Source organism: Clytia hemisphaerica, unplaced genomic scaffold (assembly GCF_902728285.1).
Source record: "Clytia hemisphaerica strain Z4C2 unplaced genomic scaffold, Clytia hemisphaerica genome assembly, whole genome shotgun sequence".
Classification (NCBI taxonomy): Eukaryota; Metazoa; Cnidaria; class Hydrozoa; order Leptothecata; family Clytiidae; genus Clytia; species Clytia hemisphaerica.
This window is the reverse complement of record NW_027103651.1, coordinates 189,093-261,181: the sequence shown is the minus strand read 5'-3', so window position 1 is coordinate 261,181 and position 72,089 is coordinate 189,093. Positions and strand designations below refer to the sequence as shown.

The 72,089-nt window shown below is 36.7% G+C and overlaps 4 protein-coding genes across 4 annotated transcripts in view; 3 read left to right on the top strand and 1 right to left on the bottom strand.

Annotated features, from left to right (window-relative positions):
- Window positions 1-22,794: 22,794 nt before the first annotated feature.
- LOC136803150 (uncharacterized) lies at window positions 22,795-23,463 on the bottom strand. The gene is made up of 2 exons (XM_067059898.1): window positions 23,345-23,463; window positions 22,795-23,185 (listed from the first exon to the last, which is right to left on the bottom strand). The coding sequence occupies exons 1-2, from the start codon at window positions 23,441-23,443 to the stop codon at window positions 22,883-22,885; spliced, it is 402 nt and encodes a 133-aa protein (XP_066915999.1). The 5' UTR covers window positions 23,444-23,463; the 3' UTR covers window positions 22,795-22,882.
- Window positions 23,464-29,974: 6,511 nt separating this feature from the next.
- LOC136803130 (uncharacterized) lies at window positions 29,975-35,857 on the top strand. Its single transcript, XM_067059880.1, has one exon. The coding sequence runs from the start codon at window positions 29,975-29,977 to the stop codon at window positions 35,855-35,857; it is 5,883 nt and encodes a 1,960-aa protein (XP_066915981.1).
- Window positions 35,858-37,820: 1,963 nt separating this feature from the next.
- LOC136803128 (uncharacterized) lies at window positions 37,821-38,783 on the top strand. The gene has a single exon (XM_067059879.1). It carries the CDS (start codon window positions 37,821-37,823, stop codon window positions 38,781-38,783), a length of 963 nt encoding a protein of 320 aa, XP_066915980.1.
- A 26,807-nt stretch (window positions 38,784-65,590) lies between these two features.
- The window catches only part of LOC136803149 (uncharacterized), a 10,887-nt gene continuing 4,388 nt past the window's right edge, over window positions 65,591-72,089 (top strand). Inside the window, exon 1 of the mRNA XM_067059897.1 lies at window positions 65,591-65,769. The gene's annotated coding sequence lies outside the window, so the exon portion shown is untranslated. The remainder of the gene's footprint in view (window positions 65,770-72,089) is intronic.

The following is a 72,089-nucleotide window of genomic DNA, read 5'->3' as shown; positions in this document are numbered from 1 at the left end:
TCCTGATAGGCCAGACATGGAGTATAACCTTGTTCAAAAAGCTTGGATATATCAGATTGCGTTGAGACCTGTATGTCCGTGAATGAAGAGCTTGTAGTGACTGGGTTCCATTTGATATTTAAATCACAGTTGTATGGTTCATTGCCATTGTTATTACTCTCACGTTTGAATTTGATGCACAGCGAGAAAGGGCAGTCATTTTTAATATTTTTTTTCGATGGTTGTTGTTTCCGTAGCTCCCCTGGATTCATTGTCTCAGGATATCGGGTTTTGTGGTGACATCGTAAATAAACATTCTTATCTGGGTTTTTTTTACTCAATGTTTTTGTTAAAGTAGGCACTTTAGGCCGATTTTCAAACTTTCAAACCCCCCTGTCAAACTTGGTTTTTTGGAAAGCTCTATCTTTTTTCGTTTCAACGAGGGGTCCTTGACTTCCCTAGCAATTATAGAAAAAAAGTTATGGGATTTTTTGTGAAGCTAATTGGAGCAAAAATTAGCCAACTTTTACTGCAGAGGGCCTTCCAAAAAGTGGCCCAAAAAGGGGCATTTTTTAATAGAAAAAAACTCTATTTTCGGCATGTTTTGGCTATAATTCTAATTTGGGTTTAAAATTTTCTGATCTTTTTTCTTCTAGATGATCTTTGATCATTACACTATGGGTTAAAAAAAAAATTTGAAAAAAATCAGTTTTGTCCAAGAATTAGTTTTATTCTACTAATTTTGTAGGGGCACCTAACAAAAAATGAAGAAATCCGGGGGTAAAAAGTACTAAAAATAAGGATTTCGTTGTTTCATTTTGATTAATTTCTGTGCAAAAAATGGTAACTCGTAGTATGAAAAAAGAATTTTTCAAAAATTTCAAATTTTCAGCCCAAAATTAAGAAATTTTGATTTCGGGCTAACTGATGACGTCATAAAACCGTTTTTTGCAATAACTTTTGATATACTTTGATTATAAAGCTGAAATTGAAAAACTGAAAGATATTAAGGCAAAGAAAATTTTGATGACGTCAGCATTTTATTGCAATAATTCGAATTTTGCATATTTTTGCTGACGTCAGCAAAAAAATAATAAAAATTTTGATTTCACTGGTTTACAAATGCTCCACTAAATTCATGGGCAAAATTTTATCACCAAAAGTGGCTCCAGTTGGAAGATATTTAAGTTTTTTGATTAAATGACGTCACATACTAAAATGATTTAAAAAAAATTAAAGTCGTTTTTTGAAGTAACATTAGATCTAATTTAATTAAAAAGCTAAAATTTATCAAAGTAAAGAAAATTTGCTCAGTGCAAAAATAAAAGTTTTTTATTGTGTTATTTTGTTGTGCGAAATGGGTAATACTAAAATACGCAACCAGCCACAACCAGCACAACCACCCACAAAAACCAGCCACAAACCAGCCACAATCAGCCACAACCACCCACAACCAGCCACAATCAGCCACAACCACCCACAATCAGCAACAACCAGCCATAACCAGCCACAAACCACCCAGGAAAAAGGTACAACCAGCCAGAAAAAAAAGGTTGCAACCACCCACAACAGCAGCCAAAAAAAGGTAAACCAGCCACAACCACCCAGAAAAGGTTACAACCAGCCAAACAACCAACCAGAAAAAGGTACAACCAGCCAGAAAAAAAGGTACAACCACCCACAACAAGCCACAACCACCCAGAAAAAGGTACAACCACCAGAAAAAAGGTACAACCACCCAGAAAAAGGTACAACCACCCAGAAAAAGGTACAACCAGCCACAACCACCCAGAAAAAGGTACAACCATCCAGGAAAAGGTACAACCAGCCAGAAAAAAAGGTACAACCACCCACAACCAGCCAGAAAAAGGTACAACCACCCACAACCACCCAGAAAAAGGTACAACCAGCCAGAAAAAAAGGTACAACCAGCCACAACCACCCAGAAAAAGGTACAACCACCCAGAAAAAGGTACAACCAGCCAGACAAAGGTACAACCAGCCAGAAAAAAAGGTACAACCAGCCAGAAAAAAAGGTACAACCAGCCACAACCACCCAGAAAAAGGTACAACCAGCCAGAAAAAGGTACAACCAGCCAGAAAAAGGTACAACCAGCCAGAAAAAAAGGTATAATCAGCCAGAAAAAAAGATACAACCAGCCACAACCAGCCAGAAAAAGGTACAACCAGCCAGAAAAAAAAGGTACAACCAGCCACAACACTCAGAAAAAGTTAACAACCAGCCAGAAAAAGGTAAACCAGCCAGAAAAAAAGGTACAATCAGCCAGAAAAAAAGGTACAATCAGCCAGAAAAAAAGGTACAACCAGCCACAACCAGCCAGAAAAAAGGTACAACCAGCCACAACCACCCAGAAAAAGGTACAACCAGCCAGAAAAAGGTACAGCCAGCCAGAAAAAGGTACAACCAGCCAGAAAAAAAGGTACAATCAGCCAGAAAAAAAGGTACAACCAGCCACAACCACCCAGAAAAAGGTACAACCAGCCAGAAAAAGGTACAACCAGCCAGAAAAAAAGGTACAACCAGCCACAACCACCCAGAAAAGGTACAACCAGCCAGAAAAAGGTACAACCAGCCAGAAAAAGGTACAACCAGCCAGAAAAAAAGGTACAATCAGCCACAATCACCCAGAAAAAGGTAAAACCTCCCACAACCCAAATTTAAAGACTTATACCGTAACATTTTTCAAATCAACCCTTTTCCTAAATATTTGATTTCAAAGGTTGAGGAAGTTCCATATTCAGCCCTCACAGACCTCATATTATTATTATATCAAAAGGTTCTGTAATAAATACAATCTTTTTAACAAAAAAGGTAAATTTTTCTTTTCTGTATGAAAATGTAAAGATGCAATTGTTAGAATATCACACAAGAATTTACTCAAATAGAAATAAAAGTGACATAAAACACTAGTACTAAATTAAAATATTTACTCTAAATGATAATCGATACTATTTTCTAAAGTCATTAAAAATTGTAGATTTCATATCCTTGCAACACAAAAATGATTTCCACAAAAAATACTTTCCTTAATATTTGAACTAAAGTCTATTTCGAAAAATTGACAATTTACAAACTTCAATACATTTTTCTTGAAGTGAAAAAATACAACTACAAGTAATGCTTCGTTGAGAAGAACTGGGCTCGTTCAAAAGTGTTTTCTTTTGAGTTTTTTTCATATCCTATTCCTCAAAAAATGGCTTCTGATCCCAGAAAGGTATAAACAATCTGAAAACATATTTGAAATCAGCGAAGCTCAAAGTTTCAGAAGGTAAAGTTAAGGCTTAACAAAAAACAACATGTTAACAGAAGAAAGCAAAAGGATGCATTTCATAGCATCACATATTTTTCTTTTTGAAAATGAATAAAATGATAACATGATAAAATGTGAAAATCAGGGGGATTGGGGGTCGTAACAAAACATGCAAGACAACAAAACCTAAAGAGAGAGAGACTTACATTCACTATAGAAAGACAGAAGGTCAACTCCAGCAGGAGGAAAGTCTCCTGGACGAGCTTTTTGATCTGGAGTTGACCAGAAACAAAGTCAAACAAAACCAACAACTTCTCACAATCAACACCCAAGTCTACTAACATGCACCAACCTTTAGGGCAAAAGGGTATGTACAAATTATCTAAAATAAGCCAGTCATATGTCTGGTGTCTTAACAAAGCAATAAAAAAATTCAAGGTGAAATCTGTCTCTTTCAATATAACTGTCAGTTTATAAAAGATGGGACGTAAAAGAGTTACGTACACCGAAATACCGGAGGAATTTTTAAGATATACCAAGAAAGGAAGTACGAAAGCATCCAACGAGGACCTTTTTTTAAATATCTGTTTCCCAGACATAGCCTTCCTGGAAAATTTGATCTGTTGGCCGAATATTTCAAAACTCTGATTCCTAGAAATGAAGATCTGTTTCTCCGCAAAACCTAAATTTTTAATCTCAAAGTATCTTTCCTAGAAAATTTGATCTGTTTCCACAATTTTCAGAATTAAAATTTTGATCTGTTTTCCCAAATAGGATATCTGTTCCCCTCTCCTGGAAATTTTCATCTGTTTCCCTTTCTTTTTGTTATTGATATCTGTTTCCCCCATAAAGTCCAATCTGTTTCCAATGCAATATCATCTTTTTTGGAAGCAGATATCTGTTTCCCAATTTATTATGTCATCTCCTAGAAATATTGATCTGTTTCTCACTGATGACGTCATCAGCTGGAGCGGGGAAACAGATAGTTTTAAGGAAAAGGTCTCTCCTAGAAAATCGGATCTGTTTCCCCATTTTTCAAAAAAAGCTCTCTCCTGGAAAAGGGAAACAGATATTTCGGGGAAATGGGCTCGTTGGCTGCTTCTGGAAGTACTCTCATTTTTCTAATTTAACGCGCTGTCTAATTCATACTGATAAATTATAATTTTAAACCATAGTAAAAGCCCAAGCTAAAGCATCTAAATTCGTATAAGTATAAAAGGCACTGTAGTATCTTTTGTTCAACATTTTGTGTATGCAAATATTTAAGGAGATATATATCAAATTTTGTCCTTCAAGGCTTTTGCAGAATTTACAACATACAATTTTTTAAGAAATTACATACACCAAAACAGTCAGAAAATGGTTAAAAGAAGAACTTATACACGTTTCAATTTTTAGTCTTAAATATATGAGAAATTAGGAGATTCAAAGGCTTAAAAAACTTTCGACATTCTTATAAAAATTGTCAAAATTGTGCAGGCTTCACACATCCCGTAAATAGTTTTTTATAAGGATTGCAAAATAGCCCATTTACTAATTTTGCTGTTAAAGCGAATTCAGAGAGTGATTATAATTTGATTTGACATGTTTCTGTTTTTAGTTTGCTTTTTCAAATAAACAAAAGATTCTGTAATGAAATAAGAAATAGAATAATCAAACGTTCTTTCGTTCATATAAAACAATTGCAGTGACTTACTGCAGTTACTGCAAAGGGCCGGCGATTTACACAAAAACTTCGGCGCTGCGCATAGGCTTCGCAAGGCAACATTTAAATCTTATTCAAGTTCTTACTTTCGCAGCTTCGGCGCAGCGGCGAAAATCGTCGCGCGGCGCAACCTTTCGCAAGAAAATATTTAAATCTTATTCAAGTTTTTTACCTTCGCAGCTTCGGCGCAGCGGCGAAAATCGTCGCGCAGCGCAACCTTTCGCAAGAAAATATTTAATCTTATTTAAGTTTTTTACCTTCGCAGCTTCGGCGCAGCGGCGAAAATCGTCGCGCAGCGCAACCTTTCGCAAGAAAATATTAATCTTATTAAGTTTTTACCTTCGCGGCTTCGACGCAGCGGCGAAAATCGTCGCGCAGCGCAACCTTTCGCAAGAAAATATTTAATCTTATTTAAGTTTTTACCTTCGGGCTTCGACGCAGCGGCGAAAATCGTTCGCGCAGGCAACCTTTCGCAAGAAAATATTTAATCTTATTTAGTTTTTACCTTCGCGGCTTCGACGCAGCAGCGAAAATCGTCGCGCAGCGCAACCTTTCGCAAGAAAATATAATCTTATTTAAGTTTTTACCTTCGCGGCTTCGACGCAGCAGCGAAAATCGTCGCGCAGTGCAACCTTTTGTGAAATATTGACATATCTAATTTTTATTCACAGATTAGAAACAATTTTTTCAAATTTATTGAGACCTTTAATATTTACCACGATTAATGAGTAAAACATTTTCTTAAATTTTATATACATCCCTATTCATAAATTTAAAAATATAGTTATAAATATCCCAATATTGTAATTTTTAACTCTTACAACATCTTCATTAATTCTTTATACCAAAAAAATTAAACAATTTATAATTAAAACACACCTGCAACTAAAAGTGAACGAAACACTCGTGAAAAATTTGAATTATACAGCTTTAATTTAACATCTTTTTTAACCATCTCAATAACTTAACTTTTTAGAAAGCCTGGTGTTATAATTGTCATCCAGTAATTTCAATAAAACATAACCTCTTTGCATATGTCATATTCCTTGTGATGTTTTTGTAACAATTCAGTACATGAAATGTTTGCTCACAGACTTCCGTATTCATCTTACGCACATCCTTAAATTTAGGAAGATCGGGATGGTATTTACAGTCGTCACTACTGAGCACGCATTTCGACTGCGTGTGTTTCTCAGCATGAAAAACGTCCACAATAAACATTAATTCTTCATTTCCTTGGCAAAAACATTCCCTTCCCTTGCTAATCTACAGACGTACGGGTGTAGATCACAGGATCTATCATAAACTATACCTTTCAAGTTTCCATTAAGATTTCCTTGAAATATATCAATTAACCCTGTAAACACCATTGATAGACTTTCAGCAGTATACATTTCAAATGGGACAATCGAATGCCGCATGATCTAAAAACATACAACATACCAGCAGTCCGTGTCTCGTACTTGTTGCAATTCTCTTCTTTCTTGCAACCTTCTCCACTTGTAATAACATTCTCCAATAGCTTTACTCTTTGTCTAGTCATAGGATAAAGGTCTAATCTTTCATTTTTGATTTCATTTTTCATCTCTCCTGACTCGTTAGAGTGGATGTGGCATAATTTGGATCCTTTTAAAGATTGATTTCCTCTAACCGGATTATTTATACAACGAACAACTTTGTTAACTTCTCCTATCTCATGAGGCAACTTAGTTATCGGTTTAGCGCAACAATATCGATACAATTTTTCGTTTCCGTCGATTACAACCATCTTATTCTTGCAACCTATATTTAGAAAAGTCATTATTTTGATTAATTTTGAAAAACCCCACTGGGAAACATTTAACCGGGATGCTGAGACAGGGGTGTAATAGTCATTTTTTCAATTTAAGCCTACACATATAATGTTAAAATGAATCAAGTTCAAAATGTATCCGAATTACCTGTCTCGTTACATTCGTGTGAAAACCATTTTTGATCGATTACTTTTTTCAAGGTTGGATACACATCTTCACATATCTTTTCAATATCGAAATGTTTATTGTGGTCCTTTCTGTGCCATAACATTGCGGGGCAAATGCTTATTAGTCGTTTTATGAGCCAATGATTTTCGATGACTTCGGCAATCAGTTTCTTTGTAGAGTCATCAATTCCAAATTCAACATTGTACATTTCGGAAATCTTATCAAAACTTGTAGCACCAATACAAATCTGTAGAGAAATCCTCTCTAGATATCGTGTCGTAAAAGCTATGGATGACGTGATCATAAAGTAGTCATCTCCATCTGTTAGATACGTTCGATATCCATCTTTATTTTCTGTCCAGTGTCTGTAAAACTTCGTCTTACACAAACCATGGTAATTCAATCCATCAATAATGCCATTTTCAGTGTAAATCCTTACTTGGGATGCTCTAGGGTTAATCCTGATCTTCTTCGAGCAACAAGTAGTGGTAATTGGGATAAATGCTGGCTGCTCCATGTATTCGCTGTTCCCTGTTTTATACCTAACCATACAGGTGCTGCAGTGTAGGTAGGATATGACTTTCGATTGGACGAAAATAAACTTCACCATTTGGTAGGTCAAGGTCTTCTAATACCTGTAGATTACTGTCACTTAATGTGGTTACATACGATTGCAAAGTCTTCGTTATGTATTCGATTCGGTGTGGAGTGCGTAATGAAACATTACTAAGTAAATTCTGTAACACTTTCAATACATCAATCCGAATAATCATCTTCGCGCCTCTTAACTTTTCTCCGTATCTGCTTCCAGAAGGTTTGTACTCAAACAAATTTTTCTTTTGTACATAATTTGTTTCATAAAAAACTGACGTTACAATCATTTTTCAAGAAGACAATGCAATGGCTTTTTTAGTTGTTGTGACGTCGGATTTTGATTTTGGGGAGAACATTGCATTGCCATCTTAAAAATTAGAAACTTAACGGTCATAAATTCATTTCACCTCAATCAACACTCGAGGAACAATCATGTCGAAACCTTTGAAAGAAATCTCAGACGATGTTTACCGGCGCGCACTGGAAAAATGTTGGGCGTAAAGTTGGACACACAGAAAACCTTCCCTACACTAATCGATGAATGGATAACAGTGGAGAAGAAAAAACTTGGAGTTCCGTATTCTTACCTTGCAGACCCACTTCTAACGAGTATATCATACTGTCTCGGTGTGAGCAGAGTAAAACTGGCTGAATCGTACCAAGAACCCGTCATCCTTTACTCGTTGGTATCAGGCAGAAGTGGTACAAATAAATCAAGCTGTGTATCACTTTTCGAAATATCATCAACAAGATTGAAACAAATGAGCGAGATGATAAACAGCACATCTTTGACAGTGGCACTATCGAGGGTCTCATGACCACACTTCATGAGAACAACGGCTCCGTTTTATGCGCTGTAGACGAGTTTTCCACATTCTTAGATGCAATGGATAAAAACTCAAATGGAAATGTCGAACGCTCAAGGTAACTTTTTACTTAGTTTTGTAATTTTAAGATCCCATATACCTCACCGTCAAATATAGGTAATACGCACTCCAATGGAGAACCTAAAATCTTAATTGTGTTCGCACGGGTTTTCGCATAACTCAGTTAGTATAGACCTGACATCCGTATGTTCAATTTTAACGTTTATCTTTTGAAAATAGCTCTTCATGTAATGGTATATGAACATAAGATACTTTTATCTCTTAGATATCTATCTCTTTGGTCCGGTTCATCATGGTCAAAAAAGACAAAGCACGGGCGGAAAGGTGGAAATTGAAGACCCACGATTCAGTTTTATGGGTTTAACCAAAAACTACTTCTTATTAACATGATCGTTAACAGCAATCATTTTGATGGATTCCTGCCAAGATGTTTGGTCGCTACTTCTGAAGAGGAGAGTATGTTCCAATAACGGAAAAAAATTGCAGCTTCGAAAACAAAAGTTCCACTCTGTATCCAGAATTTGTTTGACAAAATTTTCAAACACTTTTACTATAAAGGTCATGTTTTTGAGCTAGACACTGAAGCATTACTTTGTTTGCATCATATGATCAAAAAGTTTGGACTTCAGAAAGGCAGATGTGTTCGAAGACATGAAATCAATGATTATGTCCAAAAGTATCGGTAATGTGCTGAGAGTAGCTGCTCTCCAGTGCGCACTACGCGTTGTTACCTCAAACCTCGATGCCGATGACTTATCAAATCTGGATTTCACAATTGGGATGGTCGACATGGAACGAGCCATCACGTTGGTAACGTATTCGGTTAACTGTTTAATTGCATTGATAGACAGCACAAAAAATACTTCACGATGGAATGGAAGGAAACGACATAGCGAATGCCTTTACCTGAAGTAATAATGGATGAGGAGTTTCTATTGGTCCACAAGGCGAAAATCAAAAAGATCTTCACGCAAAATTCAAAGATCGTACCGGTTTCATCCATCACAAGAAATCACATGTGTGTCCCAGGTGGGGGGAAAAAATGGTTCAGAAGAAGCTAAACGTTTCTAAAGGGGTTAGAGTTGAATGGTCTTGGTAAGCTGTCAGTGGAGAATGATAAATCAGTATTTATGTAACCGATAAAGAAAACATTGAAAATCAGATAGTCTCAGATTTGATGACTAAACTCGATCTTTGAGTCTTATACATTATCACACTTAATATTTATGGTTTGAATAATTAAATTTTTACGTGTTTGGATGATTTTTAAATTGGCAGTTAATGATGTTTTAAACATTATCTTGTACTCTGCCTTAATTTCAAATTTTGGGTTTTAAGGTTAGGTGACCAGATATTTATGGAAAAATTCAGGTTTTTCTCCACACATCCATATTTGTATTTAGTCAAAATCAATCATATAATTGTATTATTCTTCAGATGTTGAATTCTAATTATTATTTGTATATTTTCAATAACTTATTAATCACATCCTTACTTTTTTAATGAATTACTCTATCCACCATTTAAAAAAACTCATTAAAACCGTTTTGGGTCACATCTATACATCATTTGATTTTAAGTTTTGATTGACTTTAAAATTACAAGAACAAGTAGGTTTTATTGACTTAACCTTTACCTAACACATGTATTATTGACACCACCAGGCCATTTCAGACTTTATAGTATAATAGCTCCTATCACACGCGAAAGGCTTTTGCCAGTGCAAACACTGACCTTTATATACCCTGGACCAAGCTTCTCAATCCCAGCCAAGCAAAGTCTTTGATCGGAGTTTTTTGAAAATTGATACCCTAATGGCGGCACTACTCGATAGCGGTGTGTAAATGCATCGAGAGCGCTAGGTCTACTTTTCCTCGAATTTATTTTATGATGTAGCGGCGTTAGATGTTAATTTTTAACATTGCAATGGCTTTTCCTCGGGTACCAATTCCAAAAAAACTCCAATCAAAGATGGCAGATATTTTTTTTTTCGGTCAAAAAAATCAAAGATGGCAGATATTGCTTGGTCCAGGGTTATATAAAGGTCAGTGAGTGCAACATTCTTTCCGCTACGCCGAAGTCGCGAAGGCCATTTCAGACTTATAATAGCTCTTATCACACGCGAAAGGCTTGCGCAGCGCAACGTTCTTCGCCGCTACGCCGAAGCCGGGAAGGCCATTTCAGACTTATAAAACCTCCCATCACACGCGAAAGGCTTGCGCAGCACAGCATCCTTCGCCGCTACGCCGAAGTCGCGAAGGCCATTTCAGACTTTAAAAAGCTCCCATCACACGCGAAAGGCTTGCGCAGCGCAACGTTCTTCGCCGCTACGCCGAAGTTGCGAAGGCCATTTCAGACTTATAAAAGCTCCCATCACACGCGAAAGGCTTGCGCAGCGCAACGTTCTTCGCCGCTACGCCGAAGTCGCGAAGGCCATTCAGACTTATAATAGCTCCTATACACGCGAAAGGCTTGCGCAGCGCAACGTTCTTCGCCGCTACGCCGACCGAGTCGCGAAGGCCATTTCAGACTTATAATAGCCCTATCACACGCGAAGGCTTGCGCAGCGCAACGTTCTTCGCCGCTACGCCGAAGTCGCGAAGGCCATTTCAGACTTATAATAGCTCCCATCACACGCGAAAGGCTAGCCTATCTCTATCCCAACACGCGATTTTTTGATCACTCTGTTGGTCTATCACTTGTTACCACTTTCGCGTCTACGATGGAGAACTTGCCCGAATTTGTCGATGCCGTGTTTTTTTTATAAAATTCGACGTCACTAGCGACGAAAAAAGATGGCGGCCGAAAACATAAACAAAGAAGGGCGGGTGGAAAGGAAAAGAAAAAATTGAATGTTGAGACTTATTGCAGAACTTTTTTTAAGTATTGTGAGGTGTGTCGCTGTGTTGATTGTACAAAATGTTACAAAAATTAAACACAACAAAAAATGTATTGAGTGTTGTTTATAAAATTTCACTGCCTAAAAAGTAAAAAGCAGATAAAGTAACAACCCTACTCTATCAATAAAAGCATTGAAAATAAATTGCTCAAATTTTTTGAAATAGAAAATATAAAGCTTACCACCATACATAAAAACGGAGGAATACAAGAATTAAAAAAAAAATTATGCACCTAAAACGACAAAAGATTCCTACCACTTTGTAAAAAAATATGCAAAATTCCCTTGAAAAGAGTAAAAAAAGTATAAAATATATAAATAAGATTTACTTTGATTTCTGGATTTGTACTTCGCATTTATCAAGCTGAAACATGTTTTGATTATTTCGAAACTTTCAAATAATTATTTCTATACTCATAGTGGTCTCCGGTAGAATCCACAAAAGGAAAGAAAAGGTATCTTTTAAAGGTCTCCTATCTCGAGGATTATTCTGTTAAAAATTATAAATAAAATAATCCAGCTGTAGACCATCAGCCACATTTCCTCATGATTTCATCAAAATTATTTGGTGGACCTCTCGAATTGTGCTTGCCACCACACCACCCACGTAACATATATTCTCTTTGTTAACATTTCTCATTATGAAATACACTACCATGCATTCTGTATGTCCACTGTCTGAATAGAAATAGAAATGTCCACGATAGAAACGATCTGACAAGTGATTAAAAACAATGTTACTCAAATCTTTCGAAATGAAAAAATAGTGCTTTATTTTGGTAACAAAAACAAGGAGCCTAAGTATATACTCCTGTACTTCCAAGTTTGTTCGAAGCAGGGATGATCCATGGAGCAATCTTTAACAAAAATCCAACCACTATCATTCCAGCATACAGATATGTTTGATTAATTTGTGTGTCTCACCACACCACTGTCCATTCTTCGACAAATTCATAAAACCATTTGTCAATCTTTGCCCATTTTACCAAAATTAAAGTCTTTATGTAACAAAAATAATCAAACATAAGCAGTGCTCCAGAGAAAGTTTCTTGTAGTCATCTTTCTGCTCTTTCCCTTTTTAAATTCGTATCTATTAATTTCTGGATAATTCTAGACAACTAGTGACTAACCATTCCAAAAACTTTTTGAAGGAGTGACTCTTCAAAGTTCAAAGCACAAAATAAATAAAAACACAAAATTTTGCAACATTTCGAACTCTCTTGGTACGTTTTAGAATGTTTCTAAAGTCACATATTTTCGAATGTTTTCGTTCGAAATGTAGCAAAACATCAGTTCCTACTCTTCCCGCCTCTGTTTTTGAGCTTTGTTTACAAAAACACTCCTTCGCGGTGACAAATTTTATTGGTAGAGTTTTTGCTGCAGTCAAAAGCTACGGTCCTTTGGCTTGAAGCCGAGGATTTTTATTCCCCCACGAATCTCTGGGGGAATAAATGTAAAAAGTTACAGACGATACGGTGTCGAGGAAAAAGCCGTGGTCGTCTGGAAAGGCTTGCGCAGCGCAACGTTCTTCGCCGCTACGCCGAAGTCGCGAAGGCCATTTCAGACTTATAAAAGCTCCCATCACACGCGAAAGGCTTGCGCAGCGCAACGTTCTTCGCCGCTACGCCGAAGTCGCGAAGGCCATTTCAGACTTATAAAAGCTCCTATCGCACGCGAAAGGCTTGCGCACGTCAAATACGTGCGCTAACTGCGTACACCACGCGCAGCGCCGAAGTAAGTGTGCAAATCGTCGCCCCACTCAGTTACTGGTGCTTGAAGTTTCTCGCCAGATTTCTGCAAGATACAAGGGTATTCTGTAAAGTACTCAGAAATCAATAATATTAGTCCGATAAAAAGCAACAATTGTAACCTGGAGATGTGCTGTACGTTTTTTATAAGAACAAACTATGTAAGAACACAAGACTTCGATGACCAAAGTATTAAGAACAAGGTAAATTTGAACCTTTTTCTGGGTGGTTGTACCTTTTTCTGGGTGGTTGTACCTTTTTCTGGGTGGTTGTACCTTTTTCTGGCTAGTTGTACCTTTTTCTGGCTGGTTGTACCTTTTTCTGGCTGGTTGTACCTTTTTCTGGCTGGTTGTACCTTTTTCTGGCTGGTTGTACCTTTTTCTGGCTGGTTGTACCTTTTTCTGGCTGGTTGTACCTTTTTCTGGCTGGTTGTACCTTTTTCTGGCTGGTTGTTGCTGGTTGTACCTTTTTCTGGGTGGTTGTGGCTGGTTGTACCTTTTTTCTGGCTGATTGTACCTTTTCCTGGGTGGTTGTACCTTTTTCTGGGTGGTTGTGGCTGGTTGTACCTTTTTTCTGGCTGGTTGTACCTTTTTCTGGCTGGTTGTGGGTGGTTGTACCTTTTTTTCTGGCTGGTTGTACCTTTTCCTGGGTGGTTGTGGCTGGTTGTGGCTGATTGTGGCTGGTTGTGGGTGGTTGTGGCTGATTGTGGGTGGTTGCGTATTTTAGTATTACCCGTGCGAAATTCTATATTGAATACGTCGATTGAAAACCTAGAATCAGTACTTCAAAAGCAAAGAAAGACGGGAATTTTTAATATTTAATAACACACTTTTGCCGAAATTCCTCTTGTTTGAGCATACCAACTCGTTTATTTTTGGCAGAACGAAAAGAATTCGACTCATAGCTAAGCTATGATCTGGTCGTCCAAATCAGTTTGTGCCTAAATTTGGTCAAACGAATTCTACTAAAAGAAATCAAATCAAATGCATATTGTTTTATCGAAATGGTGCAATTATTATTTACTATTAATATAACTTGGAACTATTTTGAGCAAAAAATAAATTAAATTTTTTTAAGATATAATTTCTCTGTACATTTTGTCGTTTTTAGGTACGTTTTGTATATTTTATCTAAAATATTTACTTCAATAAAGTGAATAAGCTAAAAGGCTAAAATCATAACCCTAAAGATAGGTCATTTCGACTTTTGAACAAGCCTCAGAAATGAAAAAACTTGAGTTGCAGAGCTTTGGACACAGCCAGAAATGGATTTAGGGTTAGCCAAGATGAAAGCAGTAATTACCAACTAGAATGTTTAATAGACGCATAAAGTAAATTTGTTGAAACAAAAGCATTAAATTTGAATCAAAATGGGAGTAGAAAATGCTTTCAAAATGTAAAAATATACATCTAATAATAAGCTAGTTAAATCAATGGAAAAATCCTTAGAAAAAATGTCAATCTTTCTGTAAGTGACAAAACGAAACAAATGAAAACGGGCTTATTTTGAAGGACATCATTTTATGTCATGAGGATGACAGAGGGGAGTTTTAAAAATGACCAAATCGTGTTTATAGTGTCTACAAAGAAACCTGGCACTCAACTCAAAATCGTTTAGAAAAGTCCAGAGGAGAAAATTGACATGCATTGACATGAAAAAATCGAATAGCGATCTGGAAAAAATGAAAACATCGAAGAAGAAAAATGAAGAAATGAAAGAACTAAATAGATTTACAAGACTTAGAAATAAAATCTTAAAAAAAATCCCGAAAATAAGTTCAACGAAAAGACCATAAAAGTTCGATGTTTTGAAATTTAAAATTATAATAAAAAGAGCGAAGTAGCCTTTCCGTTGAACTATTTATTTAGAATCCATCCAAGCAAAATTTCGCTCTGGCGAGAAAATAACAATCAAAAGACGGCCCTACTACCAATCCTATGATGCCCATTTTAATTACCGTAGTAACCGCGATGGTCACCATAGGAATGGTGGTAGGAGCTATCACCCCATCCATCATGATCCTTAACTATGAGAAGTGGAGGGTTTGTCATTGCTGGGTGGAACAAAGAATGATCCTCCCCCAGACTTCTTCCACTTTCCATAGCATGCTTCACTGTAAGTGATGGAGTCTTGACAGTTATTATCCCGACTAAATTGTCGAAACTTGTGCTTGGATAGATTCTGGGGTTTCGGGATGTTCTTCTTTAGCTCATTCACCTCTTCGTTCAACTTCTTCAATGTTTTCACCTTCTTCTCCAAAGTCGCTATCCGATCTTTCATGTCATCGATGATATCTTCCAACGTTATCTCCTCTGGTTCTTTTTTCTCTTTCAAGATGACGCCAGGCTTATAAATATGCAACAATTTTGGCCATCCGTTACTGTCTATCTCGTCCTCCGTCATCCTCATTAGCACTGGTATACCATCTACAAAGTAGGCCAGCCCTGTCGCCTCCGGATCGATAGACCAAACCTCCCATATCTTAATAAATGACCTCACCAGATTGCCGTCATCATCCCGTTTTTCCCGTGTCAGAAGACTCATGAGTGATAAATTGAACAGGACAATACTGATGACAGCCAATGTATTTTTGTTTTAGTTACAGATCTAAAGAAACAAACAAATCAGCATTTAGATGAATATAAACAATAATGATATTTTCAAAGAATTCTCTCAAAACCGCTAAAACCGAGCAAAATAATCTTGTTTTATAACTTTCGGTCTACAGTTACATGTTTTTTTTTTATAAGCATAACGCTTATAAGCATATGAAGGCTCAGATTTGCAGAATTCCTAAGCATAACATGAGCATATATGTCAGCCTAACATATTTTTCAAGTGGTCATTTTTTTCTTTTTTTGTTTCATTTTTATCTGGTTTGGTAGAGGTCAAGTAAAAAATAAGACATTCCACGGCTAGCTACATTCCACTGCTCCCAAAATCTGAACAAATTTTTTACAAAATTTCTGAAATTTCATTAAAAAACTTGGCTCGGGGTGAATCATAAGCATAATTCTTAAGCATGTAATAAGCATAAACTATGCCTGGATGCTTTGAGAACTTAAGCATACACGAGCCTGACCAAGGGGCATACACTTGCTTATAAAAAAAAAAACATGTATTTTTCTGTTCTTTAAATTACCCAACTTGGCATGCAAAATTACAGTTCAAAGAAAGTTGTACGACAAGACTTTTTTTTATTCTTAAACTATATGAAAGACAACAAACAACACTTCATACATATTCATTTCAGTAAAAATAAGCTATACAAAATTAACTGCAGCAGCTAGGTATAAAATACCATTAGGAGATCAGAATTCTCTAGGCCAATTGATGCCATCTGGAGAAAATTGAATTAAGTCTTGAAATCTGGAGGATCTCTAGGTATAAAATACCATTAGGAGATCAGAATTCTCTAGGCCAAGTAATGCCATCAGGAGAAAATTGAATAAAGTCTGGAAATCTGGAGGATCTCTAGGTATAAAATACCATCAGGAGATCAGAATTCTCTAGGCCAAGTAATGCCATCTGGAGAAAATTGAATGTCTTAAAATCTGAATAAATCTTTAAAACTAAAAACATTTTTTGATTTTTGTAGTGGTCCTCCTTTCCTCCCTACAAACCACTTGAATTAATCACCTTCTCCTTTAAAGCTTTAAATTATCAATTTTGATCGTTCCGTCGATTTTATTTCAGTTAAATATTTAGTTTATTAATATTTGAGTTGCTTTTTTGTGTCTTTTTGCATTATTTGATTTTTTTTGTTTTCATCTTTTTCTATATAAATTCCAACTATTTCAACTTTTCAATCTTCTTTGAAAAAATAATCAAATAAACAGAACATATTTTTTAGAAAAGTCTGAGAGAACAGGTAAATCATTAATTTCATCATCATCACTAAATTCAATTTGAAAGAGAATTTTCCTGGGAATCTTATGGGGTTTAGCGAGTTTTTTTATTTCAGCTAGACTCCAATGTACTCGATCATCTTCTTCTTTGACACGGTACCTAACTTTTCTTTCCACAATGCATTCAGGATTTACTAGAAATGTTGGCATAAGGGTCTTTATTTGGTTGTTAGAAAATTCCTTCATTCTTGAATCATTTAAGTTTTCGAACAGGTCTTTTTTGTGGCTGTTTAAAATCTCCCCTCTCTCTTGAGAGAAACTTAAGTTTCTTAGGCTTAACAACTTGATCAGGTTTTATTCTACTAAATTTCATGATAGCTTTCAAATTATCCAGGAGCTCCGACCAGGGCAAGTTGATTCTTTTCCCATCTTCATTCATCCTTGTTTTGTTGAAGTAAGACTTGGAACAATCTACATCCATTACATCTTTATAAAATGCAATTTGTAGCAAAAGAATCTTGCATTTGTGTTTATCTTCTTCAATAGAATTAAGGTTTTCTTCGGCTTCCTGTTCTATTAGCCATACTTTGTGCCCTGCTTGGACTAAATTGTTGACTGCTAAGGTTTTTTTCGCTGCTGCTTTCTCTTTAATTTCAATCTTCTCTTTTTGTTTTTTTTTTCCAATCTTTCTTTCTTCGCAGAGACTAAAGTAATTTTCCGTTCATCATATTTTGCTTTCATTTTAGGAGCTAACTTTCGGGCCTTATCTAATATTTCATCACGTTCATCAATAGTTTTACTTTCAAGCCAATCACTTGTGTCATTCTTGATTACATTGTAAACGCTTGTATGGTTTGTATACTAGCATTAGGTTTTGTACGAACAAGCAGGTCAAGAATAGCAAAATCATTCTTTGAGGCCTTATTTGTTGTTGGTACATTGGATGAGATATTTTGTATATTTGAATCTACGCTCCAGTATTTGCCTCCTGGTAATTGATCACGGCACTGTCTTTCCAAAATAATTAATTATTGCATAGATAATTATTTCAAGAGATTGCTGGGTCAATGTGTCAAACTCCTCATCAGTTTCTTTGAAAAGGCATTTGAAAACTTCATCCTTATCATGAATTTCAATATCATTGAGTGTAAAAATTCTTTTGTCCCGAAAAACTCTGGAAGCATCTTTAGCAAGTTCTGATAACTTTATTTTCAGATTCAAAAGATATTTGTTTAATTCAAGAATTGACTTTTTTTCTTCAATGATGCGCCACAGAGGACCAGTTAACAATTTGTCTATAATACCTAGAGCTCTTACCTCTGCAAGGAAAAGTTTGTTTGAGATATCTTCCTCAACTGCCTTCAAAAGATTGTTTGGATTTGGCCACTTCTTAATAAAATCCTTGATTGAAGTATGATGGTAAAACAGTACAGCTCCATTGTAAAAGAGGATGTTAAACCTGTTCCCAATGAAAGGGACAAATTTCGAGGAATCTCCTAGTCCAGATAAATAGGACTCAAAATAAGAGGCGACACCTGCTTCATCACTACCTCCTGTGTGAAAAGCTTTACAAGCAGTTCGCACAAGGTGTGCAGCACCAGATTCTTTGGTATTGAAAGCAAACACTGTATCAAAATCATCTGATAATAGGAGTTTTTCGAAAGAATTTAAAACTTTAAACCTTTAAACCAAAATTAGCCAAAAGATGCAATTTACAAAAAAAATTGGCCATTTCAGACATTTCTTTTTGTTGAGGGTCATTTCATTCCACTTGTCTATGGCAGTTGGTAAAAGTTCCTCTCTCCGTTTCCTTAGCTTTTCATTAAACAACGGCTTCACTAGACCAAGGTCAGACATAGTGCTTCTTATATATATTTGCAATCATTTTTGAAAAAATACTAGAATTAACACCCTCACCATTCGAAATCACTTCAGCAAGGTCCTCAATCGACTCTGTGAAACATTTCATAACCGCCCCAGCATCCCCACCAGCTACCCCATTGAGTCCAAATGACAATGTCCTCTTACCTTGTGTAGTGAGCTGAAAATTCTGATAGTGCCTGTGGTATTTTGATGTTCCATCTCCGTGTAAACAATTACTTTTCTTTGTTTTATCAAGAAGAGTCTCCCCAATTTGTAACTGTGCAACAAACAAAGCTTCATGTTGTATTCGACACTTCACTCCAGTTGAAGGGAGCTTTCTGATATCCTTATTTGTTAGTTTTTTTCAGTACGCATTTGATGACACCATAAATCTTTTTCATGCTAACATTTAAATGCAGTAGTTCCATAATGACCTCACGGATTTCATTACAGTATCTACCATCATGAAATGTGACTACTTCATCATCTTGCAAAAGCGCAACAAGCTGTTGCAATTCTCTGTTTTCACCATTTAAAGTTTTCAGCTTTGAATACACACTTTCTAATTATTTTTCAATTTTCTCAATATCTTTGCCATTGACCTCTGCTAATCTAATTTTAGTTTCATCAAGTGTTCTTTTCAAATACCCAGCTTTCTTTTTGAGAGCTTCTTTTTCTCCAATTATCTCAATATTATCAAATTTGATTTCTCTAATGGTTTCATTACAAGAATCAAGCTTGGATTCAAGAAGTTGAATTCTCTTTTTTGAGTCAATGTTCTCTTTTGTTTGTGCACTATTGGTTTCTTTTTTTTCCTGAAGTGCAGTCTCTCTCCTATTGAGTTTTTTTGTCTATGCTTTTTATTTCCTTGGATTTTTCTTTGTTCGAAAGTTCAAGTTCTTTTAATTTTGATCTCTAAATCAGTAAGTTTTTTTTCCTTTTCTAAATAACATTTTTTGAATTCATCTAACTCTAGACGAGTTTTTCTATCTTTAATAGACTCAGAAAAAGTACCTGAAAGTGATTCAAGTTCTCCCAGTTTTTGATGATAAGCTTCAGTTAAATCGTCACAAGAAGACAACTTTATTTTTAAGCTCTTATTTTCATTTTTGAGTTTAAAAGCAATATTTTTAAGATATTCTTCTTTATCAGTTGTACAGGCCGCTACGGCTCTTTCCTGAAGAGTCTGTCGAATAGGGAGAATAAAATTTTCATTCAAATGCTTTTCTTTCTCTTCAGAGCATTTTCTAGATAAATTTTGCAGTTTTTTGTGTAAACGTATAACCTTCATATAAATGGCATTGTCTGAGCATTGAAAATGACCAAAAGTTGCCCGAAACCCTTCCACTATATTTATTTACTTTTATCCTCTTACAAGTTATACCATTGGATCACTTCTCTATTTTTCATTTTTAGAAGAATATATTTTTCCTGTATATAAAGAGGGAAAACTCAACCTAAGCTTTGCAGCCACAAGGTATACAACATTCACGACCCTTTTTATAAAGCAAGTTTTTTGAGTTCGTGACTTTTTATTGATAATTTAATGACTCATGTTCAGGTACAATAGAAACAAGATAACATTTTTAGACCAAAAATATATTGATTTTGGAGGGAGTAGATGTTGTATGCTTTGTGTGAAAGCCTTACTACCCTTTAGTTGACCAGACAACAGTGTTTCGTTGTGGTTTCCAAAAATGGAGCCTCCTCCTCCCCATGGCAGGGGACCCCTTTTCTGAAAACTTTGCCTAAAATTGCAAAGAAATACCAAGATTCTCCAAAAACCCTTCCGGGTGTGAAAGATGGTTGGATTGAGGGTATTACGTAAAACGTCAAAAGGAGAATAATACGTCTCATTAGAGCTTTACTGAAAATGCCTCATACAGTAGACACATTAGACTCCCAGGCTTTTAGTCAAGATAAAAAACAAAATAGGCTCCTTGTTTTTGACTTTTCAATATGGTTGACAGAAGAAAATGAAAGAATAGATAAGACAAGATCAAGAACCAGCACGCAGTAGCACCATTTTTCACAAACAGCACAGAAGGAAAACTAAGTACAGTAAATATAAACAAAACAAATAGGTCAAGATTATCAAGTATGTATGGTGAAATTCTTATCATTCAACCACCCCAAAAATGCAACCATACAGCTTCACAAGTCTATCAAATAAGATTCCATTTGGATGGGATGCCATCAATTCTTAGTACCACTTTCTCAGTTCCTCTCCACTGTGATTTTCCCGCCTCTCCAAATTCACAAAAGATACCGCAGTAAAAAGATAGTAAAAACTAAGACGGGGGTTCTGTAGGAAATTTGAAAATCATAAAAGTGAACTTTCGCAGGGTTAAATGATCATTAGATATAAAGTGTTTATAGTTATTGGAAATCTTAATTTCTGTTCCTACAATAAACAAAGTGTGCCTTTTTATTAAATGCGGCTAGAAAAAAGTTGTGACAGAAAAGAGTTTTCAAAGCCCTGTAGAATTTTACTGGGGAAAATTACGAATTTAGCACACTCAGGAGAAACTAAGTGAATCATCAAGGCTTTCAAGACAGTTTTTGTTTTTTTTTAAGATAGAAGGAGACCTTGCGAACTTTTGATTGAAAAATGTATACATTTTTCAAAAAAACCTAAACCCTGTCTCAACTTTGAAATCGCGCTTCCACTATATTTCGGCGAGAGCTTTTAGTCACGTGACTGAAAAGACTCAGGGTTTCATCAGTTTTGTCTTTATAAATTTCAATAAAGTTTTTCACGTTTAATATTTTACAGTGGACATTTGCTTTAAATTTCTTGACAGAACCATTCACTGACGTGCCATGTAATCCTTCAAGTAGGGTAGATCGTCAAAATGCAAAGTCGTAAAATTCAAAGTGTAATATTTTTTTCTGAAAATTTAATCTACTGTAAGACATTTGGCACAATTTTTAAGGTCAGAGGGTCAAAATCCAGCATTCCCCAGGGTGGGTCCTGATTCGCACTATAGCGAAAAATAGTGAAAAATGGCCTTTTTTTGCCATTTTTGACAGTTTTATTGCCAGTAAACCTAACAATGCAGCTTTTATAGTTGTCTCATACCAGATTACATCAGATAAAAGTAACATAAGGCAAAGAAAATCGGTTTTGAGGCCAATTTTAGCCCAAAATAGGCCAATTTCATCGAATTCGGGGTAGGAAAACGGCAAAAAGTGCCTTTTTTCAAGTTTAATAACTTTATTTCTACTAATGCTACAAGTCTGAAATTTTCAGCAATGGAAATATACATAAAATTCTCTAGGAAAAATAAAAATCTATGAATCTAAAATTTTCATAATGGCGGCCTTGAGTTTGATTCAAAGTGAAAAAGGCGAAATTTCTGCAAAAACGCTCACTTTTTTATCTATGTGATTCTGCAATCAAAATGTCAACGGAATATAAAAGTAAAGAAAATATGACAGAACTATCAATCAGTGTGATAAAATGATTAGGTAAAAATACTTTTTAAAATGTTTTAAATGAAATGAATAAATATTTAATTAAGCTAAGATACAAATTTTTCAATAAGTTCAAGATTCAAAAGCTTGTATATTATACATCGCCGTGTTGAATATTCTAAAGAAATGTCAATGTTTGGTCTGATTTTGAGAATGCAAATCTTTTTTATTGTGTGGCGATCAGCTGGAGAAGTCCACCTCCAATAAACTTGTTTGTGCACATTTGAAAAGTTGGCTTCTTTCATTAAAATTGCATCTACCCTATCACCACAATTGCGAGCAACTTGACCTGGGTAAAAGCCATCTTCAAACATACCCAGGATAAAATCATCTTTATTTAGCTTCTCGTTTGCTTGAAACCTTGTTGAAAGGATTTGCTCTATGTTATCATTGAATTCCTCTTGGTCTTGTCGAGGATTACTTTCATTAGCAATGGATGACTGTTGACTTTCATTCTCACCAATAGCCTTTAACTAATCCTCCATTGTTGCTACAGCTCGAAGACCAAGATCTTGGCTGTCCATCAGCAGTGAAATGTTTTCAATTTTTTGTTGATTGGAGATTTTTCTTTGCTGGAAAAGTGGACAGTCATTTTTGATTTTTGTCATTGTGAATTTCCGATACCGAATTTCTAGATCTAATACTTTGCTCAGCGCTTTCTCATCTTCAATTGTATCAACAATGTTTCGAAACTCTTCTTTTGAGGAAAGTGGTCACCATGATTGGATCTACATTGATTGACAACACGTAGGATGCGATTCATCGTAGTAATTGCAGCAATCTCAGCATTGGAGCAACCCTTCTTTCTCAGTGCATCTTGTCGTTCATCGAACCAATCTTGCATTTCTTTCAGGTATGCTGCTGATTGGCGATTTTCTTTGGATCTCCACTCGTAGTTATTGTCATTCGTCACAAAATCTTTCCCATATTTCAACACAAGATCGTCAGTGACCTGTAAAAGTGGATCATTTTTGAGTTAGCTATCACTTTCCTTGTTATTTTCTAACTAAACTTTCAAGCATTCAAAATTTAAATTTCAAGAATGGCCATGATGAACAATGATTTTAGACAGTTAATTTATATAAGAACCCTTTCACATTTTCACACCTACCTTTTCAAACCCTTGTGGACCAGATGTAGAAATGTAGCGATCTAGGTTTCCAAAATAGTTCTCCACAGATTTGGAGTGGGTAGCATCTGGGTCGTCCATCACTTCAGGAGGAATATTCTTTGAGAATATTGTGTTCATCACTGTCAACTTCGTCACCAAAGCCATAAACATTTCCACGCTGACGCTTTAAAGTGGCTGCCATGTGAAGTAGCATATCCTTGATGCTCTTATCCATGATCTCTTTATTGTAGCTTTCAGCGTAATGCTGTAGGGATTTCATGACATCAAAACCATATGGAGAAGTATGTGGGTCGAATGGATGTTGCCAAAAGGATGCCAAGGATTTGATAACTGGCTCTTCAAAAACTATCAGTGAAGAATTGAAATTTTGCATCTCATCATGAAGCTTTGGTAGAATTTCAAGTAATTGGCGTTGGGTAACCTTGAAATCAAGAAGCATAGGGAGCCGTGATGTGGAATCCTATCAAAGCAACAGTTGCCCATTGAAAAACGCAGACGTCCATCAGACCAACAACAGTGTGAAGATAACAGGACAAGATGTTTCTAACATCATCGAATTCTTCCAGCCACTGCAACCAAATATCAGTAAGATATACCCCACCAGCGCACCGCTCCTCAAACTCCCCAAAACGATTTGCGTAAATCATGTGACCAACATTTCTAATACCATGCTTCTCACAGAATGCAGTGAAATCTGAGTATCTGAAGACAAGAAGTTACACGATAATACGCCATTCAATAACAGACATGCTTAAATATCACTAGCACTTATTGCTTTAAGCACAGGAAAAAATTTTCGATTTCCAAGGTTGGAAATTCAATATTTTTGGGTTGGAAATTTTGGTTTTATAATTGAAGGTTGGAAATTTGAGCGATTACCTTAAGCTGATTTGGAAAACGTAAATTACCCATAGGTTTTGTAGAATAAACCAATGCCCTTGAAAAATCAAGTGAAAAAAAACCATGTAGAAATGACAATTTTCCAAGGCTGGTTGGAAAACATGAATTTTTGGGTGGGAAATTTTTATTTTCCAAACAGTTTGGGAATTGAAAAAAAAGGTCAAACATCGATGTGAAAATACATATTTTAGTAAATTTGATACCTCAAGTTGAAAAACTAGACTTTTTGGGTCGGAAATTTGTGTTTCTCCCAAACAGTTTGGAAAACGTTAAAAATCCATGTGGAAATTACATTTTTCTAAGATTGAGACCCTTTCTTGGAAAACTAGACTTTTTGGGTTGGAAATTTGTATTTCTCCAAACAGTTTGGAAAACGTTAAAAATCCATGTGGAAATTACATCTTTCTAAGATTGAGATCCTTTCTTGGAAAACTAGACTTTTTGGGTTGGAAATTTGTGTTTCTCCAAACAGTTTGGAAAACGTTAAAAATCCATGTGGAAATTACATTTTTGTGAAATTGAAACTCTTTCGATTGGAAAACTAGACTTTTTGGGTTGGAAATTTGTGTTTCTCCAAACAGTTTGGAAAACGTTAAAAATCCATGTGGAAATTACATTTTTGTGAAATTGAAACTCTTTCGATTGGAAAACTAGACTTTTTGGGTTGGAAATTTGTGTTTCTCCAAACAGTTTGGAAAAACGTTAAAAATCCATGTGGAAATTACATTTTTGTGAAATTGAAACTCTTTCGATTGGAAAACTAGACTTTTTGGGTTGGAAATTTGTGTTTCTCCAAACAGTTTGGAAAACATTAAAAATCCATGTGGAAATTACGTTTTTCTAAGATTGAGATCCTTTCTTGGAAAACTAGACTTTTTGGGTTGGAAATTTGTGTTTCTTCAAACAGTTTGGAAAACGTTAAAAATCCATGTGGAAATTACATTTTTGTGAAATTGAAACTCTTTCGATTGGAAAACTAGACTTTTTGGGTTGGAAATTTGTGTTTCTCCAAACAGTTTGGAAAAACGTTAAAAATCCATGTGGAAATTACATTTTTGTGAAATTGAAACTCTTTCGATTGGAAAACTAGACTTTTTGGGTTGGAAATTTGTGTTTCTCCAAACAGTTTGGAAAACGTTAAAAATCCATGTGGAAATTACATTTTTTGTGAAATTGAAACTCTTTCGATTGGAAAACTAGACTTTTTGGGTTGGAAATTTGTGTTTCTCCAAACAGTTTGGAAAACATTAAAAATCCATGTGGAAATTACGTTTTTCTAAGATTGAGATCCTTTCTTGGAAAACTAGACTTTTTGGGTTGGAAATTTGTGTTTCTTCAAACAGTTTGGAAAACGTTAAAAATCCATGTGGAAATTACATTTTTGTGAAATTGAAACTCTTTCGATTGGAAAACTAGACTTTTTGGGTTGGAAATTTGTGTTTCTCCAAACAGTTTGGAAAAACGTTAAAAATCCATGTGGAAATTACATTTTTGTGAAATTGAAACTCTTTCGATTGGAAAACTAGACTTTTTGGGTTGGAAATTTGTGTTTCTCCAAACAGTTTGGAAAACGTTAAAAATCCATGTGGAAATTACATTTTTGTGAAATTGAAACTCTTTCGATTGGAAAACTAGACTTTTTGGGTTGGAAATTTGTGTTTCTCCAAACAGTTTGGAAAACATTAAAAATCCATGTGGAAATTACGTTTTTCTAAGATTGAGATCCTTTCTTGGAAAACTAGACTTTTTGGGTTGGAAATTTGTGTTTCTTCAAACAGTTTGGAAAACGTTAAAAATCCATGTGGAAATTACATTTTTGTGAAATTGAAACTCTTTCGATTGGAAAACTAGACTTTTGGGTTGGAAATTTGTGTTTCTCCAAACAGTTTGGAAAAACGTTAAAAATCCATGTGGAAATTACATTTTTGTGAAATTGAAACTCTTTCGATTGGAAAACTAGACTTTTTGGGTTGGAAATTTGTGTTTCTCCAAACAGTTTGGAAAACATTAAAAATCCATGTGGAAATTACGTTTTTCTAACCATTTTCTGCGCATGTCCTTGGGAAAACCACAAGCGATTTTTCGCTCAAAACTGTTTTGATGTATAGCTAACCTAGATATTAGGCTATAATGTGAGCAGTCAAGCTGTAAGTTTCCGTCAGGTGAGGCGTCTCTTCGGAGCGGCCTCGGTCAATCGCAGTGAGTTCGCACAGTGAAGCACATATTAGTAGGGTACTTGTGTCATAGTTTCAAATAGTGCCCTGCTGAGCTGTGTGAGTGATCCAAGATCAACCACGTATCTGTGCGAACATTAACGAGAGATTGACCGGGAGCCATCGAGCCTAGGCTAGCGAGTGACTGTTCACAAAAACAAAAACCTTGTTTAAGATCTCTTTTCCACATCTCTGCCATCACTTTTCGGATTTTGGCTTTTTTCAACCTGAATTTTCGAAATTTCCAACCTTGTTTAGCTTGGATTTTGGCTTTTTTCCAACTGAATTTACAAAAATTCCCACCTTGTATTTCGGCTTTTTTCAACCTAGATTTTCGAAACTTCCAAACTTGTTTGGTTTGGATTTTGGCTTTTTTCCACCTGGATTTTTGAAAATTCCAACCTTGTTAAATTTGGATTTTGGCTTTTTTCCAACTGAATTTAAAGAAATTCCAACCTTGTTAAATTTGGATTTTGGCTTTTTTCAACCTGGATTTACGAAAATTCCAAGCCATGGAAAATGCAAGATTTCCAACCTTGGAGAATGTCCCACATTTTCAGGTTGGATTTTCCATTGGATTTTATCTTTTTTCCAACTAAGAAAACTTGAAATTTCCAACCTTGGAAATCGAAAATTTTTTCCTGTGAAGCTTAGCAAAGGATAACTGATAACTCATTAATTATCAAACATTCAAACTCGTACTTGACAAAGTTTCTAAAAATCATCAATCATCGACTTAAATCGAATAAATTTATCAAATTCATATAAATTATCAAACATTGTATGTCTTACCTGTTCCACATTCGACCATGCCAACGTATTGATGTAAGACGCATCCATATATCCAGAATTTGTACCACAATCACCTTATCATTAATATTCATCTCGAAGCCGGTTGTTTCGGGGAACATTTTTTCTTCCAATATGGCCTTGATAAACTTCGAAGGTAGTCTCGATTGATTCTGGGATGGCAAGGACATAATGGAGAACACAAAACAATTTCCCAGGTATCCAGGAGCTACCAATCAGCTTGCTAATCTCCAATGCAAGGAACTTGTTTACTTTACATAAATCGGAAACCATTGTTTTGATTGACTCCCATATTGCTGATAGATCCTTATTTGATGCCACTATCAATCAGCAGCATGTGAACGATAACTCCTGCCCAGGTGGCACGATCTCCCTTTCCAATCCTTTGGGCTTTCAATGCTCTGATTTTACCTTTGACTTTTACAACAATGGCAGATATTTCTCCCACTTTATTTCTCGAGGTTCCATCTGGAATAATGAACCCACTATGCTTGACTAACTCTTCCCCAATGCATTTCTCAACATAAACAGCAATTCAATTAAATGATGATTTCGTCTCACAGTGCACAACTCAGGAAAGATATTTGCAGAGTTTTCTTTGTAGATTGCCTGCTTCTTTTCGATTTCTTGCGATAAGAATTTATGTAACTTTGATTTTGCTTCATTGTCCAAGTTTTCATTTTCATCTGAAGAAATCTCTTCTGCAACTTGGATCTCAGCTTGTAAATCCTGGTCATCATTGTAAGTGTTACTAATCAAGTTACTTGATAGCTTCTTGACTTTCCTTTTCATGTTGACATAGTCTTTATCATAGAGGTAAATATCTTGATTGACTATGAACCTCGGTGTCCCAAATGTACCCACATTTGATGGCTTCAGCTGCACTCAATCATTCAGCCATGATCAATGATAGTGCTTTAAGGTACCTTGGTTCTATGATGTGTATATTGTTTGGTATTCCGACTATTGTCTGTAATGACAAGTCATCTACTTGTACCGATTTTTCACAAGATATGACAGGGTAGGAGAACTTTTTATTTTTCTTTCTTGTTTCAATAATTGATGATGTCTGACCAGTATGACCTACAAGAGGAGACTCGTAATCAAAGTCAACTGTCTTATTATTATCTGTTACATCATCAGAATCATTATCAGTTTCAAAAGCACTTTCTCTGACATCTAAACCCCTTGCCATCATTTCTCTTGCATATTGTTGGGCCTCCTTCTGTAAGCGTTGGACCTCAGATGCATTGTACTCATTAGTCACCTTCCTTATTTGCATAATGAGAGAGCGGGGTCCACATTGGTCTTCATAAAACTGGCTATCAAAGGCTCCTCCAGCCTTAACAACTTTTAGAATGCTGCCTTTGTTCAATACGTCAAACAGTTTGTTACCATATTCAATATCCCAAGGACTGTGCATATTTAAATGATGATCTGGGTTCGATCTTGTTGATTTAGGAGTATTCTGGGTCGACTTTGGTGCAATCTGGCTAGGAGACGGTGTTCTATGGGTCAATGCTGGTGATGTACATGTCAAGGTTGATTTATTCAAAGTTATTGGAGTAAGAGGAGAAGATCGTCTGCAACTTTTTCGAGTAGGTTCTGGTGGCAGTGGTGTTGATCGGCGTTTTCTATGATTCTTGTTTCCACTTTTCTTCAGGTATTTCACATAGATTTTATCTAGCTGCTCATACATTTGAGTGATACGAAGCACACTGCGGGGACAACAATCAGCCTTTTTCCATAAATCGAATATGATTCTTGACATATCTCTGATTCTGAGGTTCCTTTGATGGTAGCCTTTCCTCGACAGGACATATTTTAAAACCTCGTTGTTTGTTGGCAAAGCATCTTTTGCAAATACAAATTCAGTTTCCAGCTCGAATTCTTCAAATATAGGCATCCTGTAAATAGATGGTGTAACTGCCGAGGCACGGCAGCGAAACCTGGCTGCTCTCGTGCTTGGTTTACGTCATCTTTTGGTCTTTTTGTTTCGTGTCTCTTTTGTCTCGTTTTCTGTTGCTCTTGGTTTCCTTTGTTTTTGTGTCATTCATTTTGTCTTGAGAATTACGTTCCGTTTATTTTACGCATTTTCCTTTATTAAAGTAATTAATTTGTACATACGGTAATTATCTAGTAATTAATATAAAAACTAGAAGTTGTCAGTAGAAATCATTCATTCACATCTGAATACTGTAAGAGAGATGATGAATGATGAAGTGATATAGTTCACAAACGTTTTTGGTATTTTTGACACTTGAATGTGACTGCTGACGGCTTCTAGCCCCAAAACATTGTTAATTTAGTAAGTATATTTTATTTGTTTAGCATTAATATGTTAGATTTCAGTTTAGTTCATTTGTTTCTTTGAGTGCCTTTTTTCTGTTCTACAGTACCTGGGATTAGAGATTTTCTATAGTTTTGTACATTTTTCTAAAGTAGTTTTGTATTTTTTTGTTCTAGACTATCGTTTCAATATACCGTTTATCGGAGCGATTGAGTATCAATTTCCTGTCCTGAGATAAGTTTCTTCGGCACCAACAGTAAATTAACAATAACGGGGAAGGCCAGTACAATGTCAGAAAGTCGTGTCCGAAAATATACCACAAGAATGAAGGAGTTTAAAGAGAATGAACTCAAGAGCAACGAGCTCAAATGAAGGCGAGATAATACCATCAGGAAAATGTATAAAGTCATGCACAGTATCGATGAGTTAATATCTCAAGGTGGAAATGTGTCTGAGGGATTGGACCAAGGTCGTGAACTCGACAAAGTATACAGTGAACTCCTCAGTATCCATGAAGAAAGTGAAAATCTTCTCGAATTCGATGATTCCAAAGTAAGCGAAAGCAAGTTGGAAAGAGTCGAAAAGGATCTTGGCAAGCATAAGGCCAAATTCGAACATTGGGTAAAAGGAGTTGATGCGCATCACATAGTCATCCAATCCACTGAAGGCGAGAAATCCACAAACAAATTACCATCTACAAATGAAAGCAAGCCTGCGAATCCAACACCATCTATATGTAATTCAGCAGGCAGAAAATCAACCAAATCATCAAGGTCCAGCAAGTCATCAAAAACCAAGTCATCTAAGAGTTCCCATTCGAGCAAAGCTTCTAGTCTAATGTTGAAAGAAATGGCTAGAATTGCTGAACTTAAAGTTGAAGAAGAATTTTTATTACAAAAGCAAGAAAAAGATCGTGAACTTAGAGAAATTGAAGAAGCTCACAACAAAATGAAACTTCAATTGGAAATTAAGAAATCTGAGGCAAGAATGTCAGTTTACCAACAAAACCAAGATGAAGAAGGCAAGCTTAGCGAGTTCGACGAAATTACCAATAAGCTGCCAGTCGACGAATCGTACACTATGAACTACATAGAAAGGTTGCAATCATCCATACAACCAGACGAAAAGTGTAGCGTCAACAAGGCAACTAAAAACATTAATGATAATGATCAAGTTAATTTACAATCCAGCGATCAAAGCAAAAGTCATCATCACAGATTCAAATCAGTTGACGAGCCTTTCAAAGACAAAGTCAAAGAAGCGGGACCATCAGTCAAATTCCAAGTTGTAGAGGCAAGTCATACAGAGGAAATGACAAAGTTGGTAAAACTAGCCAGAGCACCTGCAGTTAAAATTGACTCTTTTAATGGAAATCCAGTCGATTTTCCATACTTCATAGCGAATTTTACTCAAGCAGTTGACGAAAACGTTCCAGACGAACGAGGCAAGTTAACCAGGCTGATTGATTGCACCACAGGCGAACCTCATGAGTTGGTCAAGTCGTGTGTTTACCTAGACGACAAAGATTGTTATCAACAAGCAAAGGAGTTATTGAAGAAGAAGTATGGCAGTCCACATACGATAGCAAGTGAATACAGAAAACAGTTAGTGTTATGGCCAAAGCTAAAGGCTAATGACACACAAGCATTCGACAGATTCGAAAACTATTTGATCAAGTATCAAGCTTCGATGCGAGCAATTGGCAAGAACAGTCAGTGCAACTTAGAACTGATTCAACTACTTCAAAGCAAGATGCCACCATTCCTACAAGAGAGATGGAACAGAAAAGTCTATCAGTCCAGAAGGCAAGATAAAGAGGCAGAGCTGGAAGATTTTATCAGCTTTGTATCAGAAGAAACGGTAGTCATGAGTGATCCTTTCTTCTCGAGAGGAGCAATCAATGAGATGTTGAACAGAGCACCATCAGATTCGAACAAACCGAGACCTCCAAAGTCATTTCGAACCGGTGTTGACGAGAAATTGTGCTTATGCTGCAAGAAGTCATCACACGATCTTGAGAAGTGTCAACTGTACCTTGCACTAGACCTGCCGTCTAGAAGAAAGTTCATCTACAAGTGGAGATTGTGCTTCTGCTGTCTTAATCGAACATCAGATTCTCATCGAGCCAAGACCTGCCCAAAGAAACGCAAATGTCAGGTCTGCAAACGAAATCATCCAACCACTCTTCATGATCCAAGCTACCAACCAAGGACAACAACTCATCCACCAGCAACTACCCCACCAGCAACTACCCCACCAGCAACTACGAATCCATCACCAACTTCAGAAACTACGACCACGACACTGACCACTTGTTCGACAGGTGTCAACGAATTAGCTACCCTTTGCATCGTTGCAGTGAAGGTCCATCATACCAGCAATCCAAACATCTACGTCGAAACACTTGCTTTACTTGACAACGGCTCACAAGCTACCTTCGTAACCGACGACGTCCTTTCCAACCTAGATGCGCCATCCACCGATACTAACCTTGAAATCAACACTGTATCTGGAACCACAACCGAGAGAAGCTCTATAATCAATGGTCTCTGCGTTTGTGCCACTGATCAACCTATACCCTTGTCAATCAAGCTTCCGAAAGTGTACAGCCGATCAACACTACCTTCAGACGAGGCTGATATTCCTACACCCGCTCAGCTACAACCATGGCCTTACCTCAACCAAATCGCCAGTCACTTACCTAAAATCAGAGGAAAAGTTGGCTTACTCATTGGGTCAAACTGTCCCAAAGCTCTTGAACCAATGGAAATCGTTCATAGTCGAGACAATGGTCCATTTGCTTTCAGATCACGACTTGGTTGGTGCATCACTGGTCAAGTCAAGTCAAATTCATCAAGCACGTCTTGTCATCGAATTCAAGTTCAAGATCGAACCGATCAATACTTTCAAGTCAGAGAGTCATTTAAAGATTTGTCGTTAAAGGAAATGATCATCAAGGCATCCACCTTAGACTTCCACGAATCCAGCCAGCTTATATCCCTGTCTCAAGACGACAAACGCTTTCTCGAAATCATGAAGGACATCAAATACAAGGATGGACACTACTACTTACCACTTCCACTGAGAGATCCACACAAGATAATACCCAACAATCGATCGCAATGTCTTCAACGAGCAGCATGGTTAAAACAGCGACTTCTAAAGAACGATCGAATGTTCAACGATTACAAGGCCTTTATGCAAACAAACATCGAAAAAGGCTACGTCAAACTTGCTTCAAATTCACCAACACCAAACAAGACGTGGTACATCCCTCACCATGGCGTATACCACCCGCGCAAACCAGACAAAATCCGCGTCGTATTCGATTGCACAGCGAAATATCAAGGATACTGTCTCAACCAAGAACTGATCCAAGGACCAGACCTCACCAATCAACTCATCGGAGTGCTGTTAAGATTTCGACAATATCCAGTGGCAGTCATGGCAGACATCGAATCAATGTTCTACCAAGTACGAGTACCAGAAGAATTTCACGACAACCTTAGATTCATTTGGTGGCCAGATGGCGATCTATCGAAGGAGCCCGTCGACTACCAAATGTGTGTTCATCTATTTGGCGCCACATCGTCACCTAGCTGTGCCAACTACGCGTTACGACAGACAGCTGACGCCAACAAAGAAACGTACGGTGACGAAGCATCCAAGTCGTTATATCGAAACTTCTATGTCGACGATCTTCTTAAGTCGTATTCAAATGTATCAACCGCCATCCAAACAACTTCTGACATAACGAAAATGTGTCATTCGGGAGGCTTCAGACTAACCAAATTCATGTCAAACGAACGAGAATTCCTTGCAACCATTCCAGACCAAGAAAAAGCCAAATCCCTGAAAGACCTCGATATGTCTCGTACACAACTTCCATCCGATCGTGCGTTAGGAATGAAATGGTGTCCAGAGAACGATATCTTTACCTACCAGCTTTCAACCAAAGAGAAACCACTGACACGAAGAGGATTGTTATCGTCCATCAGCTCTGTTTACGATCCATTAGGACTTGCATCGCCATATCTTCTCGAAGGCAAAAAGCTTCTCCAACTCATCTGTTCCGAACGATGTGGATGGGATGAACCGTTAAGCTCCGATCAATCATCAAGATGGATCAAATGGAGGAAGGAACTCGTAATGCTTGAACAACTTCAAATCGACCGATGCTTTCGTCCCAAGGAATTCAAAGACGTTGTATCAACTTCGCTTCATCACTTTTCTGATGCATCTGCAGACGCTTACGGTCAAGTATCCTACCTTCGTTTTAAAAGCAGCCAAGACGAAATCATCTGCAAGCTCGTCATTTCAAAATCAAGAGTAGCACCAAGAAAGCGACCAACTATCCCACGTCTCGAATTGACAGCCGGAGTTATATCAGTCAAGGTATCCTTGTCACTCAACAACGAGCTTGATTTGGAAATCGACAAGAACCACTATTGGACAGATTCTCAAGTCGTTTTGAGTTATCTACTGAACGAAGTCAAACGATTCCATCTATACGTAACCAACCGTGTTCAATTCATTCGTGAACACACCACAATCGATCAATGGAAGTACGTACCATCGAAAGAAAATCCAGCTGATGATACATCGCGTGGTCTCAACCTATCGACCACTAACAAGAATCAACGTTGGCTAAAGGGACCAGTATTCCTTTATCGTGACGAATCGAAATGGCCAACTCAACCCAAGAAGTTGTCAATCGGTGAAGACGATCGAGAAGTAAAACACGTCAAAGTCAACACAATCAAGGTAACTTACGACGCAATCGCCATCTTGGAAATCCGAATCAGTAGTTGGATCAAGATGAAAAGAGTCATCGCTCGAATGCTTCAATGGTTGGTTAGGTATCGCCGAAAACTCGACGTTTTGATCATTCAAAGTGCAGAAACGGTCATTTTCCAATCGATTCAAAGGAGAGCTTTCGCCAATGACATCAACAACCTAACGACAAAGAAACCCATCAAACGACATGGATCACTATGGCGACTTTCACCCTTTCTCGACTCAAACAGCTTGATTCGTGTCGGGGGAAGGATATCTCACTCGAACGTACCAGAGGAACTCAAACACCCAATCATCCTACCAAAGGAATCAAACGTCACCAAGATGATCGTTCGAGCAGCCCATCAACAGATGCAACACGGAGGAAGAAATGCAACATTAAGTCGATTGAGAGATCAAGGTTTTTGGGTTATCAACGGCAACTCGTTAGTGCGACACATAATTTCGAAGTGTGTCTCGTGTCGTCGTCTCCGTGGAGCTCCGTCAACTCAGAAAATGGCCGATCTTCCAGAGGATCGAACGACTGAAACAGCACCTTTCACCTACGTTGGAACGGACTTATTCGGTCCGTTTATGATCAAAGAACGACGAAGTCTTCTCAAACGATACGGTATCATCTTCACGTGTATGAGCAGTCGTGCAGTTCATCTTGAGTGTGTATCCACGATGGATACAGACTCGTTCATCCAATGCTTGAGACGATTCATCGGCAGAAGAGGCAACATCCGTTTACTACGATGCGACAACGGCACCAATTTCGTTGGTGCAAGGAATGAGCTTGCCAAGGCTCTTCAAGAGATGGATGAACAAGCCATTACTAATTTTCTTTTGAGTTTAGGTGCTGACTTCATCTCTTGGAAGCACAACACACCTACAGCAAGCAATCACGGGGGTGTGTGGGAGAGGATGATCAGAACAACACGAGCAATTCTATCTTCACTGATGATGACACATGGTGAATCACTCAATGACGAATCATTCCGTACACTGTTGGTAGAAGTCGAAGCTACAATCAATTCACGCCCGCTGACAGTTGAATGTATCAACGATCCAACTAGTCTAACGCCGATATCACCATCCAACATCTTGACGATGAAATCCAGCGTGGTAATGCCTCCTCCTGGTCACTTTGTCAAAGAAGACGTGTTCTGCAGACGACGATGGAGACGCGTACAACACATCGCAAACGAATTTTGGTCCAGGTGGCGTAAAGAGTATCTAACAAATTTACAAGCTCGATCAAAATGGTGCAATGCCAGACGAGATCTAACAATTGGTGATGTAGTTCTTATGAAAGAGGACACCAACAGAAACTGTTGGAAACTCGCTCTTGTTCAAAAATTACACAAGAGTCAAGATGGTCACGTTAGATCTGTTCAAATCAAACAAGGGTCAAATACATATGATAGACCCACAAATAAACTTGTTCTTCTTGTTGAAAATGATGTCAAAATTTTGAAATCAAGTGAATGTACTGAATAAACTTGATACTGAAATTTGGTTTGAAAGTTAAATGAATGGTCAATGGTTATGGAATTCCCATACGAGGAGCCTAACTTTATTTTAGTATTTATTAAAAAAAAAAAAAAAATTTTTTTGAGTGCATTTTTGTCAAGATGTGTAAACCATCTTGAGGGGAGCCAGATGTAACTGCCGAGGCACGGCAGCGAAACCTGGCTGCTCTCGTGCTTGGTTTACGTCATCTTTTGGTCTTTTTGTTTCGTGTCTCTTTTGTCTCGTTTTCTGTTGCTCTTGGTTTCCTTTGTTTTTGTGTCATTCATTTTGTCTTGAGAATTACGTTCCGTTTATTTTACGCATTTTCCTTTATTAAAGTAATTAATTTGTACATACGGTAATTATCTAGTAATTAATATAAAAACTAGAAGTTGTCAGTAGAAATCATTCATTCACATCTGAATACTGTAAGAGAGATGATGAATGATGAAGTGATATAGTTCACAAACGTTTTTGGTATTTTTGACACTTGAATGTGACTGCTGACGGCTTCTAGCCCCAAAACATTGTTAATTTAGTAAGTATATTTTATTTGTTTAGCATTAATATGTTAGATTTCAGTTTAGTTCATTTGTTTCTTTGAGTGCCTTTTTTCTGTTCTACAGTACCTGGGATTAGAGATTTTCTATAGTTTTGTACATTTTTCTAAAGTAGTTTTGTATTTTTTTGTTCTAGACTATCGTTTCAATATACCGTTTATCGGAGCGATTGAGTATCAATTTCCTGTCCTGAGATAAGTTTCTTCGGCACCAACAGATGGGAAGTTTTACTTTCAAACCTTATCAATATATAATGTTAATGACAATGGAACAAAGGTATCTGACAAGATAGAGCTTTTTATACTAATTGATTTTTGAAAAATAAACAATTTTATGATATAGAACTTGCTTGCTGCACTGGAAAAATCAGAAAACACAAAGAATTAGTGTATGAGTGATCATAACCTTTCGAGATGTAGAAAATCAACCTCATCCTAAAATATACATGATAATTACTTAAACTGGAAAAGAAACTAATTGAACTAATTGTTGAGCTGGAAGGGGATTGAACCGTCAAATTCTCACTATTACGCAGCTAACGCCACCATGTTTTTTTTATGTTTATAGTTTTTGCTGACGAGCCATTTTTCAAACCTTTATTTTTATTTTTATTTTCGTATTCTTCGTCACGGATAGTCACGTGACTTCGAAAATTGCTCTCGCTGTAAAAGTCTACCATTCTGACTCGGGTGAAAACATTGTATATCGTTCAAGCCTGTCCAAGCAGTTTTGACCTGAAATTGTGTGGAACTGACTATCTCAAGATGCCAAAAAACTGTTGTGTTACTTATTGTTATAACAATAATTTGAAAAATCCAGATAAGAGCTACTATCAGATACCAACTGATCCTTCGAAGAGAGGAAGATGGTTGAGAGCAATCAATCGTGTTGCAACAACACCTGATGGTAGAGTGATTCCTGGAAAATTATGATCGCCTAATTCTGTCTGGACTTATGTTTGTTCTGACCATTTTATCAAAGGTAAGTGATGCTCTGGTCCAAAAGACTCCAAACGAAATCATTGGGGTACAAAATTAGGATGTGTGGGAGTGTTTATATGAGTCATTTCCCTGTATATATCTCATTTCACATTGTTTGTGACTTGTTGTGATTGTATGCCTGCTCTCCATGGTGTAGATATTTTTATGTAGCTACTATAGCTGTAGCATACGTATTATTTAGTGATAAATCATAAATATTTTTGATTTTTTAAGAGGGAAGTGTGTGTCGAGACAAGGTAAAGGTGAAAATAATTATCCTTTCATCCTTTTCATCTATCACAGAAAGCTCACTTTACCACTTTTTGTTTCAGTAATGACAAGAAGAACTTGTCATAGTGTTCCTGACTGAGCCACTTTTATGCTTTAACTCTTTAATTTTTGGATCTAGAAATGTCACGAAGGTCACGACTTCAAAGCCCTGATTTCCAACCAACATCTCCGATCCAAATGCCAAATCAAAGTCAAGCTGTTCCAAATATCAACGAGGAAAATGAAGGAATAAGTGATGACATCATAATGCCTGATGAAAATGAAGCTAAATGTGATCATTCCAGCCATAAAAATGATTTACATTCTGAAGAGCTAAAACGAATTTATGAGGAGATGGACAATTTGCGTTTGCAAAGGGATCAATTGAAAAAAGAGAATGAAGAATTGAAACATTCAATGGCATCTTCTGGATTGAGATATCAGGCTATTAATAATGATGAGGCAAAATGCTTACTGTTAACAGGATTGAAACCAAAGGTCTTAAAATCTGTAATTGAGTATTTGAAGAAGGCTCGCAGCCCTTCCCAGAAACCACCAAAACATTCAATGGAGGACCAAATTTTGCTTACCATAATTAAATTGAAGCACAATCTTGTTTTTGAACTACTGGCTCTGATCTTTGGTGTTTCCCTGACAACGACCATAGACTATTTCTGGAGTTGGATTGATATTATGTACATTAATTTGAAACGCCTCATTAAAATGCAAGATAGAGACAAGATTTTTCGAACCATACCGGAACATTTCAAGTGTAAATTCCCAAGGTTGACGTCTATAATTGATTGCTTTGAGGTATTTGTTGAAGCCCCTAGCTCCCTTATAGCAAGAGCCCAATTCTACTCACAGTACAAGAAACATACAACCATCAAAGTTTTTATTTCGTGTACACCCCTTGGTGCGAAAAATTTTGTATCTCAGTACTATGGTGGTAGAGCTTCTGATGTACAAGTTGTGAAGGAATCTGGCTTCTATTCTAAGTTTCACATGCCTGGTGACCAAATATTGGCAGATCGTGTACCTTTATTGAGGAATTTGCTGCCGGAAGCTCTAAGGGAAAAATTCAACTTTCAGCTAAAGAAGTAGAAGTTTCCCACAAGAATCGGTGAGGATTCACATTGAAAGGGTAATCGGGCTCCGGGGGGGGGGGGGGGTATTTAGGCAAAAATGGATGATGGGTATGTGCGGACGGTAAGGGTCGGTTTTTTCACCTTTCAAAGTCTCTCTTAGGGTCGGAAAAATCAGAAAGTTTTAAATTAGTCTCTCTAAGGGTCGGAAAATTCAGGATTTTTAGGAAATTGTTTTGATTTCCAGAGAAAAAATTGTAATAAAGTCTTTCTAAGGGTATGACTTTTTTTCAAAAATCGGAAAAAAAAATTAAAAAGTCTCTCTAAGGGTCACTTTTTCAGCAAAATTCTTTCTCTCTAAGGGTCGGTTTTCGGAGGTCCCGTCCGCACATGCCCCTCATTCGCCAACCCTAGTACCCCTCCCCCGGGATCGGGCTATTACGTAATAGATACACTATTTTGAAAGGAATAATTCTCTTAAGACTAATAAAAAGTATTAAAGATGAAAACAGCTCTTCGATAATTGCCAACTGTGACAAATTGGTTGTTGTATGCTCAGCCCTGACGAAGTTAAATGCAAGTATAGTATTCGATAAGGATAAACCACTACCAAATACTAAGCTACTAAAGTTTCTCTTCCTATCAAATGGTCGATGAATCAATAAAAAAAGTGCCTCGAATTTGAGCAGAATAGAAAATCAATTCTTGCTTTTTCTACACGGTTTTGCAAGTGTTTTTCTCCCAACACATTTGGGGTGGAAAAAATTGAAACAGATTTTGCAATTCATCATGTAATCTTCGTCATTTGAACAAAGGCTACATTTCTCACCATCCTCAGGTGTATCATCTGGGATAACTTCTAACTCTAGTTGTCGAGTCAAAAGTTCGTGTAGAATGATGCGCTGCCAAAACATGTCACTTTCTCCAAGGAATTCTAAGTTTTTATCAATACGTATAGTAAGATACTCTTTAGGGGTCCAAACAAAAAATCACAATAATTTGTATCGGTTGCCAACATTTCGAGTTGCATCTGGTAGTAATATTGATGATCTTGTTCTAAGTAATAAGTTCCAGTAGCTTCACAAAATTTCACATAGAAATTGTCATTGAGAATTTCTTGCTTCAATGAAAGATTTTCATTGTTACCTGTTGTGTACGGGCATTTGACTTCCACTGCCCCATATGAATAACAGGAACAATAAAACAATCCCCTGACTCGGGAAGCCGCAAACCATGGTAAAGGAAAATAGATTGACAAACCAAATGATTTCATATCGAAGTCACTATGGGTATAACAGTCCATGATTGGTTGGCAATCACCAACAATATAGTTTGGATTGCCTTGAGTTTCACAATATAAGGCTAATGCTTCGGATTCGTTATCTCGTCCCCAAACCAGAGGCCTTCTATTGATACGTTTTCTCTTATCTGAACAAATTCCTTTTATGACGTTTTTGTTGAAATTATCAGGCGTTGATTTACAAACTTTCTGAAAAGTTGATCCAGTTATTCTACCAGCTCTTTGCTGGTACCATGCAAAGCTTAATGATTGGTTACGTGTAGCTTCCTCAACATACACATAAAATTCTAATGGCACTGCCTTTAGGTCTGCCATTGTTTTTTCAACTAAAAGGTTATAATCATCAAGAGCTAAATATACGTTGTTTGAATTGTAAGTAAGTAAGTATTTATTTACCTTTTTAACACATCTGAAAATGATACAAGAGGCGGAATCAACAAAATAAAAAGGAAGGAGACCACCTTATAGCTGAGCTAATCAAAAAAAGATGCGGCCACCTAAGTGCCGAAAAAATTGAAGCAATAAAAAATAGAATAAATTTTTGCTTTCTTGGTTGGGGAGGGGGTGTGCTCAATATTCCCCAATACAGTGAGTGAAGGCACGAGATTTAATGAAATCATAATCAGATGAGCTCAAGGTTATATCAGGGTACGATCGCTGTAAACAATTCCATTGTGTTATGCAGGTCTTAGTAAATGATTTGTTACCAAAAGTTATAGTGTTAAAGGAAGGAACAAAAAGAAGTTTCACCATCAGCATCAAGCTGAATGAAGTTAAAAAATTGCAGGAGATCGAAAGGTAATCTGTTGTTCAAGAATTTGTGAACAAAAGAAATATTAAGGCATCTGACAAGGTCGAAGATTTTGAGAATTTTAAGATCTGAGAAAAGTGGAGAAGAAGGGCATTGAGAGTTATTAAAGGTCATGAGACGTAAGGCTTTCTTTTGAAGAATAAAGATAGGTTTTGATGTAGTATTATCAGTGAGACCCCATAGTTGGCAACCATATTGTAAATGAGAATGGAAAAGAGCATAGTAGATATTAACAATGGTTTTTGTTGAAACATAGTTCCTGAGCTTCGATATAATACCATTGGCTCGTGCATGTTTTGATGACAGAAAGGTGGTGGGTGCTTTCCAGTTGAGGTGAGAGTCAATCAATATACCTAGATATTTGATATGAGAGCTATGAAAGATTTTTTTACCTCCGATTTTAAGGAAAGGATTGAAAACAAGAGTTTTACGATGGTGTCTAAAAATTAAAAATTCTGTTTTCCCAGCATTAAGGGAACTTTTGTTGGCTTTCAACCAGGTTTGGAGGGATTTGAGGTCACGATTGACTCTGTTGCATGAAGAAAGAAGATCAGGATTAAAATGCAAGAGGTGAGTATCATCAGCAAAATGGAAAGTTTCACTTGAAAAAATGGCATTGTGGAGATCGTTAATGTAAATTAGAAATAAAAAGGATCCCAAAACAGAGCCTTGCGGAACCCCATGAGGAATTATTTTAATAGTGGACTCAGTAGAGGAGATGGAAACAAACTGAGATCTATTAGATAGATACGATCTAAACCATTCATTAGGCTTGCCTCTGATACCATAGTGATTTAATTTTGAAATTAGAATAGAGTGATCAACGGTATCAAAAGCCTTTTGCAAATCAACAAACACACCACATGCAAAGTTACCATCATGAAGAGAATTCCAAATACGTTCAACAATGTTAAGCAAAGTGTGAATGGTTGAGTGCGATCTACGAAAACCAAATTGGCGCTCAAAAAATACACGATGAGAATCCAGAAAAGTAATAGTACGAAAATATATAAGTTTTTCAAGAATTTTTTCAATGTTGGAAAGTAAAGAAATTGGGCGGTAATTGGAGATTTCAAGAGGGGAGCCTTTGTTTTTGAAACCGGTAATTACTTTGCAAAGTTTAAGCATTGTGGGGAAAGAACCAGATTCAAAGAAAGGTTAAAAAGAAAGGACAGTGGTCCAGAAAGATCAAATTTTAGAAGGCGGAGGAGTTTTAGGGGATACTATTAGGACCAGATGATTTATTTAGGGAAAGGGAATTAATAATTGACAAGACTTCAGCTGGGTTGACACGGTTAAGAAATATAGAATTTCTGATGCGGCTCTTAAGATAATGGAAAAAATGACGGTTGGTTGGACCAATGTGGGAGCGAACAGTATCTGCAATGGAAGTAAAGAAGTCATTGAAGCCATTGGCAACAACTTTAGGATCAGACGTCAGAAGACCATCAACACGAACAGAGGAGGGAGAAGATTTAGAGTTTGAACCAATGATCTCTCTTATGCCTTCCCAAACTTTAAGAATATTAGTAGCATGGACAGAGAAATAATGAGAGTAATGATTATTTTTACTCTTACGTGTAAGAATAACTTTAAGGTTTTTGTAAGTTTTGTAGCGTTGATAATAAAAAGATTTCATAATTGGGTCTTTCGTTTTGATGTATTTTCTGGAGTAAAATTGGCGTTGCGAGATTGATTTAATTATTCCAGGGGTAATCCATGGTTTTGCTCTGTTTTTTTGTTAGCGCTTTGTCACGGTAACAGTTGGAACATGTTGATCGATTAGTTTTTGAACTAGATCATAAAGTTTTTTGAAAGCTTGATCATCTGTCATGTGATATAATTTGTTTGCCCAATCAATATCGAGAAAATCTAGAATAAAATTTTCTTGGTCAAAATTTTTCCAGTCTTTCCTGAAAGTTTAACCAGGCTTTTCGATATTAGAAGAACCACAGACAAGGTAGAATTGGGGAAGGTGATCAGAGATAGAGTAAAGCGCAAATTTCCAGAGAAGCTACGTTTCTCGGAAATTGAAGAAAAGATATTGTCAATAAGTGTCATAGAATGGTCAGTAATACGAGTGGGAAGAAAAATATTAGGTATAAGAAAGTGCGAGCCAAGGTTATTCAGGTAAGATAAAATGTTATGGTCAGATGATGCGTTCAGGAGGTTAATATTGAAGTCACCAAGAAGAAGCATTTGTTTGTTTCTTTGCTGATTTTATTTAAAATAGGTTCTATGAGTTTGTTAAAGTCATCGAGAGAAAGAAGTGGGTGTTTGTAAATTGATCCAACAATAGTATTAGTAGAATTTAGAAAAGAGATTTCAGCAAAAGTAGATTCAAGAAGAGTTGGACTATAAAGTATAGAGTCAAGGTCTTTACGAGGTTCGTAAGATAGATTATTTGATATGTATAACATAGTGCTACCAACTGAAGCCTCAGTTGGAGTATAAATTGGTTCTTGGAAGTTTTCAAGATTAAAATTAAAAGAAGGTGTTTTGTCTTTCAAAAAACGAGTCTCAGTAATAGCCATCACGTCAAAGTTATGGTTGAGTTGAAAGAGAAGAGTAGTTAAGTCGTCCAGGTGCAGAGCAAGAGAGGCAATATTAAGGTGCATAGAAGAAAAAGAAAAGGGACTGTTTTCACGAATAAGTTTTTGAAAGTCAGAGGTTTTGTAGTACTTACAGTTGGCCGCTGTCAGATTGTCAATGTCAAGGCAATTATTTTGACAGTGATCGGAAATTAAGCTGAGATTACGAGCAATATTAATGAGTTTAGGGTTCAAGGTACCAGAGGGGGGAGATTGAAGTTTGGGTTTGAAAGGGAGTGCGCCAAGAAGGCATTTGGGACAGTACTAGTTTTTAGTACTGTTTGATAGAGAATGAAATTCAGCAAGAGATAAACCAGAGCATTTTAGGTGAGTCCAGGGATCACAGGAATCACAAAGAATAGAGTTACCTTCATTAACTGATTTAGAGCACACTGAGCAAGGGAATTTTGTAGGCATGATGTAAAAACTTACTGGTCTTCACAGGAGTCAAAAACGCGAAGAAAAATTAACATAAACACTAGGTCAAAATTGAATTCAGAATGCATTGTGCGAACCCGCATTTATTCTGCAATCTTGAAATTCGATGGAGAGAGAGAGAAAAGAAAAAACTAACGGAACCGAAATAATTCAAAACAAAACAACCCGAGTTGCTGTTCAGACTAAAATGGGTAATCACAGCACGCTAGGAAAGACAAAAAAAAGGGAGTGCCGCCGTAGCGAGCAAATTAAGAAGTTACAGTTGTTTTAAAATCAAAACCTGGAAATATTTATAATGTATACGTTTTCTCTCTATATATCTTCTAGTAATAATAAATCCCTAGGTAAAATAATATGCTAATATACTGATGCGCTCCATCGTAGAGTCTACTATATTATATCTTCCCTGTCTTTTAATAATGACTTGGGTATTAAATGTCAAGTTCAGAAAGTTTTCAATATTTACAGTCGACCATGTTACAGTTCATGGGTATTGTCCGTCGTATCGCTTGACGGGCTTTCTATCTCGGATCGGATATCTCCGTGCTGGTTGTGCTGGTGTTTTGTCTGGTGTTTGTTCTTCAGTGATCTCCTCTGGATCCTGCTCTTCTTGTTTGAAATGTAGTGGCGGTGTTGGTCGGAAATGGGAAACGGTTTTTGTCCGGGTGTATTGCCGGACGATCTGTAGCCGTTTATCATTTGTGGTTATTGCTGTAACTTTGTACTGTCTGGGTTCGTAAGCTGTGAAAAGTTTATTTTGCTTTCGTTGTTTAGAATGACGTATCTCCAACTTTGATGTTGTGATCCTTGGCGTTTGTTCGGTTTATCGAAGTATGTCTTGCGGTTGCTTTTGGCTTGTTCTTGCGTATCTCGTGCCTTGGTTATTGCTCTCTTCGAGTCGTTTTTTCATTGAAGGTATGGTAAAACTGGTTTCTCTTTGGAACATGAATTGTGCTGGTGAGAGCTTTGTAGTACAGTGAGGTGTATTTCGGTAGGTGAATAAGAAGTTTTGAAGTTGCTTTCTCCAGTTGGCTCTTTCAAAATAGGCTGATCGGACGGCCTTCATGAGCGGCTTCATGAAGTTTTCTGCTTGGGCGTTGGCTTGTGGCCATAAAGGTGTGATACGTTGATCTTGATTCGGAGTCTTTTAAAGATTGCCCTAATCTTATAAACTTGAATGGTGGGCCGTTGTCGGAAATGACGGTTTGGGAATTCCAAATGTCGAAATAGTTCGTTTAAGAAGTCAATTAGTGGTCTGCTGAAGTGAGCGTATTGGTTCGACAACTGGAACTTTGACAATTGATCGATAAACGAGAAGTAATTCCGTTTGGTAGCGGCCCGAGGTATCCAGATTGGTTTTCCCAAACTTCTGTTGGCGTAGGCGTTACCGATAACTTTGCCGGCTGGGTTGGTTTGGCTTGGACTGGCAGGCTGTCACAGTATTTGATAAGTCGTTTCGATTTTTTCGTCAATGTTTGGGAAGTAGACTTTGGTTCGTAAGAGTGCTTTGGTTTTCGTGATGCCTAAATGACCGATGTGGGCTAGCTGCATGACCACGTTTTCTAGAGTTTCCGGTATGACGATTCTGTTCAAATTTAGTAGCAAATCAGATTCAGTGTTGACGGTGAGTTGATTCTTGATGTTTTTGTAAGGCAGTACTTTATGCAAGTGTTCCTTGATTTCGGATGTTGTTACTGTTCTAGTTTGTACCAGGAGTTGTTTCTACGAGGTTAGCGACATCGTAAGCGGGGTCCTTTTTTTCTTCTCGCGAACGTCTTCGAGCGAGATGCGTTTGGGCATGCGTTTTCTGCCACGTAGTTGACGTACTGTTCGATTTCGTTGTTGTTTTCGATGGGACTTCCGATAGGTGTTGCTCGGATTCTGCAATGTTGTCTTTCCTGCGATGCTGTAAGTCGAATGTTGTAATCCTTGTAGACTCAAAGTCATTTTCTCAATACGTAGCGGTACTATTGAGTTGGGGTTGTTTGATAAAGTAACGATCGGTTTGTGGTCACAGTACATTTTATATTGTGTACCGTACAAATACAGTTTATTATGTTCACATGCGTATACGATTCCGAGGCATTCTCTTTCGATTTGGGAGTAGCGCTGTTCTGCAGGGTTCAGGGCACGTGACGAATACGATATCAGCTTATGATCTTCTCTTCCCGGTGTGTTTTGTATTATGACAGCAGAAATTCCAAATGGGCTGGCATCTGTGTAGACGGATGTTTCTTTTTTCGGATCGTAGTACCCGACGCACGATTCAGATGAAAGACTGTCTCTGAGTGTTTCGAAAGCTTCCTGGCACTCATCAGTCCAGGTCCACGACGCATGTTTACGTAATAGTTGTCGGAGCGGGTGAGTTAACGTACTGTACTGTGGTATGAAGCGTTTAAAGTAGTTCATAAGTCCCAAAAAGCTCTGGAGTGCTTTGACATCCTCTGGTATTGGCATGTTTTTGATCTCGTCAAGCTTAGCCGGGTCTGGATGCATTCCTTGGTCAGAGAATACGAAACCAAAGAACGTTAAAGTTTTTTGGCTGAAAAGGCATTTCGATAGGTTGAGCGTAAGCCCCTTATCTTCGCAACGTTGTAATAGATTCTGTAATGCGGTATCGTGCTCTTCCTGGGTTGTCCCGAAAACGATAATGTCATCAATTAAGTTCATTGTCCCTTTAATGTCCTTTATTGTTTCTCGTAGGGCGTGTTGTAGTTCCTCTTGTGCCGAGTTTACACCAAAATTGAGCCTTTTGAAGCGTTTTATCCCGTCTTCGGTTTGGAACGTGGTAATGTATCTTGAGTCCTTGTCTAGCTCTAGCTGATGGAATGCACTTGTTAGGTCGAGCTTCGAAAATACGGTGGAGTCTTTCAGTTTGAATGTTAGGTCCTCCAGTGTCGGTATAGGATATCGGGTTCTCTGTATGGCTTGGTTTGGTCCTCCCATGTCGACGCACAGTCTGATGTTTCCATTTGGTTTTAAGGCGATGACCATCTGGCTTATCCAGGGAGTAGCTTCGTCGGTGATGGTTTCGATTATTCCGGCATTCTCTAGTTTTTCAAGCTCCTCTTTAACTTGTTGCGGATGGCGAATGGAAGACGCTTTCTTTGTGCGTGGGCGGTACTTTTTGTCGATTTAGCTTTACTTTATAGTCTTTCAGTTTGCCGATTTGGCCATTGAATACTGTGTCTTTGTAACGATAGAGTTTCTCTTTCAAATGTTCTGGAATTGGCTTTTGTGTGTTCTCCGGCGTAGTAGCTTTTTCGATGTTGTTTACTGTAATCAATTGAAGCGTAAGCAGTTGTGCCTGATAAAAGGTTTTTGTGATCAGCTTTATCGTAGAATTTGTGTTTACAAATTTCTTTTACTTTCGATTAAAAGGTTTATTTCACCTATTATTTTTAAGATCTGGCGAATCATTCCGTATTTTAGTTTAGTTTTTGTGTCTTTAAGTTTCAGCGTATTGTTCATTCTATTGTTTATTTTCGAATGTGCTTTCATTAAGACGTTGATAGATGCACCGGGTCGATTAAAATTTCGATAGGGTGTTTCGATCAGTACTTTTGTTTTGAGTCTTCTGTTGAATTTTCCCCTCCGTTTTAGCATTTGAAGTTGTAATATATGTTCGAAAGTTCCGAATTTTCCTCTACTTTGTTCTCCCTTGGTTTTCTCGACACACTGATTGGCTCGATATGTGAATCGCTGTTTCGTCGCTACGTTTATATGGTTTCGTGTAGGTTCCGTCTCGCTGATTTCGGCCCATTCTCTGACGCGATCGACAAACTCTTGCAAAATGATCCGGTTTTCCGCAAGCACTACAGTCTTTCCGAGTGCGGCGCATTTGGTGGAATGTGGGAATTCCCCTCCACAACGATGCATGACTTTTTTTCGCTTGCTTGCTCGCGGAGTTAGACGAGTTCGAGGCAGTTTCCTCTTTGAGATTTTGTTGATATCCTCAGCTTGTTTTTTCGATTTCCTCGGTGTGAATTTTCATAGTTTCGAATGTTTTTGCGATTGTTAAAAGTTCATTTAAAGTTTCTGTGGATTTTGAAAGCTGTACTTTCTAAGCTTTGAACTGTTTGTTGAAAGTTCTATCTGTTGTTTTATTTCTTTTCTTTGTCGGTAACCCATTTCAGGGCTTGCTCGTGTACGTACGTAGTACTGTTGTGTTTGTTTCGTCCTCTCTCTGACTCATCTTTCGAAAGACGAATGTTTCGTAGCTTAGATTAACCTGAGGTTTGAAGTGGTTTTCAAATGCTTGGACAACCTCAGCGAAAGTTTTGTCTTCATCCTGTGGGACGATATTTTCGTAGATTTCATAAGCCTCGTCTCCACATAACGTAAGAAGCATGGAAAGTTTTTGTTTATCATCGGTAACAACAAGCGAGTTGCACAGTAAATTAAACCTCTTTATGTATCTCTTCCAACTGCTGAATAAAATACTCGTATCCTCTCCAGTACAACAAAATGGAGGAAATGAAGGTAGATTTAAATTTTTCACAGCCATATTTTCGTCGCCAATATAATGTATACGTTTTCTCTCTATATATCTTCTAGTAATAATAAATCCCTAGGTAAAATAATATGCTAATATACTGATGCGCTCCATCGTAGAGTCTACTATATTATAATATTGACTTTAATTCCTCTAAGTGTTCGATCTTTGTGTTGACATCTACTCCATTTTCTTTGGTAGAAATAAAAATTGTACCATTGTAGACCCAGAATCTGTCGATGAGATTTCCATCTTAAAGTTTTTTACACTGACTCCACAAGAATTTAGAATAGGGAGCTAAGTTGCAATTTATGAAAATTTTATCGTCAATACCCAGTTGTGAAAGCTTCCCTTTCGTTTCAATATTACTCAAATTTTTCTTTCTCTGATGTAGAAGGTCACACAACTTACGGTTTACAAATCTCACGATTGTCCTTGGTGTCTTTTCTTTTTTATTCTTTTTCAAACGATGGCAGGCTTCGATGTCGTACTTGTTAATTCCGATTCCAAGGGTGTCTGCAATACCTATAACTTTTGATTCTAAGTCTTCTTCATCCTCCTTAGGAATACCACAAACTTCGATATTGTTACGTCTGTTATATTAATTTATATTATTCAATTCAGTTTCCAATTTTATAACCCTTTTTTGGGTGTTCTGAAGTTCTGATTTGAGCGTTCGATTTTCATTTTTCAGTTGTTTTATAATATCATCTGTAGCTTTGGATATCTTTGTTGTGAGATGTGCTGTAAGCTGTTCTTTCAGCTTAGTAGTCTCGTTAGATAAAATTTCCAGTGTGATGGACGATTGTTGTTCAAAGACTTCCTCAGATCCTGTCGAGGAGGATTGTTTTTTCCTGCCTCCTGTACCTCATCTAGCCATTATTGTGAAGATGTAAAGATGTAATCAAAATGTAAGATCAAGATAGAATTTGACTCTTCCAGATGTAAGTTTACATTAGCAAATCAAGAGCACGCCCGACCTCGATGAAATCGAAAGCGATCTGAAAAGCGTTTTGAACAAGTGTCTAAGCGACTGCGGTAAGTTTGGACGAGTTTCTTGTTGTGGATTTTGTACCACAAATCTCTCTTGGTGTTCCCCAAAAAGACTCAATGCCACAGTTTCTGGTGAGTACTCTTTGACATCCTTTAAGAAATCTTCAAAATAGTCAAGTTTCACAGCTTTGAGTGGGGGTGTTTGTTGTTCTGATGTTTTGAGCTTTGCTTTTGCTTTGTCAGAGTAAATCATGATGTTTGCAACTAAAGCACCGTCAATATTCTTAGTAAAATTCTGATTCCATAGCTGCGGTAGGTCAGTTGGGGTAACCCTCGTAAAGCCGATTCGAACTGCTGCTTGTAGGAAGGACGTACATCAGCAATCGCAAGAATGACATCATTGACTTACATGTGTTTTATTTCCTGTACCCAGCCGGCAATGTAGAATTTAAATGATTCTAGTGATTTATACTTCTCCATAGCCTCTTGAGAGTAAATTCCTGTGTAAAAAACAAAGCATTATATAACTGTCAGGGATGGACAGTGACAATGTATGTACAGGGACAGACAGCTGATGTGTGGTGCGTGGATTGCAGTTCGGGCAAGTCTAGCTGCTCAGGTGCAGGCTGGTGTCCAGAGATTGACAGGAGACAAACACAATAGAACGTAAAATAATTCATCGCTAGAAAAATTACATACTTGGAGATTTGATCAAATAATGATAAAGGTGGGGATATGTATGCTCTGGCCATTGAGTTGGATCAGAAGTCCATTTTTGTTCCTGCATTTGCAATTCAAAGGGACAGCGTTCCAGACCTAAAGTAAAGTATAAGTAATTACAAGCTCCCATTTTACAACAAAACTTAAAGTCATAAAAGCATATAGGTTGGGTTGCTCACTATGTGACAATATAAATATAAACAAACAACATAAAACAGGGTTGCTATTATTCAAGTTTTTAGCTTTTTAACTTACCAATAAGTTCTAGTTTTTGTTTATATCTAATCCTTGGTTCTTTTGAAGCTTCTCCATATAATTTTCTGATGAAATGGGGTTTTGGGTAACCTTTTCAGCTGCATTTTCTCCCATCTTGGCTTGTTTTCCAACTGAAAAGCCATAAGAATTTAAGATTGTTTTCACCCAGTTCAAAATGGTAGACCCTTACAGCGGAGCACTACGCAATGTTGTGACGTCACGCCGTGACAAAGAATGAACAGAGCATTATACCCGGGGGGGGTACTAGGTTTGCGAGGTGACGGGTATGTCTGGGCCGAAAATCGAAAATCGACCCTTTGAGAGACAAAATTTTGGTGATTTTGAGACCCTTTGAGAGACTTTTTCCTAAATTTTGGTCCATTTTTTCCAAATTTTGGTTTGATTTTCACCAAATTTTGGTCAAAATTCTTGGAAATCGTGACCCTTTGAGAGAGAAATTTTTGATTTTTGTGATTTTGGGACCCTTTCAGAGACTTGAGAATGAGAAAAAGAAAAGGTACCCTTATGGCTCGCACATACCCGGCACCCATTTTGCCTAAGTACCCCCCCCCCCCGGGGCATTATAAAACTTAAAAGGTTTTCAAAGAACGTGTTTCTTCCACGAGAAAGACGTTACCTGTCATTTTCTTGACAAAGTGACACTTTTCGACAAAAATATTGACATGACAATCAAGTGGGATACCTGCAAGCTTTATTACACCAAATATTTTAATTGTACCGAATGAGATACCTTTGATATAAATAGATGAATATCGTTAAGAGGCAAACACTGGAGTTTAAAAGAGAATTATTCCAATTCGATTCCAATTTCCCCTGGGGGAGGGGTACTACCCTTGTCGACCGACGGGGGTGCTCCACTGATGTTAGAAAAATTGATCCTACGTGGGACTCATTTTTTGAAAAAAATTGACCCTGAATGGGACTGAAATTCAAAAATGTTCTCAATATTTCCTACTTTTTTCCCAAATTTTCCAAAAAAGGTACCATACGAGGGACAGATTTTTCTATGTTAGTGTTTTTGGAACCCTACCTGTGACTCTTGAAGGTGAAAAAGGTACCCTGACCAGCGGGGCATCCCTGTACCCCTTTTTGCCCAAGTACCACCTGGATTCATCTTACGTTTTAAGACTGGTTAGACATAACTCTTGATATTAATGAGTTTTTTGTAATGTAAACAATTTAACAAGCCTCTCCTAACTCTATCCATCCTTGATTAGTTGTTGAATGGTATCTTTCATTCTTTGCTCTTCATCTTTGTATAAGTCGTCCAGCATGTCATCTATTGTCTTCAACATCACAACACCCCTGTGTTCGATTTATTTTGTTATTACCGTGATGTCTGGCAATCCGAGTTCACAAAGATCCTGTCATCAGAGAAACGCAAGAAAAAGAGCGTATAGAGCAAACTTCACTGTGGACAGAATCACCACCAGAGCGTGAAGTAGTGATGATAAAAAATCATGGGATCCTGATTATTTGGTTATCTAGAGCGACATGTGCTGGCCCTGAAACCATTGGAAAATCGCAGCCCAAAGTTCAAAGTACAACGTGTGAGCTGACGATAAATCACCATGGAAACATCACGTCAGATTTAATATTTGGCGTCATAAAACAAATCGTATAAAAGCCGATCATTTGACAAGAAAACACCAGTTGCTGAAACACCATCAAACAAAAACAACAAACAACAACGAGAGGTTGGCAGTGGTAGTTCCCTGCCGTAAAAGCGCTCACCGCGCCCATTGGCTTTCCTAGAAGAACACATGGAAACAACATCATATACCCAGTGGGCACAAGACGTCCTTGGAAAGTCCATTTGAGACGGGAGGACGTCTAGCGGGGACGTCATTGGACGTTCTGTGGACGTGCAAAATGAAGTCACTTCCGTCCGTCCGAATTTGGTCCGAAAAAGACGTCCTAATTGGACGTGAAATGGACGGTATGTGGACGTTGCTTTTAATTTAGACGTCTGAAGGACGTTTTACAGACGTCATATGGACGCCTAACTGAGTCACTCCAACACTTGGACGTCAAAAGGACGTTTTACAGACGTCTTTTAGACGTTTTTTAGACCCACACATGAGTGAGCCGCAGACGTTTTAAGGACATTTTATAGTCGCCATTTGGATGGCAAAACTTTCTCCATTTTTAGTTTTTATGAACGGATTGTTTTTTTTATCAAGACATTAATAAAATACATTATATTATCAAATTCCTGATTACCAATATAACACAATCAGTTTTTTATGGCCATACCTATATCGAAGATAATTCGTTCGCAAATCTAAAAGTCAAATTTCAAAGTATTTCGTAATATTTTCGAGAAAAATAAATAGAAGTACAATTCTATATATGATACACATTTATTACAATTATATTACAATAATAACAAGATAATTCGTTCGAAAAGGCAAATTTGTAAAAATATTTCGTAATATTTCAGAGAAAAATAATTAACGATTAAATAAAAATAAAATAAATAGATAAAATAGAATATGTTAACCTGATATTTGAAAAGGGATAGTTGTTCACTTCATTTACATAAAATAGGTATTTATTTGGGGTTAAATCTCTATTCCCACTATCGAGGATAACAGAGTACTTGAAAGGTATGAACTGAAGTATCAAAACTCAACAAAATAAAGTAAGGAAAGGAAAGGATTACTACAGCAGCTTTTTTAATTTCTGAAGATAATACACATTTTTTATAACTTTCTTCAATTTTTCGGGTCATGGCTGGGGTTGCTTAGCATTCTAGCTCATTCTGAAAAATTTGCTTTGACAACCACCCCTGATATTACACCATATTTATGCTTATTGGATATCTAAAAACCTTATACTTTAGGAGATAGTGAACTTGTCTAATTTCAGGGCTGGAGCACTAGCAATTTGGTTGCTTATAAAAAAAAAATGTGTACACTAAAGTTTCCATAACTCATCGCTACAGCAAACACAATTCTGAGTAAACTTTGGAGATTTATGAAAAGGTCTATTAGATAAGATTAAAGTTACGGAAAGTATTTTTTCGACTTTAGAGCTTAGCTGGGGACTAATTTTTCACTGTTTAATTAGAATCGCTGTCATTTGCAGGATTGTCAATTCCACAAGCAGCTTGGTCTGATGGCTCTGATTCTTTGTCGACCGCACGTTTGATAACATCCACCAAAACACTATTGATTTCATCTTTTTGGTATTTTCGAATTAATACAGCTGTAAAACAAAATAAAATATTTAAAAAAGTACAACACCCGAACAACATGTTCTTTCATTTATTTGTTCACCAATATCCTATTTAATCAAGTTCTAGGATATATTTACACTTTTTCAGCTGAAAAAAAAATCTACGAGAAGGTTACAAACTCCATTCCATAATGATTCTATATCGTCAGTTTTTCGATTTTGGAAAAAACAAGTCCGGTCGAGCCCGTAGAATAATAAATTAATATAATAAGTTTTAACTAATAATGTCTTACCTTCCATACACTTTTGATGCTGTGTGCCTGAAAAATTTTTCTTCTTCTGCAGGCCGTCCTTTGAAAATTTGCTTTACAGCTTTCGCGTCATCATTACGTCTAACGATTTCCGGACGGCGTCCCGCGTACATTTTCCACCAGCTTGCTGAATGATCATCCGCTAAGAGAAAAAGTATATGAGTTTTTATTTTTTTCAATTATCTTTATTTTTAATTTTCCGATTCAAAATGCAGGTCGTCCTGCTCTGTGGCAATTTATCAATTTTCGAGGTCGTTATTCTCCCACTTTAAATATAGTCAGATTAAACTTTACTCGTTTTTCCTTTAAGACTAGTGTATGAAATTCACCCTACTGCCAATTTAGCTACAGCATAGACAACATCGAGATAGCGATTATATACCTTTGCTTTTCTCTTTCCGGTGGATCCCTCCAGTTCCTCCTCCTCTTTCATAAATTCTTCAATTGTATTCAATGGTTATGGAACCTCAGTACCAAAACCTGTTTCATCACTCGTGCACTTCTGATCCTCCAGGAATTGCAGGATCCGGTCTTGGTTTTTCCGGATAGTTTGTATCTCTATCATAATAAGAGTATTGGAATTGTGAAGGAGGGTAAAAGAAAGAACTGTGATAAGTAAATGCCTAATGTATCAATACAGTCTGAAAAACAAACAAAGAATACACAGTTTAACAGTGTAGACTGCGCACGCATATGAACAATTTTCCATTGTTTTGATTTTGGCAACCACGGGAAACTTCACTCTCCCTACACTCTCCCCCGCAAAAAATGGTAGGCAAACATCCAGTTCTCATAAGAAAACCCAGCAGAGAAATGGTAGGTAAAGAATTCCTTTTAATCCAGTTTAATCATAACTTCTTTTCCTCTACATGAATTTTTGTGAAATTTTCATGAGAGATACCTAAAATTGTCATAAATATCATGTTCAAACATCTAAAACATTCTCTTTAAAGGAAAGAAAAAAATGGCAATGTTTACATTTCTCTAACCTTCCACAGTACTAAAGTGGGCATTTTTACCTACCGCCTCTACGGTGGAGATGGCGAGACTGTTAAACGGTGTATCACATATATTTTTAAACACTTCAGCACTTCAAATAAGAGGATCCAGTATTTACTTTTTACTCTAACAAAATTAAATGATCACAAATTAAAAAAAGCGCATTCCTGTGATCTTATGGACCGAATTGATCACATATCTTGTATAAGGCGTGGCTGAACTAATTTATTGTTCTACGGGCCAAACTGACCCTGAATATTGGTTTGCTTTTGACAAACCCGTACACACATAAAGAAAGGTTTTAGAACATCGTGACTCTCGCTATTTTTTGCTTTGCCATTATATCTGTTTTTCAAGATTCTAAATTTATTGGAAAAAGAATGATTTCCAAAGCTGTGTACTTACGTTTTTTTGGCATTGCCCTAAAGCTCTTTCCACCATCTCCATATTTTGAGCGTAGGTTTGACTGAGACGCTATAAAGATAATCATTAAAGATATATAACATTATTTTTTAAAGGCAACCTTCCCACACAATGATTTGAATATTGACTCTTTTTGCAGTGATCGTATTCCAGAGATACTCCAGGAAAATCGAAACATTTGGATCTATGTTAAATTTTCACAAAAGAATTGTCTTGGCAGAAACTTGGAAATCATTTTGATTATCTTTCGGAAAGCAGAACAGAATTAGTATCAAACTAAATCCTCACAGTCATTAAGGAACTTCATGACCTAATTACCCGTGTTGGTGCATGAAAGAATTCAAAACAAAATAATGTTACGGTGTTTCGCACTTTTGCCATTGCTATGGTTCGATTTTCGAGATGGTGTGTTGATTGTGCGAGAAACTATGGAGAGAGTTTGGTAACTGTAAAATATCAAACAATAGCTCTTCTAAGCTAATAACTTCAAAGTTAGACATTTAGTTCTGATAATTTTAACTTTAGCTAAAAAGCATAACGTTCTTCAAGTAAACTACCCGTAAAATATGTTCAAAATTAGTTGAGAGTGTTCTCTTGGGCCCGGATCAAAAGATATTGGACAAAAAATACTTGATGTGATAGAAAATAAGAGAGCAACTCCAAAACTATCTACCAATAATAAACTGGCAATGTTGACGTTCTTATAAAGCTCGGAAACAGAGATAGACTGAAAAATCAAAGTGTTAAACATTCTAGCTGAAGTGATCATATAGCATACTTGTTCCAGAACTGTTAGGAGAATAAAGATCTTTCGGAGTTTCACCTGTAACAAGGTGTATCAAGGTGTATCGAGATGTATCAACATGTAACAAGGTTCTAGGAAAATTGCCCCCGAGAAAATTGCCCCCCGGAAAACTGCCCCCGGAAAATTGCCCCCCGGAAAATTGCCCCCTAGGAAAACTGCCCCCTAGGAAAATTGCCCCCCAGAAAATTGCCCCCTAGAAAATTGCCCCCTAGGAAAATTGCCCCCCGGAAAATTGCCCCCCCCCCCGCCATCTTTTTTTTCACTTTTTTATAAAATCCAATGAAACTACTTCAAATGGCCATTGTAGCTGTAAAATTAAGTAGTTTTGAATTACTCTTAGGGTACCTAGTAAACGGGGGTCAGCGGGGGTGGATCGGAAAAAAGGCCAAAACAGCATAATCCGTACAAAAAAGAAGTTTCAGATTCCGAAAAATTGATAAGCGGAGGAGGGGTTGGATCAGCAATGTCTTGGGTAGAAAATTTTCGAAAAATAGATTATTTTGGTGGGAACTTTTTTGGGGGAATACTGTAATTAATTTTTTAACTGTGGTTGGAATTAATTTTAGCGAATGACAGCGCAAATCTGTTCTATTTCATCTTATTTTGAGCAACTTTGTTGAATTTCAGGGGTTATTTAGCCAAGAAAACTGAAATTTTAATTTTGGTGGGAACTTATTTTGGCGAGTTAGTAAAAATTAGTTCCCTTAGCTTAAGATAGCACGGATAGGGCGCTTAGGGTTAAGAAATGGGGAAAGATTTTTTTGAAAGTGATTTTATTTATTACTCGACTATCTTTCTCCACCTCATACAAAACTTGTAAAAGTCGTTTTTGAGGCGTCTTTTTTCTTTAAGAAAAAACTAAAAACTAAAACATGCAAAGCAGATGGTCAGCGTGAGGAATATAGTAAGAATGAAGTTATCCATTCCATATGACCAAGAAATTTTGTAAAACCATAAAGAAAATACTTGAATAGCGAAAGAAATACAGTATAAAACACATTGAAATTGACTATCGCTAAACAGAGAAAACGCTTTCTCTGTATTCCATGGTTAAACCACATTATTCCTTATAAAAAGCGTCAACTTAATGAAAATTACGGCTGCAACCTGCAAACCGTTTGGACCCAAAATATAGCCCCAAAATATTCTAGATCTCTTAATCCGTTAAGACGCGATCACGTAAAATTGCGTAATCCAAAATCTCCCGAATGTTGAAAATTGAGTTAGATTTAGTTTCGAAAAATGGAAAAATAGGGGGCAATTTTCTGGGGGGCAATTTTCTGGGGGGCAATTTTCCTAGGGGGCAATTTTCCGGGGGGCCGTTTTCCAGGGGGCAATTTTCCGGGGGGCAGTTTTCTGGGGGGCAGTTTTCTCGGGGGCAATTTTCCTGACACCTGTAACAAATAGACCAAAACTTGTAACAAGATTATTATAGAACCTTCGGACTGTCAAATCCTTAAAAACTCTATCTTTCTCTATAGAAGTATGTAACAAGGCGTATCAAGGTGTATAAATGCGTATCAAGAAGTAAGGATTTGACCAAAAGTTGTAACAAAATCCTTTTTAATAACAGTTCCCAACAATCTAATTACGTGACATGTGTTTTAACCTTAAACTAAAACCTAGTTCCCTTTATGTTTTTAATGATTTCTTTTGAATTACTATAACGCCGCACGTTTTTTGTGGTGTAAGCGTAAGGAATAGAAAATGGTCAAATGACTTGATGTAATTAATTTCTGGTCTGTTCCTGTATTTAAGGAACCTTTATCTGAAGAACTCTTTGATCTCTAAAGATCTCTTTGTTCTATCTTGTTTCTCATAAAGGAATAAATAAACTGTTCAATAAGGAATGGTTTATACTCCATTTTCAAAATTGTGTTTTAATTGTTCCTTTGTTCCTTTATAGGATGAATTATTTGTTCTTTTCGTGTTAACAGATAATTTGTTCTCTTACAAAGAAATAAGATGTAAACTTTCGCTAAGGAACGAATTGTTCTTTCTTCAATTTTATAACAATGAACAATTTGTACACAAAGGTATTTTTAACAAGAGAATATTGAGTTCCTTATTAACTTTCTATTGCAGGAACGATATGATGACTAATGTCAAGTTTGTATATTCCCTTGACGTTTGATTTTGCTCTACCTATTGGAGAACAAGTTTGCTAACGGTGGGAATATATTGGTCGCTTAGCATACGGGGGTCAATTGAACAATTCTATTCTTTAATTCGAACAATAATAAAAAGTAAACTGAAACCCCCTGTAAAGGTTTGACAAGAAAAACATGAAAGGCTCTTCTCAAATCAGGTCATTCATGATGCGTCGCCCAATGCGACTCCAGTTCAACTGGAAGAGCTTAGTGGGAGCTGCACATGGTAAAAGAACGCTAAAACTCCGACCAAGCCAGCAGGACCTTCAAGGTGTCCTATAAAGCTATGTTTACATGGTGACTTCAAAAGTTGCAGAGGGTTGAGAAAGCATATCAACACTAAACATCCTTGGTACTATTACTTTGACGAGCAGCCTGAAGTAAAACGTGCGAGGACATGACTGACGTTTCTGTTGCACCAAAGAGAGCATCTACTGCCGGTAAGCCGTCTTTTTCATTGGATGAAGGAATTGGAAGAGACTTTTTAACTTGCCTTGGAACATCTTGTGGAGGTGGAAAACACAATAAGGAGGCTAGACTGATTGGCAAACGAGCTATGAAATATTTTATGCATGCCATGGGTAACAATGAAAATGTTATATGTTGTTGACTGTTTTTGTCACATGCTTCAATTTTCATATCGTTTTCGAAAGTGATAGAAGAAGAATGGAAAGTTGGTCCCTCGGGTGCTGTAAACTGCGTAAAGTGTATTACAGACTTCATTGATTTTCGGAAAGCAAATGGAGTTTCTGACAATACTCTTCGTTGCTTCACAGTTGTGGAAGTTTATCTCAGGCGAGCAAATGAAAACCTTGGCAAGAAAAAGAACTTAGACTGTAATCGAAACCTCGACTTGGAAACCCTTATCGCCAGAAACCGCTGGGCAACATTGAAGGAAATGGAAGTGGTCATACCTTTTCACATGAAACAGTTCAAAAAGATAATTGAAAAGCGTTCTGAAAGCCAGGAAGCAAGATCTCTAACAAAAGGTGAATTGGTCTTCTGTATTCGATTCATCACAACTTTTATTTGTATTAGATCAAGACAAAGCCTACTTTTAAGAAACGATGATTGTTGATCTAATCAATGATAGCATGCATTTTATATCACTTACTGTATCTTTAATTCAAAGTTTAATTTTCATTTAAATCATATCTATCACATGATAATTGTTATTTTGTTATGATATTTAATCTGTTTTATTAATAGTATAATAATAACAATGCATGTTTATTGTTTTAAGGTATATCTTCGACACTTTGATCTTATCAGAAGATACGATAGAGATTATTGATTTGTACTTAGAGTACATCCAACCTCGTCTCAATCCACAATGCAACTTCCTTCTACTCTCAACAAATGGAACTCAATTTCAATCCTTGACTTCAGCTATGACGATCCTCGTTCATAAAGCCATTGGCAAGCACATCAACCCAACTCGTTATAGGCAAATAGTCGAAACGGAAAGCAGCGAAAGGCTTAACTTGGAAGAACAACATTATATGACCAAAGATAAAAAACACAGTTCTACTGTAGCTAAAATACACTATAAGAAGACTACAAGAAGACTCAATCGAGGATCGTTGCAGTAGAGGGACGTAAATGTATGGAAAAGATGACAATGGACGCAAGGTCTGACGGCAACAAAAACCTTGTTGAAATGTTTAATAATATATCTTGTTCTTTCGATTACGACGTATTGAGTCATAGTCGACTTTCTAAACAATCTTGTTTTAATTTTTAAGATAACTGAAAAGTGTCAAAAAATAAAATCAACAATTACACAGGACCTAAAAGACTTTCTTACGAATTCAAATTGATGTCATCTTCTGAAGACTCCGAGGAGTTTGATTTTGAGGCCTTCAATTCTGGTTCTCCAAAGAGAACAAAGAAACAAACTAAAACAACTTTGAAGCGCTCCAAGAGGGAAGGCATGTGCATGCTATCTGGAGATGAGAGCAAATTTGAATCTTCCCAAACAGAACAATTTCAAGAAAAACTGAAGAGTTGAAAGTCCTATAAAAAGCAATATTAAAAAGAAAGAGGAAAGCAAAAACTTGAATCAATATAGGGGAATTGTTTACCGAAAGAAAATTCTTTCTCATAATAGAACACCCGTTTTTTGCTTCGTACATTATGGTCCGCAAAACATAATGTTAGCCAATATATTCTTTTATTTGCTTTAAGAAAGAAATTCCTATATTCGATTATGATTGTTAAAACTGAGGAGAGCAAAAATATTTCTTGTGCATTGTTTACTTTCACTCTATGTCTACTGTAAGATGTTCACAAGGTAGCTTCCATTATCAACATTATTATGCAAGTTAGTTTTTTTCATAATTTTACGGTTGTAATTATTCGTAGTTCCATTGCTTGCAAACAAAAGCGAGAAAAGATTATGCCATTGTTTTAGAATTATGTTATATAATTTAAATTTTATGATAATCATTAGGAATAATCAGCTTATTTTATGCATGGATCGCGCATCGTGAATCGTAAATCGTTAGATCGTGCATCTTAAATTACACCAACCTGCTTTTACTCAAGTCTTTCGGAGGCGGAACTTTGGTCCTTCTTTAGACGGTTTCACGGAAATTTGGAAAAAAATTAGCGGAATTGCGGAATCGGGTACACCCTGAACCCCCCCCCCCCCCCCATTGTTATTAAATGCAAAAATTTATCTGATAGATACTTGTATCTGAATAGTCTTTGTTATGATCAAAACAAGAATCGCAAAATTACGGTTAAATATTTCCTTAAAAATGAAGGTCATTATTGACATATATAAAAAGGAATACTTAGCCTTAGTAAAAGAAAGCAAGGTAGGACTCACACTATATAAATTTACGTATGGTATAATGGAAAGGGGATTCCTTGAGTGGAAATATTTATAGCATTTTGCCGGTAAGATCAAAGAAATAAAAAAAGCGAAGGAAATTTCATATTTGTTTTCTTTCTTTTTTCTCATGAATCAAGACTTATTAACGAGCTTTTGAATTCAAAACACAACTCTCGTGTAACGTCTTGGGACAACCTTCCCATTGAACTTTGGGACATGATAATTCCGAGAGCCCTACGGTGTTCTGACTATTCATCATATTTAGACCATCCTGTACTCTTAGGTGCCAAATAAACGGGGGGGTTGGAAAATTTTTGAGATCTTAATAAACGGGGGAGTCCTAATTGCCGGGGGGGGCTGGAAATTTTACTTCTGAAAACCCAAAATAAGGTAAATATAGGCTAAAATCAGGCTATTTAGAGCAAAATAAGGGTCCTTCTCTTTGACAGCTGAAAATATTCTTTAAAATTAATAAACGGGGGGGTCCTAATAAGGTCCGGGGTGGTTGGAAAATTTTCGAAAAATTAACAAGCGGGGGGGACCGTTTATTTGGCACCTAAGAGTAAACACATACCATGCATTGGTTCAAGTGAACGAGAGATTTCGAAACTTGGCTGTACAACATCGAGAAATACTTCCACGAGTTCATGTAAATAATGAAAATTTTCTTCCAAAAATGGAAAAACGGTGTTATAACTGTCAGTGTCATTAGTCTTGTTCGAAATTGTCCTAAATCTTAAGAAAATCCTTCTGTTTCCTAATGGGAATAAAATTTGGATCCAGCTGATCCCTGACGAGCTTCCTTGGTTCATTATTGTGAACATGTTCTCAAAACACAAACAAAGATAAAAGACATTACTAATGGTTTTAGTTTATATTATACTCTTTTATTTTGAAGATGAGCTCTTACTCGCGTTTTTATCTTTTGTAAGGATAAAAGTTTGATATGGATATTAGTAATTTGATAAAAAAAGTGAAAACTAAAAATTTAATTTTATTCATTATTTGACGTTTCGGTGTCTTCTTTGCACCATGATCACAAGTATAGTAAAAAAAATTCAAAACGAATTTCAATTTACAACATTCAAAAAAATCACAAAATTAAAAAATTACTACAAGGTAATTACAAGTTGTTAAATTTAACAAAGGAACGCATACATCCTAAAAGAGCTCAAGGGGGAATGAAGAGACATGCTCATTCAAGTCCGGTTTGAGCTCCCTTATGATCAGCGTTTCTTTTATAAAAGGCTCTTCATCGATCCGATAATTACTATTATGTAAAACTTTCATATTATCTATGGAAAAATCATGATTTTCAGTCATTATGTGAGTTGTAACCGCGGAGGGTTTCTCGGGGTTACAATGTTCTTTGTATCTGGTGGCGACATGTCTTTTGGTCTTACCCACGTAGAAAGAATTGCAATTTGTGCAGTGCATTCCATACACAATCCAAGCTCGAAACCTTAAAGGTATTTTATCTTTGAAATTAAACAAATGTGCAATCCGAAAGAAAAAGAAAAGAAAGAAAACAAATATGAAATTTCCTTCGCTTATTTGATTTCTTTGATCTTACCGGCAAAATGCTATAAATATTTCCACTCAAGGAATCCCCTTTCCATTATACCATACGTAAATTTTTATAGTGTGAGTCCCACCTTGCTTTCTTTTACTAAGGCTAAGTATTCCTTTTTATATATGTCAATAATGACCTTCATTTTTAAGGAAATATTTAACTGTAATTTTGCGATTCTTGTTTTAATCATAACAAAGACTATTCAGATACAAGTATCTATCAGATAAATTTTTGCATTTAATAACAATGGAGGGGTTCAGGGTGTACCCGATTCCGCAATTCCGCTAATTATTTTCCAAATTTCCGTGAAACCGTCTAAAGAAGTTCCGCCTCCGAAATTCCTTTGAAATTCAAGATTTTTGTCAAAAATTCCGTTTTCCCGCACTAAAATTGTCCAACTTTCCATCTCCGTCAGTGGGTCCAATTTCCGAAATTCCGTCTAAATTTTCGTCAAATTCTGCCACTGCGTTCGAAAGGGCCGATTCCGCTCCTCCGCCAACCATGAAACCCGATGAAACGCCCAATCAATGGGGTTCGAAATAATAATTTATGCAAACAATTCCCTTCTTTCTGGAGACAAGTAATCATCAAGAGTTTGGTCAATGTTTGCCAATTGACCTACTTCAATAAGGGATTCTTCTGAAACGTCAAATAATTTTTTCTCGAATGGTTTTAATTTCGTTTTTTCAGTTTGAAGTGCTCTATCATGTGGTTATAGGTCTTTTTTTGCAGAAAAGTGCTACCAAGGAGTATTTCGGGTCCCATAGCTTCCGAAGGACTTTTCTGTTCGCCTTGAAATTTGACAAACTTCTCAACCTAAGGTTGAACTACCACTAGTGTAAAAATGAACGTTATAGCTAGCATAAGTAGAAGAAAAGCTCAATTTTTACAATCGCAAATTTAACCGCTAAAAATCGCGAATCTTTCAACCAAAAATACATTCAAATATAGCGCTTTTGATTCTCTGAAACAAGCAAAAAAAAATTCCATAATTATATTTGACTATCAAAAGTTACAGGCATTCTCTTGTTTCAACTGCCAATTATATTTGGACAGACTTTAGTCTCAAAACGCAAAAAATCGCAAATTACGCAAAAATTCGGATTCAGCACCCTCAAATTGACCAAAATCAATTGCAAAAGCTTGATCACAGGTATTTTGAATTTTTTCTTTATTTTTGAAGCTTTAGTTTAACCATCCACCGACCACGGTCTACATACGTTATACGTATAGGTTTTTTTTCGTCACCGGACGCAGACCTGATTTAGCGGCCAAAGACCTGAATTTAAAACCGGAGACTTGATGCGTGCAGCGGTCGAATACCTTTTTTAACGGCCGAAGACGAAGACTTGGAGAAAATGAATTGTGGAAATTTGCTATTAATCTTTTTTATAAAAAGATTAATTCAGGTCTTCGGCCGCTAAATCAGGTTTTTGGCCGCTGACGGAATTATACTAGCCATAGCTTTCACTAACTGCCACCCGCACCTGCTTATAACGACTAAATGCTGATTAAGGCTTTTTAATGCTTTATAGTGAAAGTTTGGAAAATTATTAGGAATAATTAGAATGATTCTTCTCAAAAGCATTTTCTTTGGGATATCAATAAGCTATCATATATCAAATATATTTTTTCTAAAAATTTGAATTACTTTTACAAAGAATAAAATGCGAGATTATAAAAGTGTCCAGGTAGAGTCAATTACAAGTACCAAAACACTCAAAAGACATGCAACGATATATTCCAACCAATTTGAAATATAAATGACCCATAGTACAACCAAACTGCATAAAGAATGCCATGATTCTAATAACAGCATTTCGAGCAGTAACCAAAAATAGACAGGTAACAACGTATTTAGGAGTTTTTCCAACGGCTTAACAAAGGATATCGTGATCTAAAATTGTTTACATTAAAAAGATTTAATAGTAATTTAGAACTTGTAACTGCGTCATGTGAAAGGATGGAAAACGATGTGTGGTATAAGTAGCAGTAACGAGGCAATATTGATGAGCAGGAACCAGGAATTAACAGGAAATAGCGTATTCAGGACTTTCTCCAGCGGGATGACCGGGATGACAAGGGATCTCATGGACAAAATTGTTTACAATATCGTGTATAAGGATGGAAAATGATGACGTAACATGGTAATAGCAGTAACGAGGCAATATTGCGCTGTCAAGGTAATGAATCCCAATAATAATAATTTCCCAAATAGTGCCTGGTAAGTATCAACAAGAACACAGGTTAAACATAAAAGATTAATAAAACCAAGTCTTATAAAAGTACATAAAGAAAAAAATATTTGTACTTACTGTCGAAGTACCAAAACACAGAATCTTTAAGCATTCTTGTTGGGAGTAGAGTATGTCGAATGACGATTGTCAAATAAATTTAGTTACAGTGGAATTTCGTTGCCAATTCAACCACCAACAATAATCAGTTTTGTCCATAATCAATCATTGTTCTACTATTATCATTTTAATCATTGTTCATTAGGAATAGAATCTACTGTCGAAAGCTGAATAAAATGCCTGCGGCGCCTGCTATAAAAAAGAAGAAAAAGTTTTTAGGCTAGCAACTACCGTCCCGGAAAAAAACGAACATTTACGGAAGAGACTAACTACGGGGATGCTTGCGCGACAAAACACACAAAAACAACAAAATTTCGAGATTCCAGTCCAATACCTATGCGTGAAGCTATGACTGCCTCCTCACTCACTTCGTTCGTTGCGGGGGCAATTTAACTAACTGACGGAAAAAAAATACGCCGCGTCGGAATATCAGATACATGCATGGAATGCGTGAAGCTGTCAATACCCCGCTTGGAGGTTGGATAACCCGCTCGTCCTCGTTTTTGTTCTCACGTTTTTTTCTCGATCATTCATATCTTTTGAAATTTTACTGATGGGTAGGGTTATCAAGGCAATCTCTAGATAAACATGGCAGCGAAAATCTCGAGTGTTTTATGACAAAAAGGATCATCATTAAAACTAACAGTAATGTAGAGCATAAGAGTAAAAAAGTTAATGTCAATAGTGGTGCTTCCCAAAATGATACAAATTTATACTGATAGAGTGCAAGTATAAAAGCAAAAAGAGGTAATGTCATCTTATGTCTTTCTTTTTTTTACACATACACACTGCTCCTCCGCTCCAAAGTGCATGAACTAGGCAAAGCAAGTCATAGCCAGACGAGACGATGTCAATCGAACGAATCTAACGCCGAATCAATTGAACACGATCGAACGCAATCGAATGATTGAAATTCGATTGCCGCACCCAATCGAATGCCAATCGAATATTACCGCAATATTTTCTCGTGTGTTGTTGATTCGATTGCGTTCGATTAGTGCCTGGGGATTCGATTGATTCGATGATTGTGTTCGATTGCGTTCGATTGACTAATGTATTCGATTGATTCAATTGATTCGACTACTTTTGGTTGGCTTATGTATTCCACTGGTTCGACTAATTGCTTCTGTTGATTAACGTTGATTCTCGTTCAACAACGACCTTCAACATGGCCCGAGAATTCTCGGGCCAAAACTTTTATTGGAATTCGCGTAAAGCCCAAGTATGGCCCGAGCTGGCCCGAGCATTCTCGGGCCGTGTTCGGGCCACATGCCAATTTTTGAAAACATTATTTAAACAGGCGTGTAATTTCAGTGCTGAATTTTTTTAACATTGTCTTTGAGAAAAACTTGGTTTCTCTTAATTATATTAAATATATGAATATGTTGTAAATTCATATAAATATTAAATGTCTTATTTGGTATGAAAACATAGTTATAAATATACTTAGGGTGGAAATATTTGTCTGAAGCGTGTCCACGGGAAGCTTGTAAAGTTTTTTTGAGCGATATAAACAAAACAGACAAATCTTATTTTGTACTTTTTTGTTTGACTGGACATGCTGAATCAATTTAACATTTAACATGGCCCGAAGAGGCCCGAGAATTCTCTGGCCATGTCGAGGGTCGTGTTCAACAGTGCGTCACAAACAGCCATATAAACAAAACTCAACATTCTCACAAAAGTTTTCTTTTTGATTTCCCAAACATTCGTCTAAAGCGTTCACTTCCACAATAATTTATGTAATTGCAATTTCGGTCAGTCTACCGTCGGCTTCATGTTTTTATTTACGTGACCGAAGTGCCTACTAAAACAATCCGGGGGTAAGTGGCGATGCAACACAGCAGATTATTTGTAAAGTAGTAAAGAAATATCTTTTGGCATTGACAATCAAATATAATATATTATATTATATTTCCTCAATTCAAAAATCAAAAATTCATTTTTCATTCGCGAAAAAAAAAAAAAAAATTAATATTACATACTAAGACGCCCCCGTCTTTTACTCTCGTTTAATTTCCAATCTCGGAACGTGCAAAACACCCGTCCGCCCAATATCCACCCAATCCGCTTAAATTCACTTTAATTGTGCTTTGACTTTCAAAAAATAGTATTTAAAAACTATGAATTGATAATAATTACAAAAAACAAAGTTTGATACTTCATTAGTGAAATATTCAATAAATTCCTAGTTTCAATTTTCAGTGGGCGTTTTTCTAGGGCTTCGCAGGCTTCGTTTATCGCGCAATTTTTGCGTCACACAAACTTTCTCGGCTGCTCGTAATGATATGCATTGCCAAATTTGGTTCTCCATTGTCAAGTCAGGATCGATGGTGACGTCACCTAAGCATAAAAAAGAAAGCATTTCATCAGTTTTATGCATATATTAATTTGTGAGATATTCTATTCGCTGCGCGAGTGCACTTTTCGTAGACTAGTCGGAATAATATCTTTTACTCGCGGGATTGATGGTAACTTTTCATCTTCGTTTTTTGTTTAAATGAAGCACAACCGAAAAATAGCGAAACTTCAGAAAGTTGTGTATTTCCAGTGAGTAAACAATTCTGACAATTAACAAAATTGATGATGATCATTTTTTTTCGGTCAGGCAAATGTCTCTTATTGGGGGTTCTAGTCTTGACCCCTAAGCCTACGCGAGATTGAAGCGTTTGGGTAAACGAGACAAAACTCCAAAAAAGCTGGTGTTTTGGAGCGCTTCCGTGCGATCGAAATATCGCTGTTTGTGACGCACTGTTCAACATTTGAAGAGTTAAACGAGATGATATGAATCATTTAAGCCTGGATTCTAGAAAATGCAGATCATGCAGGCCCACATTTTTACTGCAGGTTGTGTGTCAAAGCCCGTTCGTTGGGTTGATTTATCTATCGTATCAATACTTAACCTCCCTAATAAGAGGCGCTCAAAATTGAAAGGAATTGAGGTAAATTGGAATTTAATTTAATCGACCACCCGTCGAACGCAGTCGAAAGTAATCGAACATCAATTGAACGTAATCGAATATCAATCGAATCAATCGAATTTTACTCAGAATTTTACGTTTAATTGATATTCGATTGCATTCAGCAATCGAATCGCAATCATTCGATTGCGTTCAATTCCGTTTGATTGATTCGATTAGAATTTTCGTTCAATTCCATTCGATTTACATCGTCTGGTCATAGACAGTCAAAGAAAAGGGAGGTAGCCAGAAAGTCTGGACTCTTTTCAACTATATTGTTAGCAAGAGAGCACTATTACATTCACACATCCCTTCTCATAATGTTTTCAAGTGTTTATATTATATATAACTTTTTTGTTATAAATTGTTTGCTTGCCTTTTTATCTCAAAACATTATTTTTGTCTTTTCTTTAAAATCAAAGAAGCATCTAATTTGACGCTTAATACCAGGCGGTGCTGACTTCTTCATACGGGTGAAAGTAGATTTTTTTATTCAATCCATACTCAAGTAAAAATCTTTTATATCGGTTAGGCTTTTGTTAGGGCCCAGATTAGTTATAGCAGTTGGGTGTTTAAGATATAAAAACGGCAATTATTTCTTGACAGCTTTTATTTCTGGACGTCAGACATCTAAAATCTGGATGACCTTTGGACAAATGCCAGGCCATTTTTCATGCTTTTTCCCGGTTATCGGACGCTGCCCCTCCTGAAATTACTAAAATATTGGTAAAAACATCCTTTTTTGTGGAAAAACACTGAAAAAAGTGTCCTTTTTGACCACCAACGGACGCTGCCTTGCCTTTCTAAAATATGGCCTGAATGCTGAGTTGGTTTTTCTTGTTCCCTATATCTACTGATCTTAAAAATTTACTCTGCATCCGAAAATTTATTTAACGGACATGTCCAGTAGTAATTTGTTAGCTGATGACGTCACCACCAAAAGTGAAAATTTCATCTCAGCACATAGTAATGGTATATATACCATTTGACGCGTTTTTTGATGTAGATTCCAAATCACATCAGTCTCAATAAGTAAAAATTTGGATTTAAAAAGTTATGACTTTTAAATTTAACATGTGATTTTGGTTATGACCCTTTAATAACCCCCTGAAAATGTCAAATTTCAACGTCATCAAAAGGAAAAACAATTTATACCATTCGAAAGCTCGTCAAAAACTATATAAGACATTTAAACGGGTATATTTGCTTCATGGGCCCCGTCAACGGTGGGGCCGGGGGTCCATGGCCCCCACACTTTTTGGTAGACCATGTCATACGTTTTTAAGAGTTACTATTTTAAGCTGGTTTGAGACCAAATCAAACCACAAAAACTATTATTCTACCCAAATAGATATCGTTTTAAGGTGTTTTGAGGGTGTAAAAAGTGAAAAATTTTCTTCTTCGTTTTTTTTCCAAAATGTTGGCCCCCTCACTCAAAATGACTCGCCGGGGTCCATGCGCTTTCTCAACCCAACTCGAGAAAATTGAGATCTTAATTCCTTATAAAATGAGGCAGTTTTTCAAAACCGTCAACTGCTCCAACATGGGACTATCTGACAAAACATGGGACGGCAATTCGGCCACCATTTCACCGAACCTCCAGAGTCATTTGATTTAATTTAATGAAAGGCGTGGCGTATTTATAGTCTAAGTAAGTAAGTCTGCGACCGCAGTCGGAGGCGACCCGAAGGCTCCTCTTTCGATAGCTATCTACCCGAAGGTAGGGGAGGGCGCCACTCTTTCTCCCTGGATTTCTCCACTTACCCTTGATCCTTCTCTTAATTGCTGAGCATCAAGCAGAGAGGCATCAAGTACCATTTTGGGAATCTTTGGTATGACCCGGCTGGGGGTTGAACCCACAACCTTGCGAACCGTAGCCGGATGCTCTACCAATGTACTACGGTCGCTAGAGTGCTAAGAGGAGCGAAGAAGTATGATTGATAAACTTGGTGGAGTTATCACTATCAGAACAAATTTGTTGTCATAGAGATTTATAAGTAAGTGAAAATACAGGCCAGATATCAACCAGTCCCATGATTGTTTCGACCAATCGTCCCAAGTTAGAGCAGTATGGACCTTCATAACTTTTCAATATTCAAATTTTAACTTATTGAGACTGATGTGATTTAAAATCTACATCAGAAAACGCTTCGCATGGTATATAAAACTTTGAAATTTTGCAACATCAATTTTTCACTTTTGCTTGTGACGTCATCAATTTATAAATTATTCTCGGACACGTCCGGTAAAGATTTTTAAATACGCCAATTAAATATTTCTGACTCTCTAAACTGTAAGGATTTCAAAATAAGTACTCAATATAATGTCCCACAATTTTCACATTATTTCACTTTTTTTGATGTCATTAGCTACCTGTCTAATAAAAATAGCTCCTAAATTAACTGATCTTGTAGCAGCCTTTCGGTAAATTTTTACTGGTCATTTACCGACCCTTAAGACTTCTAAAGACTGGTCTGATTCTCATGTACTTTTTATAAAATCACTTGGGATGTCACATATTGATGATATTTTTATTGCTTCATTGTAAATGGGTATCCTAATTTTTTCACAAGAGCACTCTTACCTGGTGTTTTCAATACTGTCGTTTACAAGAATTTTCCTGGTAACTTTGTTAACAGTCTCCTCAAAAGCTTATGAACAATCAAGGACACTTGTATAGCGTAGCTGGACTGAGCACAAATTTATTTTCTTTGAACCATGTGTGTCGTCGTAATAATAGATATTGTCTTTCTTTGACCAATAAGACTTCGCTCCTCATGTTTTTTCAACCAATCAGAAATACTTTTTAATAAAGGTACTTAACAATGGAAACCATCGTCAGACAGATGGATTTTGCACGGAAAGTTTGTTGCTAAAGAGTCTAAAGATATTTTATGAAATTCCTTTGACATAATTGCAATAACAAGAAAACAACAATCGAACAATTACTTCATAATGAGTTTTATCACACCTTTATACAATCAAATCATTAAATAAGAGAAAATTTTCTCTCTCATGAATGATGTTTAGATTTTGCTTTTAGCAGCTTTAGTATGATGTATTCTGTTCCTTGTTCGACATTCCTATAGCCATTATAAGATTTGGGTACTTTGGTGAAAGTTTAGGCAAGTTTAGGCTATTTTTTACTCATTTTTTCTTCGTCATTTTCAACTTCAACCTTCTAAGAGTTGTTTAAAATATTTGTTACACCTTGAAATAACTTACGTAATTTACAATTTAACTTTTTCAATGGACCCTTTTTTCAAGGTTTTTGGCTTATAAATTGATCAAACTTATATTTTATTTTAAAAACTTTCATTCAAGATAAAGTCAAATATAAAACCTTGCAAAAAAGTCCCTTTTGAAAACTAATAAACTTTGCAACAACTAATTATTTCAATTAATTTGAAAAAAATATTCTCAACCGCTGACCGGGTTTCGCGGATTCGCTCCGAAAAACATGTGTTAAAAAGAGAAAGAGAAATAGCTGTTGTACTCAGTCCAGCTTCGCTATACAAGTGTCCTTGGAACAATGACACCATTTTTTCGGAAAAAAACAAGCAAAATTGGGCAAAATCTCTTTTTTATTAACAAATTAGCGTTACTCTCAAGAATGATTGAAAAATAGGTGGGAAATTTAAATCCTGTAATGAAAAGTTTACCTTGGGGACAACCATCTGACTCTGTTCTTAGTTCAAAGGCAAGCGTTGTTAAATTTTGCAACAAAAATACTACAGAGTTCACACTAAAGCTGTGACATTTCTCAGCAATTTGCGAATACTGTTCAATACAAACAGGATGAAGTTTTGTTTTTAGGCTACAGCTGTCTTGTAAAAGACAAATCAATAGGTGACGGTATCATTAAAAAAAGTACCTTAACTTGGTCTAATGTCGACATCCCTTGTCTAAATTCGACCCCTTTTTCTAGAACTGAAAATAATAAATAGAAAGGTCAAAACTATTTTTCTTTGCTTAGTGGTAAGAGAGGAAAAATCCTATTTCAACCACCGATTCCAACTTTCATATTATTCCTATCTCTAAAGAAGGGTATAGAAATTAGAAGACGGATGTTGAGATATGACCAAATTAAGGTAGTAATTGATTAAT

Excerpts from the sequence above, each read along its gene's own strand:
- LOC136803150 (XM_067059898.1), bottom strand. The coding sequence starts at position 23,443 with ATGGACGACCCAGATGCTACCCACTCCAAATCTGTGGAGAACTATTTT. Across the intron at positions 23,186-23,344 it reads GTCCACAAGGGTTTGAAAAG|GTCACTGACGATCTTGTGTT; the intron begins GTAGGTGTGAAA and ends CCACTTTTACAG.
- LOC136803130 (XM_067059880.1), top strand. The coding sequence starts at position 29,975 with ATGTATAAAGTCATGCACAGTATCGATGAGTTAATATCTCAAGGTGGA.
- LOC136803128 (XM_067059879.1), top strand. The coding sequence starts at position 37,821 with ATGTCACGAAGGTCACGACTTCAAAGCCCTGATTTCCAACCAACATCT.